The 71881-nt window shown below is 43.5% G+C and overlaps 1 protein-coding gene across 9 annotated transcripts; it reads left to right on the forward strand.

The window, feature by feature from the left end:
- The first annotated feature begins 9225 nt into the window (after positions 1-9225).
- Positions 9226-40917, forward strand: TFAP2B (transcription factor AP-2 beta). 9 transcript variants are annotated; one of them, XM_055406602.2, is made up of 9 exons: positions 9226-9474; positions 12532-12558; positions 13742-14200; positions 18965-19025; positions 26753-26972; positions 28516-28634; positions 30737-30878; positions 33687-33946; positions 39204-40917. In XM_055406602.2, the coding sequence occupies exons 1-9, from the start codon at positions 9394-9396 to the stop codon at positions 39299-39301; spliced, it is 1467 nt and encodes a 488-aa protein (XP_055262577.1). In that variant the 5' UTR covers positions 9226-9393; the 3' UTR covers positions 39302-40917. The 9 variants fall into 9 exon arrangements, with proteins under 9 accessions (XP_055262577.1, XP_055262578.1, XP_055262581.1 ...); XM_055406605.2 differs by lacking the exon at positions 9226-9474 and adding an exon at positions 11049-11114 and having other exon boundaries at positions 39204-40916; XM_055406603.2 differs by lacking the exon at positions 12532-12558 and having other exon boundaries at positions 9228-9474; positions 39204-40915.
- Positions 40918-71881: the final 30964 nt, after the last annotated feature.

Consider the following 71881-nt stretch of genomic DNA (forward strand, 5'->3'; position numbering starts at 1 on the left):
AATAAAAACATTTTATATACAACAGGAAAAGAATATACTCCAAAATTTCTTGAGAAATAATGGTGAAAGCAATTAAAGAAATTATTTTATTTTTGAGATTTAAAATTGATTTAATAGAGTGCAAACAGCACTGGTTATCTTCAGCTGATTACCTGCTCTGGATTGCAGATTCTTTCCCGGACACTGTGTGCTTATATGCTCAGTTGCTCAGTTAAGAATGACTTTTCTGGGCCTCTCTGGTGGCTCAGCGGTAAAGAACTTGCCTGCCAATGCAGGGGGCTTCCCTGATAGCTCAGTTGGTAAAGAATCCATCTGCAATGCAGAAGACCCCAGTTCAATTCCTGGGTCGGGAAGATCCCCTGGAGAAGGAATAGGCTGCCCACTCCAGTATCCTTGGGCTTCCCTTGTGGCTCAGCTGGTAAAGAATCCACCTGCAATGAGGGAGACCTGGGTTCAATCCCTGGGTTGGGAAGATCCCCTGGAGAAGGGAAAGGCTACCCACTCCAGTATTCTGGCCTGGAGGATTCCATGGACTGTGTAGTCCATGAGGTCATAGAGAGTTGGACACAACTGGTTTAATCCCTGGGTCAGGAAGATCACCCAGAGAAGGAAATGGCAACCCACTCCAGTATTTTTGCTTAGGAAATTCCATGGACAGAGGAGCCTGGCAGGCTACAGTCCATAGGGTTGCAAAGAGTCAGACACAACTTAGTGACTGAAAAACACAAGTTGGATAAAATGGAAAATAAAAATACTGAACAACACAAGTGGGATAAAATAGAAAATAAAAATAATTAAAAAATGACTTTCCATTATTGTGTGCTTGTTAAGCTGTCCAAAGATTTTGTTGTGGTGATGTCATTGTTTAAAATTATTTATTTATTTAATATACCTTTTTGTGAGTGAAGTTGATACAGTATTACCGTAGTATGGGGAGCAAAAAGATTTGCCTACACAAAAGAATCCAGAAATAAAAGTTACTGTTCATTGCTTAGAATAACAAAGCTCTAATAAAAGAGTTTTGAAACTGGCTCCAAGAGAATTTGGTTTGGAGTGTGGTCACTGGATAAATCCTCGGTAAAGGATTTATTACTTTTATGGGTCAAACAAATGTCCCTCAAAAATGATTACAAATGAAAGCTTAAGTGCCCTTCATCCATATCCTAAATAAATTTCCTTTTATAATTCTATAAAACTACCCCCCAGAAATCCAATTAAATAAAGAAAAAAGTGATAATGACAGAAGCAAAAGAATCAGAGACTGACAGACCAACAATATTATTGAGTATAATTATTAGGATATTATTTCTACTAATAGACTGTGTGCAATTCCTCAATCAGATAATAGTCATACAGATGCAGAAATGGCAGGATCTTCTGCATATACCTCTCAACGCCAGTCCTTTACAATGATTAATCTGTTAGACTTGCAATAGAATGTCAAGCTGAGCACATGGAACAGAATCACAATACGTTGGCTTCATTAAGGACCTCCCACTCAGTTCTATACAGTGGGTGTTACCCCATCCCTGACAGAGGTCGCCCAGGCTAAGCTTACATCCTGAAGGGAGAGGCAGTTCACCACAGCCAAAGCTGTCTTTTCCAGGCCTTTACATTTTTAGAAAAAAAAATTGTTCTCACATTGAGTTTAATCAGTCTCCTGGTAACATCTCTCAACTGACCTTTATCCTATATCTTTACAGGAAAAGGGCATGATTTCACCTAAAACGCTTTGAGCACGTCTGGGTGAACCACTTTGCTGTATGCTGGCAATATAAGAATGAAAGAGATAAAAATCAACTTCATCCTCAGTCTACATCTTCCCCAAAACCACCCCCAAATACTGGAGGATAGGGTTTACAACTCTAAGTTTTCTCTGTTCTAGGATGATGATCCCGGTCTCCTCAACTCTTTCTCCCTCAACATGATGTCCAGGACTTTCTTTAATCTGGTTGCTCTCTTTTAGGGACATTTGGGTTTACAAATGAGGTCTTAAGCACGTCACCCCTGATCTTTACTAATGCAATCTGGAATTTCACTCACTCTGTCAGTCTCAGTATGTTGCTGGGCAAGATGCTTACGTGGTTTTTGCTGCACTTTGTGGCTTGCAAGATCTAAGTTTCCCAACCGGGGATTGAACCCACGCCCGTGTCAGTGAAAGTGTGGCATCTTCACCACTGGACTGGCAGAGAATCCCCATACTGTACATATTTTCATGTCTTCCTCTGTCAATTTCTCATCCTCCCCTTTTCACTTATGTTTTTATTTTTATCTTTGTTAAATTATAGCCTTGAGGATTTTTTCAGAGTATTAGCCTGTCAAAATATTTTTGAATCCTCATTCTGTAATGCAAGGTACTGACTCTAATGAACACATCCTCTAATTCTTCTGAGTCACTAATTTTTAATATTAGAAAGGATAAGGCTAAGGACAATAGTCCTATAGCAAATCATTGAAACAACTGTCTCAAATTGGTTTCTATTAGTCAATAAACCTCTTTGGGAAAGAATTATTCAAATAGCTGCAAATATGCGGTGAAAATGGTAGATACAACATACCAATTGATTTTCTTAGGCTGGAGGCCATGGTAAGCATTTCATATGTATTATCTTATTTAATCATCACAACCATGCCCACACAAAGATTACTGCTATGCACAATGAATGTGTCTCATATATGGAGGTATGTTTCAAGGGTTTCATACAAAAAAATTATGGCTGAGACAGGTTATGTAATTTTCTAATATCTGAAATTCACAAATGTCTGTCCCACTCCAAAGTTCATGTCCTTAGTCTAAAGGCACACTGCCTTCACACAACATGGCATCACAGACTGGAGAGCCAGTGAGAAAGTTTTGAAATGTCTCTGTGAGCTCCAGATACATTATGGCCCTGATACTCAGTCTAGTAAATCTATAGCAAAAGATGTGCAAACACATGGAAGGATCTGTTCTTCCAGAACCCATACTGGCCCCTAGGGGTGCCCTCTTTCCCTTCCAGAGCACACGACTAGCCACGCTGATAACCTAAATATCGTTTTTCTGTGGAAACAACAGCATGATTCCCCACCTGTAGTTTCTAGAGCCCCTCTTTCCCCCCTTTCTGAAAAATAAGTTTTTTTCCAGCCTCTGCTATTACACATTCTTCCCATTTTACATACATTTTCAAAGGTAACTGACCATAATTTCAAGATTGAAACTGCAAACTCTTGACTATATTAGGATGTCATTCTTCTAGACTTGACACTTGATCTTCTTCAAAGCGCCTGTTAGGTACTATCAAAATGATTGCCTCTTCCTTCAAGTTTTACTCTTACCCTTTCTTCATTTTCTTCTAATATGATTTTCCTAAAAACTTTTGTGTGTCTGAGCTAAGTCGCTTCAGCCATGTCTGACTCTTTGCGACCCTATGGACTGTAGACCACCAAGTTCCTCTGTCCATGGGATTCTTCAGGCAAGAATACTGGAGTGAGTTGCCATACCCTCTTCTGGAGGATCTTCCCGACTCACGGATCAAACTTGTGTCTTTTATGTCTCCTGCATTGATGAACAGGTGGGTTCTTTACCACTAGTACCACTTGGGAAGCCCATGTGTGATACTAGTATTTATCAAAAGATCAGGGTCAGTTCTCTTAAACTCTCCCCCAGACGGTCCCAGAGAGTTCAAATTTTGCTGTAACATGTTCAGAAAGAAATACTTTCATTCTAAATTTTTCATTAACTACCATTAGTTGCTTTTATAAATCTCATTAAGTCCATTTCTAAGGAAAAAGAACTTTTATATCATTCACTAAATTCACCTCATTTTGTAGATGAGAAAATTGAGGCATGGAAAGATCCAAGGAGTTGCCCAAGATGACATAGCTGGTAAGTGAAAGAATCTTCTTACATGAAAGAAATAAAAAGTCATAGAATACATGTAATTCTCCATTTTCCTCAAAGTTCATGAATGGGAGTTTTAGGAAATAGTTCCAATGTAATGCTAATTTCTCCTGAATGTTCCTTGGACCTAAGAGACATTTCAGCTCTGATGTTATACAGCATATGTGTTTACTCATGCTTTAAAGGTTAGATTTCTGCTCTACATTTTTCCATGTCTTTATTTGCAAATTTTTCCTCACAGATGTGTATTGGTCTATTGGTTGCATTTTGAAACCAAATTGTTTAGTATTCTCACCCTTTGAGATTGCCCCTTCTTTAAGCAATAATATGGAAAATATTCACAATGATGGAAATACCTGTCCCCCTGCATTGGTCACGCCAGGGAAAATGAGCACCTCTCACATTTTGTATGTGAAATAGCCACTGGTTTTGGAAACAATTGTTCTCTGGCTGTTTGCACCATTTACTCCAAGCCCTACCCGATCTTCCATTCCTTAACCTCTTTATTTCCAGGAGATAGAAATTTGAAAAGTGTTCCTTTCTGCAACTTCACACCCCCACAATTAAACAGAAAAGCCTGAGGACATCCAAACATCCAAAATAGGCAATAAAATTACTGCTGCTCCTCAAAGTCCAAGAGAAGGTAGAAGTTTCTGTAGTCACAGTGATTTTCATCCTTACAAGTGATTTCAGTTTAAACATCATTTTAGAAATTCACAATATTAACACTGATTAAACATTATGGTTAAAGCAAGAAAAACTGTTTCCTTTCCAGTGTTTGCCTCCATCTGTATAATCATGAAGAATCATTCTAGAAGTCATTCCACCTGCGTTTAATTTAAAAAAAAAGAAAACCTTTATGCAAACATTCAGTTCAGTTCAGTTCAGTCCCTCAGTCATGTCCGACTCTTTGCGACCCCATGAATCACAGCACGCCAGGCCTCCCTGTCCATCACCAACTCCCAGAGTTCACTCAAACTCATGTCCATCGAGTTGGTGATGCCATCCAGCCATCTCATTCTCCGTCGTCCCCTTCTCCTCCTGCCCCCAATCCTTCCCAGCATCAGAATCTTTTCCAGTGAGTCAACTCTTCGCACATTAGTCCTTCCTATTTTGCTCTCTCATATCCAGATCACTGACACTTACGTGGTAGCAAAGTCTTATAAATCTAAGGGCAGGAGCTTGAACTGTAGTTTCACACATACGACAGCAATTTTTCCAAACTGATATTAAAAATATATAATCAAGATTCCTCCAAAATATGGTTACAAGAAAGCTTCCAGATAGAAATGTGGTAAACAAAAAAATTAGAGTCACACTATCACAATAAAACATGCACCTGTAGTGTCTGATTTGGTGAGCAATTATGCTTTTTGATGGGTAAGAGGTTGAAGTAGTATTTGGGTATGTGAAAATAAGTCAGTGCTCCCTTTTCTTGCTTTCTTTTGCCTGTTTATGAATCCAGGACAAAAACAACTCTGGAGCAAAGTGATAGTCCAAAAATATTGTCTCCACTTCAGGAGGAAGGAAGGAAAGAAGGGTAGGAGGAAGAAAGACAGCATCATAGCAGTGTGGACAAAGTGCTGAGTATGTACACAGGTGGGAGATCTAGGTTCTCACCCTTACTTTCTAAGCAGGAAATTATGCACATCCCCAGCCGATGAAAGCCTTCATTTTCTTTACACCGAGTTTGGGGTCTTGAACTGATGATGGGAAATTAAATTGTTTTGCAAAGTGACAGTATGGAATGGATTCCTTCCCATGTGTGATCCTAACGAATTCTCACATGCATTCCCATTACACAGCTTAGTACGCTCGCTATTAAATAGCTTACTCCAACAACCAGGATGAAAGGGATCCGGGTCCTAAAGTGACACGGTAATCCTAAATCTTGGTGTTCCCCCATTTTACTATCTTTGTGGCTTGGAATGACAGAAGAGGGAAACCCAGGCCGACAGCGTATTGTGGAAAGGAAAGGCAGTCACAGGGAGCTACAGGAAGAGAGGTTGACTGAAACCTTCAATCACAGGTGCCCAGGAGAGTAAACAGGTGCCAAGGTGAGTAATAGGGAAAGGAAGGAATTCGGAGGAATTTGGACAATTCTTAATTAGATTTTTAGAAGAAAGAAGTGGGAATAGTTGATTTAACAAAATATTTTTCGGTGACATTAAGAAAAAAAGGTTAGAAATCTACTAGAAAACCGCCAGCAGAGGGCTCCATGCTAAGAGCATTCACTTCCATGTGTGGCTCCTACATTTATCGGAAAACAGTCCCTCTCTCTGAGACTAAGGAAAGGGGAGTATTATCAACCGTCCTTTCTGCTGTTAAAAACGGAAATAACTTTAAGTGAGAGAGGAAAATATGAACCTGGTATGTCTCCAGAGCGCTTCTACTTAGACTAGCGTGTGCCAGCCTTGAAAAAGCAACAAAAGCAATATGTATATATGGGTGTAAGGCATGATGAAATGGAAAATGAAATGATGATACAAATACATATATTGGGTCGTTTATCTTCCCTTCGAAACCAGAGTTTGTTTTGCCTTTGCCTTTATTTTGGTTTGCCTTTACTGAGTCTTTTTGGGAAACTTCCTGCATCACGTGATTGGAGGTTAAAGCGAAATGCAATGGAAAGTCAGAGAGAAGCTGGCTCAAGTTAGGAAATTTTTCTTAGAAGAGAATGAGCTTTTATTTGTACATACTTGAGGCATTTGGAATTTTTAGATGCGGAAAAAATCATTTCTAAAATTAGTAGATATAATAAGACTTGAACATTTAAAATGTCCTTAGTAATAACAGGTTTTGAAGAACCGAAAGAAATCTCTCGGAAAAAAACAAAAAATCGAGCTTTCGTACAGAATTTGCTTACACAAAACCCCGACAGAGGGCGCTGTTGCCCGTTCAATGACTTAGGGAAGACTTCCTAAAAAAATCTCTCTTGCAATTTCAAGGATTTTTTGAATAATGCCCACGTCGAAAAATTGACTCGGACTTTAATGATAAATTATGTATTTCTTTGGGTATCTCTTACATGTATGTATATGTGTATATATTTTTAAATTTATGCTTCATTCTTTATAAACCAGATTTCCGTTTTTCTGAAGAATTTACATAAATTTCAACCAAATATTTCAAGACATTTCTAATTTTTAAAATACACAATTGTACCACAAAATAAAATTACACATGGAAAATTTGAAATTCTCTATATACAGCTATGTAAACTAATTACCCTAACAACGTATTATGTATTTTTAAGTAGTTGTTTATATAAAATATCCTCAGGCTTTTTTGTTTGTTTCAAGCTTTAGAGTTTATTTATTTTAGACTAAGCAATGATATACCAAAAAGAGACTAAAAGGTGTTAAAAGCATTTCGAGAAAAAAGTTAAGATTTTTTTTAAGTGCTTTTCATTTGGGTTGGAATGATTTTTAAGTAAAAAAGATAAAGGAATTACTGACTTGAAAGGGAAAAGACAGTTATTCCCATTAATAAATTTTGTCTAGAGAATTTGAATTTCCAAGTCTATAATATTTATCTCGGACAATATTGATCTGAGGTTGGTTTTAGTTCTCGAAAGTCTGGAAAGAGAAGGTAAAAGCCCGTTTCAAGTCCCACCACACAACAAAATTAGGAAGAATGCCTCCCCATGTCCAGACTAGGTCCGGGAGCAAAGAAGGAAATCTTCGCTCAGGCTCCTCGCCGAAGATTTGTTCAGATTTTGTATAATTTAAGGTGTTAATGTTTAAAGCAGAGAAGAGAAGGGAGAAAGGCAGTGGGGGGGGAGGGGTCGGGGAGGGAGGAAGGAAGGCAGGATGGAGGGGAAAAGGAAGGAGAGATGAAGGAGGAGGGAAAGACAAAACAGAAAAATTAAACTGGAAATGAGCAAAGGGTTCATTTCTGAAGTTCCTTCTGATGCACCTTCTTCGAGTTTCTTTCATGGGACTTATCTTTTAAAAAAATAAATTAAAAATCTGCAGACTTGTTCATTCTGCGCGATATGAAGCGTCTCCCCGGTCTTGATCGAATCGATATCCACCGCGGTTGTCCACAGCCCTCTCCTCCGAGCGCCAGGCAGTGCTCGGCAGTCCAGAGGTTTAGAGACAATCGCCCTTTGCAGATTCACTCTTATCAGGTTTAATAACTTCCACCCCAAATTGCCCTGGTCCCTCCTCATTCCCTCCTGTCATTTATTTTCTGCCCCAGGGGCAGAGAGCCTCCACTGGACTTCCCTTCTGGCAGTGGGAATCCTTCCGCACCCTGGACGGGAGTAGAAAAATAGACGGGGTGGGGAAACGGGGCAAGGAGGTGAGCGTTCGCTTCGTGAAATTCCGAAACCCTGTGCCTTAAAGGTCGGTTAACTTTGTTCCTGTTGATGTTTATGTTTTTCTTAAAAAAAAAAAAAAAGCTATACAAATCACCTTACCAAGAGAAAAAAATACACTCAAAACAAACGAATAAACCCCCACATATCTTAAAGTATTTTTCAGTACCTTCTTGAAAAACATTCTGCTTCAACCTTCCAAAGGTTCAGGTGACCATCTCTTGCTTCTCCGTGATTAAAACCACTTAAAAGTTATAGACAACAAATGCAGATATAAAATACCCCATCCCTCTGCAAAGAAGGGTTGAAAATAACATTGCGTGGTGCACCTATGTTGCTTCCGACATCTGAAAAAAAAAAAAAAACTTCATAAAATGGAGACTTCAGCCAAAGAAAGAATGGCACATGGAATCCGTTGAAAATACAAACAACCCTTAAAGGATAATAAGCAGGACAGACTTAGGTGGTTATACAGTATTTAAGTTTTCAAATGTGTAGGGAAGAATGAATGGGAAAATATAAGAAATGGTCATTGTGGTGAGCCGGCTTTTTTGTTCTACAGTGACTAAGGTACAGTGAAGGAAAAAAAAAGTTGTGTAGCCATCAACACAGAGATCACCCTTAAAATCCCCAAATCCAGCTTTCAAAAGCCTCCTGCTGAACAAACAAGAAAAGGAGCTTTTGTATTTAAAAATCTCAGTAATGGTCCCCTTTTAAAATCTACCTAAGAAAATGGGGGAACTGTGGGCACCCTGGTTTCCCCAAATGAATTGTAAAGATTTTAAATCAGTGGGTACAACGATTCATCATTTTCAATGTAGAGGTTTTTAAGTGTGTATATTTACATTAATCATGCTGACCAACTCTCTCTCCTTTAAATGCATGTTTAGAGTCTGTAGACTCTTCTTGACCCAGGGGTACTTATATAACTAAATGTGGGTGTCTGGGTGTAAATACGTGTTTATGATTTTTTAGAATATATATGTCTGTGGGTTGCATCTAACTCCTGTGTGTGTAATCATGTTTTTCTCTCAGCTGAGGCTTACTTCTCCAGCCTATTGTTTGAGACAACAGATATAAGTTGCGATGGGAGAGGAGCGTCGGATTTGGTGTGTATCCCCCATTTCCAATTATAGATGGATCATTACAGACAGCGGAGTCCTGAGAAGCCAGACATCTGCTCCTCACATGAATGCACTCACCTCCTAGAGACCAGGCTGCCATCATGCTCTGGAAGCTCGTGGAGAATGTCAAGTACGAAGATATCTATGAGGTGAGCCGACACCCCCAGATGCATCTTAGAGCTTTGCAGATAGAGAATTTGAGCTTCTTGACACCCCAACTCATCTATATTTTTAAGCTATTTGCTTGTAGATTTCCGGCCGGTTTTCTCAGCTTTCTCTAACTTTTCGAAAAGCTGGCTTGGGGAGACTTCGACATTCTGAAAAGGGACTTTAAGGTGGAAATCTGACTACTTTAACCTAGGAGATTTCTCTGGTTTTTTTGCTATTTTATTTTTCTTTCTCTCTTCCTCGCCGCCCCCCCACCTTTCAGGATCTGATGAGGAACGGGTGCTAGTGAATATGGGCAGAGAAAATAGAGGCAGAGGCTCCTCGTTTTGAGTGTGGGAGAGAATTAGACTTTCAAGCCTCCTTCGTAACAGACTCGGGCTTTGAATTTTTATTTTTAATAAACATTTTGAGATCGATAACAAACGGATCCAAGTAGAGCTCGAAAAATTAGAAGGAGGGTGGTCAACGGATAGACGGATAGATGGATGTAGAGAGAGCGCAAGCCAAGGAGCCGTAGCAGACAATTTTTAAAATTTTCTTTTTTTCTTTCGTGTTTCGCTTCTTTGAGACTCGGGGCTTCCAAACGGCCCTATGTCTTGGTATTTTTAACGAAATTTTCTACCCGGGTTGAGTGCGCACGGTTCGTTAGCGCTGAGGCCAAGGGTACTCCCCCTCGTATGGAGATGCTGTCTGCAGCCCGGCGGGCGTCTGCCTCCTTGGGGCCGGGCGCGCGGGCCGGGCGCTCGGGTCTCGGGCGCCGACGGAGCGGCGGGCGGCGGGGCTGCGCGCGGGACGGGCGGCCGGAAGGAGCGGGGACAGCGGCCCAGGCCCGCGGAACTTCGCTCCGAGCCCACCAGCCGGGGAGCCCCCGAATGAGGGGCTAGGGGGGAAGGGGAAAGCGAAGATTCCGAGGAGACGTCGAGAGAGGGAAGCGAGAAAGAAAAGCTTGGAGGAAGGTGAAAGGAAAGGGGCAGAGGAATTGGGGAAGGGGGAGGTGGAAGCCGGCGAGCGCGTGGTGGCTGGAGATCGGGAGGGAGTCGGAGAGGGGAGGTTGAGAAGCCGAGGCTCGGGCGATCGGCGCGGGAAGCGCTGGGTCGAACGAAGCGGTGGCGGTGGAACGCAGAGGATCCCCAGCCCACGGGCGACAGGCCACCCCGCCCGCCCCGGGACGATCCCAGAAAGCCGGACGGGGAGCCGCCTTGCGGACGCTGGGAGTGGGCTCCTCCCGACTCCGCCGGCCCAGCCCCGCGACCCAGACCGCGGCTCCGAGGAGCCGGCGCGCGCCTTACGGCCACTGGTGGAGTTTCACAGGCAGCGCCCGGCGCCCGCGCCAGGAATCTCCCAGCTCTGCCCAGCCCCGAATCTTGATTTTGGGGTGTGTGTGTGTGTGTGTGTCTGTGTGCGTGTGTGTGTGAGAGAGAGAGAGGAGAGAGGGAGAGGAGATTCGCCTTTTTGCGCAATGATGACTTGGGGCTTTCCTTTCCTCTTTGTGGTTGTCTATTGACTGTAACAGAGAGCCGCGCCTCCGCCTGGTGGGGTTTGTTTCGGTTCGGCCTCCTTTTCTTTCTTTAACAGCCGGGATAATGGTCAAGTCGAAGGCGCTAGAACCGTCCTAAAGAATGTGAGCGCCCAAAGTGGGCTTGGCGCGGTCTGGGATGGGACCACGGTGTAAATAGCTCGGGGTATGCAAAGGGGCTTCACTGGGTGCCGAAAAGTAAGCAGGATAAAACTCGTTCTAAGAGTCCAAAAGTAGACTAGCTAAATGGGAGGGAGGAGGGAGGAAGAGGGGAGGGGGGAGTGGAAGGGGGAAAGAGGGGAGAATAAAGAGGTGGGGAGAGAGGAGAGGCCGACGGAGAGAGACAAGAGATACTGCAAGTGGTCCTATCTGCCTATTTTTTCTGCTCAAAGAAATATAGGAGAACGCGAAGCCGGTGGAAGGAGTCTATTTAAGTCGGGAGGAAGGTTGAACTTTAACAGAAATGGCAGTCAGGCCAGTTGAACGGGTTCCTGAAACATCCAAAAAGGTTTTCTGTTGCCCCTGGCTTTGCCTGGAAAGGATAACTTTAGTGTACTTGAAGATTGATTGCATATATTTTAAATTGAAGTTAACAAAATATCCCAGACTGCGGGAGCACTAATGAGGGAAAGGCTACACGAGGGATGGGAAAGCCCCCCATCTCGCCTCTGTCCTTTAATAATAAGCATCATCTCCGGTATACTGTGAAAGTCTGTAAACGTCACTGTAAACAACCGGGCCCACCGGTTTCCTTTGCTCTCCCCTCCAAAGGGGGAGGCAACGCCTTTTTTATTTTGTTTTGTAATCTGCACGCCAAGCACCTAGGGCGATCAGTTCTTCCCATTAGGAAAGTCCCTCTCCAGGAACCTAGACACCTACGGTTCGGCACAAGACCCCAAGGATGCTCTCTCCTTCACCGTCTGGTCCAGGGGAGCAGGGGCTGCTTTACGCGCGTCCCCGGCTCAGTTAATTGAAGTTCTGCCTCTTTCCTGCTAAACTTTTTCCCCCGGTCTGTCTTTGCCAGCCCCCTCGTCTGATTACATCTAGTAATTCTCCACTGAATGAACGTCATTTACAATAGTAGGGGAGCTCTGCGCCCGCTGCTGCTTCACGCTCCATTTGTCCTCCATTCTCCCTTTAAAGTACTCGTGTAATATTAATAGTCATGAATATCAATTATTATGAGGCGGTGTAGGCAAGCGGAGGGAGGAAGGGGCGCCCGAGCAGTCTGAGCCCAGCTTCGGGCGGAAGAGGACTGCTCCTGGAGCCCCGAAGAACCGCAGAAGAAAAAAGGCCAAAAAGACAAGCAAGAGGCCGATGAACAGCTCTGTCTGTGTGTGACAGGCGTCGCCAATCTCGTTTGGGGGTGGGGGGGGGATTTTTTTTTTTTTTTTTTGATGGCTTGTCCTGGAAACACCTCAAGCTCGGCTCCTGTGTCCAGCTCGTTTCTCTGCTGGACTCCTTGATTTTTTTTTTTTAATCATTGTTTGATTTTGAGCAGTAACCAGGCTTTTTTTTCCAGATGTTAGTCCACACCTATTCATCCATGGTGAGTCTGGATCCACGTTGTACCAGAATTGCATGCTCTCTCCTCTCACCGTCTCTCTGTCCCCGTCTCTCCTGTGTGCATCTCGCTCTCTCATCTCTGTCTTTCTTCGAGCGCCTTTGGCTTGGTAATTTAGCACCATAATTGGACGAGGCTGCAGCTGCTTCTCTGCATTGTGTGTTCCTCTGAGCTCCATGAGTCAGCTGGGGAGTAGGGGGAGGCCAAACAGAAAAACTTTTTCTCTGCCATTGCAGTTGGGAAATTTAGGTGACTATTTCTCCAGAAAGAACCATGGGGATTTTACCATGGCATTTCCAGAGAGGAGAGGGAGAAACACACACACGCACACCTTCCCCTTTCACTGAGTCCAGCAGTCCACTTAGGACCAACACTAAGTTGTCTAGGCCTTTTGTTTTTATTTTTTGGTTCCCCCCCCCCAGGTCTTTCATCTTTACACCCTGGAGTAGGGACAATATTAGATATAGAAAAGCAGCCTTAGAAAAAACTCCTTTGAACCGCAGTTCAAGTTAATTTAAGACGGACTCAGGATATGATTTTTGAATGGGATCCATTTCAACCCAACACTACATAAATTATTTAATCCCTCTTGGGGAGGAAGGGGTGACTGGAAACTCAGATCAGGCAGATTCCTAGGTGTCCTGGAATGACCAGGTCGTATTGGGGAACTCCTGGCCGGCGGGCTGGGTTGCCAGAAAGGCAGAAGTTGGTTTTGAACGAGAGGAGCAGCACAGAAAATAGTAGCAAGTTTTATTTGTTATGCTCTGGACCTCTGGAAGAGTTAGAAAAACATAGTCTAAAACACCCAGAAGAACAAATACTGTGTGTTAGACTCCTGTGTTTTTCATTAGGGAATTGATCATCTCCCCCCGCCCCCATTCACACTCTTACTTTACTGTCATCCCTTTTGCCGGCTTTGCACCCCAACAGAAGGCTTAGATGTTGGTTCAGTGGGTGAGTCGCCCCCATGTTCCCCCAAAGCCTCGCGTTTGGAATTGCTGAAATCATGTACCCTCTGAGTCAGCTTGGGAGGCTAAATTTCAGACTCTTGTTTCCCCTGTCCTGGGAAGAAGATGCCCAAGCCGGGTTTCTCCATCTGTCGCTTGTGTTTTTTGTTTTTTTTTTTTCCCCTTCCCCTTCTCTCTCTCTCTCTCCTCTCCGCTCCCAGGACCGGCACGATGGCGTCCCGAGTCACAGCTCGCGGCTCTCCCAGCTGGGCTCGGTGTCCCAAGGACCTTACTCCAGCGCCCCGCCGCTGTCGCACACCCCGTCGTCAGATTTCCAGCCGCCCTACTTCCCGCCCCCCTACCAGCCGCTCCCCTACCACCAGAGCCAGGACCCCTACTCCCACGTCAACGACCCCTACTCCCTGAACCCCCTCCACCAGCCCCAGCAGCATCCCTGGGGTCAACGGCAGCGGCAAGAAGTGGGTTCAGAAGCCGGTTCTCTCCTGCCCCAGCCTCGGGCCGCCTTGCCCCAGCTCTCGGGCCTCGACCCCCGGAGGGACTACCACTCGGTCCGCCGGCCCGACGTGCTCCTGCACTCGGCACACCACGGCCTTGACGCGGGCATGGGGGACAGCCTCTCGCTGCACGGCCTCGGTCATCCCGGCATGGAGGACGTCCAGGTAACGGCACACAAACAAACAATAAACAAGTAACAAATGCCCAGGGCGGGGGGGACAGGTGGGGAGGGACAGCTCTGTCTTTTGGAGGGGCAGAGGGGAAGGTAGTTTGTATAGGAGCAGCTGGACTCGATGTATGTAACTGTGTTTTACCTGTATGACTCTCTAGTGGCATTTTCTGGGGTTTCGATGACGAAAGCTAGAAGCGTGAGAAATGAAAGAATGGAGAAAAGTGTACATGTGTTTTGCTAGTTTGGAATCATCAGAATCAAAGCTAGGTGTTTTTGTCTTGCCTTAGCTAGGGGACTCCTTCCTGTTCTCTTGGCTTTGTGTAAGCAAGCCGGGTGCCCTCTCAACCTACCCCCCTGGGTCTGGCCCCCTGACGTGGCAGGTGGAATCCTGGCTGCCCGGAGGCTGGAGCTGCAGCATGGAGGTGCAGGGACCTCTATAGAGGTTTCTGCTCAATTTGCAAAGACTCTGTTAAGCATGACAGTGCACACTGGAAGAAAAACATGTGTTATTTTGTCCAAGCCAGGTCTTACTTTGAATGTCCCATAAGCTGTAGAACCCTTTTCCAAGAGAACTGAGCTCCAGAGGCAGCATCTGAGCAATGGAAGATTAATGGGGAGAGACCCAGAAAGTCATAATTCTGTTTGGGGGTTCATGAGGACACATAGCATTTTGGAGGTTCTTTTCCCCTTTTGGACCATGAAACAGCAGTGGAGCAACATTCTCCACGTCCTTCCCCAGTCCTCTTTCTGCTAGTACCCTCCTCTCCCCAGTGTCACCAGTTGAAGAGGCATCACATGTTTGTTTCTTAAAACAAAAGGCTCCAAACACACCCCCACCCCATCACTATCCCATCTGCAGCCTACACAGTGGAGCCTGATTTGGTGGAGAATATTTGGTTCAACAAAGAAACATCAAAGAAATGATTTCTGAAAACTGGGTGATTCTGAGCAGGTCTCCTTTTGCTCTTTAATTTAAATAGTCTCTAGAAAAGATAAATATGGTTGAAAGGTTTTCAAGTGATTCTTCAATCTCATTGGCATGGTTGTCTATATTACGCACCATTATAGACATACCTCTAAAGTGAAGGAACATGAAATGGGAAAGAGAAAGGGTGCATGAGTCCTTTCTCTTTACCTTGCTGAAGAAAATATATTTTGAACAGTTAATATGTGGTGATAGCATTAAATGCTGTCTGTGTCTTGTCTATGATGGTTTACTGATTTAAGGGAAATTTAGTTATTTATTATTTCCAGAAATAATGGAATCACCTGAGTTGTGGCTGGATTTACCCATAGTCATAAGTGGTAGTTTTGTTGATTTAACCAAGTTTAACTGTTTATGTCTTGGAGGTATTGCTCATTTCAGAATATCATATGAGAAAGGAAATATTCAATAGTGTGTGTGTGTGTTTTAATGCATTGGGGTAATACTTGTCTGGGGGGGAAAGTTTTTAAATTAACCTTTGTGGGTATGGTTCAAAGTGCTAGATAATGAAAGTGGATCAACTCATCAGCATTGCTGTTGGCAACGCTACATTGGCTGTGTCACTACCACTCTGCAGGCAGGGTGGCTCAGGCTACTAAACCCAGAGACTGCACCCAAAGAGGGAACAGATTTCTTTGCTTTTAGTTATTTCATTGTATTTTAAAGACAGAATTGTGAGAATTTTGGAGGGTTTGGTCAGATGCAAGAGGCGAGAGTTAAAACAGGTTAGGTTGGTGTGTGTTTGGGAGAGTACCCTTGTCGAAGTTGCGGCTGGAGCTCAGACCGGGGAGGTGGAGAGAGCCCAAAGCAGAGAAAGTGCAGGCCCGGGGGGCCCTGGCTGCTCCCTGCCCACCCCATCTCTCCCCGTCCCTCCCCCGGAAGCATCTCAGCAGGTCCCCTGGCCAGGTGGGGAGGCCCGGGAGACTTTCTCTGGGTCGACTCTGGGTGCCAGGGGTCAGGAGGAATCCACCCCGCGCCTTCCCAGGAGAAAGGGAGGATCTCTGCCTCCCACGCGATGACAGGCCTCCTGACGCCGGGTGTGCTTGACAAGACACGGGGCAGGTGACAAAGAAAGACAGGGGAGGAGATGCACCACAGATGAGACCCCTGAATCCAGAGGCTGCGCCTCCTCTGTTCTATCCCAGAGGCTCCCCTTCTGAGTTCGGGATCAGGAGTGCAGGGCACTATGTGGCCGGAGCGGCTGGCGGTTTCAGCGTTTCCTATTTCCTGCCTCTGCGGTATGGGTGGGCTGCGCCACCACCGCCCCCCTCCCCGCCCAGTCTGTAAAAAGAGACCAGAGGTGCCTCAGCCTGGACCCCAGTCACTTGTTCCATCTCAGGGGCCTAGTGTGTGTCCCGGATCTCTCTATGTCAGCCCAGCCGCGATCCGGCAGATACCAGGGAGCTGCCAGGCCAAGGAGGGGGGAGTGGCCTCTCAGCCAAGGGTCCTCACCTGGCCCAGGGTCGGGGCAAGATGTTCTGTGACCCAGACACACACGCGGGGCCACCGCCCCGATCGTGAGAGAAGCAAAGGAGAAGAGCTAATTAACCAAATGCTTCTAATATTTTTTAAATGAAACTATAAAACCCTGTCAATTTCTATTTCAATTTACTCACAGGGGCTATTAAACCAGCAAATCGCTGTTTGGGTTCTGGTATGCTACATTTCACCCACTGTGTGTGTGTGTGTGTGTGTGTGTGTGTGTGTGAGCGCGCGCGCGCACGGGCAGGCACGCAGGGAGTGGGGACAGTGTTAAAAACTGAGAAAAACAGCATCAGAAAGAGAGCTGGAGATGATACTTAGTTTGGAGTTTGTTCAGTTGCTGTGAACACCTCTTTCCTTCTTCTGGTCTTTGCTCTCTAACCTCTCATCACCTCTCCTACCTGAGTGTAAACATATGAGGATGTTAAAGCCCCTACACACACACACACACTCACACACACACTCTCTCTCAAACACACCCTACTGTCTTAAAGCAACCCCTGGTATCACTTTTAACTAAAGAAGTCTAGTAATTACGAGTCTGAGTTGTTTTTCCGAGCTTCCGCATGCAGTCCTAATTAAATCTTTACGATCCTCCCTGTGACGATTAAGCGCCAGCATGCTGCGTGAATATCCTGTACAAAAACCCAGCAGGCGGCCGTAATTAGATAGAAAATCAGACAAGAGCCTTCTCATTAACTACCACAACTACCCCACGTCGCTGATGAGGCGTATATACATATTTACGTACCGACGTGAGGGTGAGGTGTGGGGGCGCACGGTCCCGGCCCATAAGATCGCCGGTCTGCCCGCCCACAGACACAGGCGAATATTTCTGTCCTGCGTGGACACGTCGCCACTGTAGACACGTGAGCACAGAAAGGCGTGAACCTTGTGTGTGCGCGCCCGGTGTGCATGATGGGGTCTCCTGGGAGTTCCGAACAAGTTATAGGAAGCATTTTATTTTTTAAAGAAAAGCTTTTTCTTTTTACTATTTCTTAAGATGGACATGATGTGTTGCAACATGGAAAATGGTTCTTATGAGGAATAACAATTTTCCTCATCTTTCTGAGAACAGAGGAGTGGCTATTAAAAACGAAAAGAAACAAATTAATATGCCCCCTCCGTGATTAGATCATCTCGTTTCTAATGCGCTGCTTGTTTGGGGTAGACAGTCTCTTCCTTGTGATGAACACACGCCCTGTCTGGGGATGCAGCTTGAGTGGGTGGGAGGTGCTGTCTAAACACAACCTCCCTCTCAAGCCGTTTGCTTTTTACTCCTCTGTAAAGAGGGTGACAGATTGGTCCAAACAGGTTTGTAAGGATCAAGGAAAGTGGCTGGACATTGCAGGAAAGGCTAACACTGATTTTCAGGGAGTAAGGGGTGGGAATCCACTGCTTTTGGATGCCCTGGGATGCACAGCTAGAAGCCTAGTGCATCCTGACAGCAAGAATATCTTTCTAACAGCCAGTTCCCCTCTGAAGTGCAGCCAACATGTAGGGTCGAAATCTTCCTTCTCTGGAATGCAGCTGGCAAGGAAGGTGACTGTTCTTTGCCATGACCCAGGTGCGGCTCACCGGGAGATCCTCTGTGTGTGTGTGTGTGCGCGTGCACACGTGCGTGTCTGTAGTTACTGCCTTCCTAACAGGTGTGCTTCTTGCTGGGCAGCAGCAGTGGCGGGGGGGGGGGGCAGATTGTGCAGGTCCCTCCGAGGGACTGTCCTGCAGCAGGAAGCTCACACTGCACTGAGATGTGTGTGAACTGCAGTGGGTGTGCGGTCCTGACGGCCTGCAAACGTGTTCCTATGTGTTGCTGTTTGCATTCCATTCCAAATTGCTCAGACTTTAATTAAAATCCTATAATGTAAACTATTATGTATTTGTAAAATGACTCTGGGGTTAAGATGCACTGGGATAGCATAGAAAACAGACATCGCTCTAATATTGGTGGAAATCTTTCAGCAGCTGCCAAATTTTCACAATTCATAAGAGCGAATAATATAAGTTTATGTGTCTATGTAATATCTATGTTTAATATAATCACTAAACCAATCCTGCATCCCAGATGCCTCTCACAGTCTCCTCTTTCCTCTTCTTCCATTGGAAGAATTTATAATTTGGGTGAATTTGATTTCTTAGTCCATTTGGAGGTAATAATAATAATAAAACCTCCCTTTGTGAATTAATATAAATGGAAATAACAGAAACTCCAGTTTGGAATGACATGATTTATGTGTGCGATTCTTTAATATCCAGTCAATTTGAATAGTGATGTTTTTATATTCACAGTCAGTTGAAGATGCCAATAACAGCGGCATGAATCTATTGGACCAGTCTGTCATAAAAAAAGGTATGGATTCTTTACCCGCCCCCCCCCACCCAAAGTAAGCAAAGTTTTCCTGTGCATTCATGTCTTTATGATGCGTTTTCACTTTGAAGGACTTCATTGTTTTATAAGACACCAGTGTTTGTTCACAATCATAGGACACTGGCTATCTGGACGAAAATGCGTGTTGGGAAGAAGGGATGGGGGTGGGGGACTGAAGGCAGAAACCCTGATGAGAGAGACGGAGACCATTGCCATTTTTCTCACAGTACATTCACTAGCAATCCTAGATACATCATAAATAATTGAACTACCATTATGTATGGTTGGGAAACACTGCTTTCAAAAATATGAGGTAATTATTTCATTGATAACTGGAGTTTGTTGAGCCCAACCCTATGCCATTGGGGTCGCTCCATCTCTCCTTGCTTCTGTATTTTGGGGTGGTAATTTTGTTCCCAGTTCTCTGTGTTTTACGAGTTGTTTCTTCAGATTTTTTTTTAACTGTGCCAAATGTGTCGCTAAATATGCTCTTCCTGAGAAGCTGAGCTGGCCTCTGAACATTTCTCAATCTTCCTACATATGCATTCATGATTTAGTGTGACTGTGGAATCACCCCATACTGTTAAAGGGCATGTGATATTAACAAATGTTTGCAGTCTCTTGTACAGCTGTAAGCAAAATAATTAACTAATTAAACTAATTAAATGTAATTACAATAACTCATTTCGGGCGTATTGCAGCTGCTTAATTTTTCCCCCCCTCTTCTCTGACAGTCACTGAGAGAATGCCTGGCGATTAGTGTGGCTGCCAAAAGGCCCGAATGTCACTCACATGCCACAAATTTAGGAGCTTGAATGTGTAAACAGTGCAATCTTTAATTATCGCAAAAACCGGTATTTGGAGCTACAATTTTAACTACTGTAACCCTTTTTTTATCGATGCTGGAGAAGGCCTGTCCTTCTGTTTGGTGTCAACAATCCCTAGCTGCAGTCACTTCTGATTCATTTGAACCAGATGACATTCACAAAAACAATTAAAAGGAAAAGGATGATTTGAAAAGTAATGCAGAGTCAAGCCGGTAGAGTAGGAGGGTTGTGAAGGAAGGATTGCAAGCAGAATGAGGTGTGCTCAATTTTCTGCTCTTACAAAAGCAGAAAAAGTCACTTTGAGAGGTGGGAGACGGAGAGGGGAGGCTGCACTTGAAATGATGCCATTTGGCTTTTGAATGTAATATCCTGAAGAAGACTAGTAGGGTTTGGGGTAAAAGTATTTAAGTGTTCCTCCAAATGTCTCTGACTCTTCCTTAGATAGTATCGTTTTGGGTTTTTAATGCCAGGGTTTGGGTTTGCTGGGACACTTGGGTTTGCGCTTTGATTTGCAAGTGCACTGACAGCTCACTTTCACCATTCCCTCCTGGGTTTTCTCTTCTGGTTAATTGCTGGTTGATGGGGGCCGGCGTTGGGGGTGGTGGTGGTTAGTATGGGGAGGAGGAAGGCACTTCTTCATTGGCTTTCTTGGTTTCTAGTTTCCGTCCCTTTTCATGGAAAGCTAGAATCCCCTAGCTCAGAGTTCTCTATGGGGGCTGAAACAGCATCAGGGCTGGCAGTGGGGCATGCCCAACTGATGACCAATCGGAAATATTATTAATAGTCAGGCCAATAAAAATATTTGGAACTTAACTTGGCTAACAAAATGGAGCTGAAAATATTCTTAGATGTGGGATGCTTTGATTTCAGGGCTTGTGTATGTTTGTCAGTGAAATGTGAATATGTGTGTATATATGAGTATCTCCAGGAATAAGAAAAGGAGAATATTGACTAACGTGGCGGTTTCCGGTTTTGGAAACATGGACTACTTTTTATGCCCCCCTGCAAACCTTTTTAAAAATGCACAGCCTAACCCATCTAAGTGGCACCCCAGTCATTCTATTGATTTAAGGAGTGTGGTATGAATATGAAGTGTGAGGTCAAGTCCATTATTTAATATTTCAGGTATTTGCTTTATTACATGACAAAATGATCCTAATATTATATTTTTATCTTTAGAGAGCCATGGGCAAAAGTGGAATAAGTGGTTGATTTACTTTTCTAGATCACTATGAACCACTTAAAATAAGGTTATGGATTCATTAGCTCTTTCCCTGCCCTCTGGTCTCCCGTCTTTGCCCCTCCCCCACGTTTATGAGGAAGAGATTAATTTCATAAAAGAGGAGGTGAGACTGTTTCCTGGACGAAATATTCTAAATTTCAACAACTGGCAAGGGACTTGGTTGCTTTATTTGTTTTCTAATGTGCTTTTAGAGAGATTTTTTAAGGTCTACCTTATTAATAAAGTGGCAGCAACTGGCCCAGGTTTAGGTTTCTCTGCCTCTGTGTGTATTTAAGGGAGAAGACTTGGACATAAAGGATATATGTCTCTATGTGTGTGCGTGTGTCTCTCTAATTATGCAAGTTCTCCGTCCTAAAATTTAACCCTGTTTCACCCGAGTTGATATCACCCCATTGATTGTAGGCTAGCTCTCTTGTTATGTTTGCTATCTGGGCTTAGCTGACATTTCTGAAGTAATTTAGTTAAGAGGAAATGAGTTGTTCCCAGTAGAGAGAGCAAACGAGTGGAGTGAAGGTAGCCAATGTGATAAATGGCTCTTTCATTTGAAGATCTCCAGAGCTCGTTTACGGCTAATTTTCTGTATTGGCCCCCTTTGAGCTATTAATGCAATCGGCAGGGACTGGGGCCCCTCTCCTCTTAGCTGCCCCATTAGAGCTCCCATTAAGCCAGTGAGTCTCAACTCCATGGCAGGAGTTGGGGGCGGGGGGAGTAATGAAAGGTGCTTTTTAAACTCTCCTAATCTAAACCGGCAGAGGGTGGTTAATACGATTTGAAGGGGGCTGGTCAATGAGCAATCAATAAAGTAATAATGAGAAGGATTCGGTACATTAACAGTCTAAAAATCCAACTAGACATTAAAAAATCATTCTTAACTCTCAGTTCCATTAAGATTAGGAATCTGGGCCGGGCAGGGGGTGGGGTGGTGTCCAGTTCTTATAAATGATCACTGCCACTCTCCTACCAGCCTAAAGAAGGCTCACCTAGGCTTTCAGAAAAAGTTTTTGGTGCAATTAGAGGCCAATATGCAACCAATTGGACATTTTAGACAGCAGAAAAAGATGCTGGGATTTCTTGGAATGATTGGCATGGCTGGAGTCCAGAGTCCAAGTGCTGTGACTATGGGACATTTTCACTGGTCTTAGGGATATCCTGTTTGGTTAGTTTCAGTTCCGCTTCTTGGTTCTCTCCCACTTTTTTTTCCGTTAGTTCTGGCCCCTTCCCCACATAAACATCTTGATTGGTGTGGATTTTCTCTGGGTATGGGGGGAGATAGAGAAAATGCCAATTTCAATTACAAGGAGTTCTGTTGCGATTCCGCCTTCTGACCTAGGAGGTCAAAGCACCCAGAGTCCGTCAGAACCATTGAGAAGGCTATGAGTTTCCTCTCAAAGGGAGAGATTCACGTTTTCAGAGCTGACTTGGGTCCCTATCGGCCTTTATTCAACTAGAGACTCTCAGCTACATTCCAGCCACCCAGGGAGAAATCAGAGTTCATAGAATTTCAAAGCTGGAAAGGTTAGACACTCTTCTCCAACTCCCACCCCCACCCTCCAGTGAGGAAATTGAAACGGAGACAAGACAAATGACTTTCTCAAGGTCCCACACACTGAGTTAAATGATGGGATCCAACTCAGTTTTCAGCCTCTTAAGCTTTGCCCCTAAAGGATGCCAACACTGGATGTTTGTAGTTTTCTTATGTTCTGGCTTTCTCTGTGAGAATCCTTTTTATGTTTTTTATTTAGGAGTTCAGTACTCATGTTTATAACATGCTCTTATATACATATGGAGTAACATTTAGCCCTTAGGTAGATGAGAAGCAATGTAAGCATGAGGAAAAGGGTGATCTGCTGGTGAGAAGTTATTATTTCAAGCCATGCTCCACCTCTTGCTGCTTCTGGGTGTGAAAGTGAAAGTGAAGTCACTCAGTCGTGTCTGACTCTTTGGACCCCGCGGACTGTAGCCCACCAGGCTCCTCCATCCATGGGATTCTCCAGGCAAGAATACTGGAGTGGGTTGCCATTTCCTTCTCCAGGGGATCTTCCCGACCCAGGGATCGAACCCAGGTCTCCTGCATTGCAGGCAGATGCTTTACCCTCTGAGCCACCAGGGAAGCCCCAAAAGATACCGCAAATAGCAGAGGTTTCCATATTTAAGTATGAGCACCTTTCAGAGGGACTTAGGTTTCAGTCCATTAGATGGGTTCATTTCTTCCTTCTCTCCCACCAACAGATCAGAACCACAGAAGACCTGCCTCCAGTCAAACACAAAGATATCAGAGCTGTGATTTCATACTTAAGTGTAAAGAGTAAAGATGAAACGCTAGCTTATTAACACTTTGGCTCTATAGAGTCCACTAATGAATAAGTTCTTTTCCAATAGGTTTTCCTTCCACTCTCTCAAATTAAACTCCAGTCCGTGTAATGAAATATTGATCGATTTTTAAACCTCTGTTCTTCTGCCCCTATATAATGCAAGTTAAAAGGGAGGGGGCAAGTTTTGTGGGTGTTACATCCAGAAGTTGGCTACGCTCTCCAACTGAGAACTGAAGAGGAAAAAAAAAATCCCACCCAGTTTTAATGTATGCACAGAAAATTGTAAACATGTAAAGAACTGAAAGCTTCACGCTGAGTTTTGCTATGCTCCATTTCCTTACCATTTCCTGCTGTTGCTTTAAACCTATCTTAGTCATCTCTGGGTTCCATGAGCAGGAGCAGTGTGCTCATAATTACTAACAAATCAACCGGGCCCTGTTGCTCCCTGGGTTTATTGATAAGCTGGAGGAAAGCAGAAGGGAAAAGACAAAGAGAATAAAATATGGGGTTAATCAGCTGAGGAAAGCAGGTGTGAGAGTGGAGGGGAAGGTAGATGCTAACAGTAGGCTGGACTTAGAAGAGCGTAAGACAGGACACGTGCAGAGTCTAGTTTAGGAGACCATTCAAAAGCCAGCGTTTAGCACCTGAGGATGAGAGAGTGGAGGGTATGAACAATGTTGATACTTAAATTCAAAAACAGAAATATAACCTGAAGTGCGTCTGCTCAAACAGTCTTGTTGGGCGGGGGTGGGGGGAGAAGGGGAGTGAAAAAACATCACCATTCTTCCCTTCCTTCTCCCCCTAGACAGCAGAGTGCTGAGGGATGCTGCCTGGGTGGGTGATATTTAGGTGATAATGTGTATACCAAAAGTACAGCCCTTGGGAGGGAGCTATGGACATTCCCCAAAGGAAATTGCTCTTGTCAGGTAAATCAAGCAATTAACAATAGTGAAACTGAGGGCAGGCTATAAAACATCTCGAAAGGCCTGGCTTTTTAAGAGATTTGGCACCTGGGACTGTGAAAAGCAGGCAAAATTCCAGTTCTCAGCAGATATTTGGTTATCCAGTATGGTAAATAGGAATTAACTTACTATTTTCAAGTTGCTTGGCCATGGGGGATGGGGATGGGGTTTCTGCTAAAATGTTCTTTCTAAATACAGTAGGATTTAAATTTTTAAATGTTGCTGAGTATCAAAGGCGAGGCTTTTTATACAACTTATTTCTATAGTTCATACCATGTTAAAACTACAAAGGGCCATCTGTATTTTGCAGAGGTTACCAGGATCATACATTATTTGTTTATAGTGCCTTCATATGAATCTGAAATACAGAAATCAGGACAGCAGTGAAAAAAAAAAAGACATATTGAAATAGATGTGGATATTGTGTAAGAGAATTAAATGGCAGGGTGTTCCCACCCCAATCATTATTTTTTAAGTGACTTTAAATCCATATTTTACTCACATTTAATTAATACAATTAGAATTTGCATTGGTTTACTCTCAAATGAGAAGCACTTCACTGACTGTGATGAAGGGAATCAGAAAGAAGAGACCCCACTCTGTAATTGCCCCACCACTGTGACAGCGCAGAATATTCACTTGGTTACCTGCAATCATTCATTCAGTCCTGGGAGAGACTATATAGACAGATCAGAAACTCTAAAATGTCTACTAAGAAGTAGAAAAAGGGAATGCTTGTCTCCCTGTCCACTTTCCTCAGAAAACCCTTTCTCCAGGCGTTTGTAAAGAGCCAAATACAATTTATAGAAAATAGAAGATTTGAGACCTACCTTTTAGGAGTCTCTAAAACATTATGAAGATCTGAATGCTGGGATCTGTGGTAGAGAGAATAAGCTATTTTGAGAACACTCAGGGCGGTTAGTCTGTTCTAGTAAAGGGAGGTTATATGACTTACTTGACATGTGGGGTTCTAGGTTCCAGAGAGTAGAAAAAGCATATCTTTCTCTTACCAGGATTATAGAGTGAGACAGTCTTTATTAAAAAGGAAGAATGGAAGCATCCTTTTTCATGCGAGAAACATTGCATGTTTCAATAAGTACCCTGGCCTGGTGATCACTGGAGAGGTGCTTGAGGGGCTTCAGATCCCCATGGAAGAAGCTAAGGTTTAGGGCAAGACAGCAGGGAGTGTCACCTGCCCAGTGGCCTGCAGAAAGAAAATGGGCATCAACCGTGTAGAAGTCCAAGCAAGGGAGACTGCCAGGGGACTGGGAAGCTGACCGTTCACTGTTCCTGGCTCCCAGCCTCTGGTTCTACCGAGCCCCGCCTCTTCCTAAGGTGCAGATGACACTGAAACACAATTAAACAGAAATACAGGCTGGAGAGACTGAATGCGCCTGGGTAGCAGTGGCAACCAGCTGTCAGCTCTTATTAACTTCTGCATAAAACATACCTTGAGTGCGGTTTGTTATCAATTACTTGCCGAAATGAAACAACTGGGGCAAGGCAAGACCGCCGCTCACATGAATTAGAGTGATTGGTTGATTGATCAGGGCACCTGTTGTAAATCATAACTGCTCCAAACAATCACCAGCCGGGTGCTTTACGTTAATTTGTAAACAAAATTCTTGTCACCACGGAATTGCTTTCACTGGAGAGGAGCATTTAGGTTCATTTCTAAATGAATCTGTTGTTAGGATATAGCAAAGAATGGGATCCACTGTAGAGAAATGAGCAGCTCTTTTGGGCCCAACTGCCCCAATTTAATGGTATTATTACTTGGTTGTTCTTGGGCAGAGTGACTGATGGGGCTCACCATCCTGATCTTTGCCAGTGATGACCATAGATTTGTATCAAATAGGAGAGGAGGAAAGGGTTCCCATAAAGACCATTGGTATTACTGTTTTATATCACTGATAGGGAGCATCGCCTTCAGGTTTCAGCACCAAATGTGATTATCAGGAGACAGATGGGGACCTTACGATTCAGAGAGGTTTAGTGAGATGTCTAAGGTCACACAGCCAACACGTGATGGAATCAGATTTGTCTGGCTTCACTGCACAATCCAAACTCTGGGTTGCGTGCTTTTCCTGATTTGTGTAGTGATCGGGACTGTGGCAAGACACTCTCACATGTCCACACACTTGGGGTAAGTTTCCAGAGGTGATGGCTTTTGCATTTTGTTTGTACACAGAGCTCCGAACGCACTGCGGAACCGTGGGAACAAACACTTCCTCCTGCAGCTTTCCTCTTGGCGCCTGGCCTGTGGCCTCGCCCCTGCGCAGGCAGCGACACATTCATTCTATCGGCAGTCACTAGGATCGAAACCCGGTCACCTTTATGGCATATTTTTTCTCTCTTTCTCTAGTTCCGGTTCCTCCCAAATCCGTGACTTCTCTGATGATGAATAAAGATGGCTTCTTAGGAGGCATGTCCGTCAACACCGGCGAGGTGTTTTGCTCGGTCCCAGGCCGTTTGTCTCTGCTTAGTTCAACTTCAAAATACAAAGTAACTGTGGGAGAAGTTCAGAGACGGCTGTCGCCCCCCGAATGCCTCAATGCGTCTCTCCTCGGCGGCGTCCTCAGAAGGTAACCCACCACCGCAGCCACTTTTTAAATGCCGAGCGGTTGCCTAGCAACGGAATTCTGTAGCTTACTGCCACCACGTGCTCCGCGCCCAGTTCGCGCTGCCTCGCCCTCCCGCCAGCCTTGCGGGCCTGGGGACCTTCCACTTTCCCCGCCCAGTACCCGGCACCTCTCTTACCACTGCCAGGACCCTTTGGGGCATTCTCTACCTTGAGTGGGACCCAAAATCTGCACACACTTACCTAAAACCAGAGTATCATGGAGCAGCCCCCTTCTCACCTGCCGTGTACTCTGATCTCTTATTTTGTTTTAAAGTGCACTTGGCGCCAAGTTGATCCTGTCCCACTAATGCATTGTGCCCCGAGGTTTGAAAAGCTTTGTTCTAGACTTGTGTGACTTCCTTTCCTCAGTACCACTACCAAAAACAACAATTTTAGAGACCATTTTAGAAGTATAGACAGGTATTCCTTCGGGCCTTTCATATGCTCCCCAGTGTTGGAGAAAGACAATCCATAGACTCCTTGTGGAAACCGAGGGAGGAGTTGGCTTTTATCTTAAGATTCAAAGCCTCCCCAAAAGTCCCTGCCAACACCTGAACTCTTCGGTTAATGCCTCCAATCTGAAGGTGTGACACTGCATGACATGAACTTTTCAAGCTAGCCTATCTTGGGAGTTGAAATCCCCTTCTTCCCTAAAAGTGGCCGCATGAACAGCGCAGCAAGAGAAGTCAGAGTAGGTTTTTTCTTGTATTTTTGCCCAGACCTTAGCACATAAAGGGGGATCATTGGGAAGAAGTAAGGCTGTGACCAACAGACTTTTTTCACTTTGGGTCCTTTTGCTCTGCTCTATTTTGTAGTTCAGTTTCACATGAGTCCTTTGAGCTCTACAGTGTAGAAGTTTCTTTCAATCACCCCTAGGAATTGAGGGGGTGTGTGTATGAAACTTACTATGAGATTAAGAGAGATGATCAATATAAAGTGCTTATCATGTAACTAAACTCCTCTGGTGCTAGTTTTACTGTTATTATGATTGCTGACGTCATCATTAGTTTCATGTTTCAGTCTTGCTTCCCCTTTTAACCCAACTCCATTTTATTCTGACTCTCGACCTCTTACTCTCAAAGCCCACCTGTTCAGGCTGAGCCTTCTCCTTTCTGAACCACCCAGTTCTTCCTGTCTTTCGGCAAGGTTGTACTTGCCCGGCTTCAGCTCACCTGTCTGGCTCCATGACCAGGATAGAGCTGGGCTTGTGCATGTTCAACTTCTACCTTCTCTGGACCCACAAGCTACACCCTAATTATTCCCATCGGGTGTCATTTTTTATTCTCATGAGATAAAAGAACGACTCAATTTTTTTTATGCTCTGTATTGCAGAAATTAAGCAAACCTCAGCAAACTATCAGCAAATAACCAAAAGGAAGAAAAATAAAAGTGCTAACCTCAAGTTAAAACCTCTTCAAGCTCCACTGGGCTTTAGATTGCTAAATCTAAACTTTGTTTCAGGAACACTCTGAGGTTAATCAGAATGTTAATTCTTGCAATTTCAGAGCCAAATCGAAAAATGGGGGGAGATCTTTGCGAGAAAGGCTAGAAAAAATCGGTTTGAATTTACCCGCGGGCAGACGCAAAGCAGCAAATGTCACCTTACTCACCTCCCTGGTGGAAGGTAAGCAAGATGTGTGGCCATTTCATGAAGTGGCAGAGTTTAACTGTTGGCTGAAAGCTGACATTTTACATGTTTCATGATTAACTGGAAATCATTGCAATTGTTGTGCCCTTATGAATTGGATGTCAAGCGTTTGCTTGAAAAGTTCAAAGGTCTTTTTACTTAGAGGGAGCGGCAATTGTCCAGAGGCCAAGGGATATGTGCAAGGGTCCCTGAGCTCTGGAGAGTGCTCAGATCTGGCCTCCAAGCTAGTGCAGGTGCCTCCAGGTGCAGGACATGGTACCTGAGACAACCTCTATACAAACTCAAGAATAACTCTGTAACCAGAAATCCCTTCTATACCCCTTTTCCTTCCCAAATTTTACCTCTGAATTGTCAGTAGTAGTAAACACACTGTTGATTTGTGAGATTATTGTTGTATTAATGATCTCTGATGGTTATTTTAAAACTCATGTCACTTCCAGGGCCCCTATCTCCCGCTGATTACCTGGGACTTATTGAAATAGAGCTTCATAAGACCAGTGACCTAGGAGAAATACGGGTTGGGGATGAGGGGAATGGGAGGGGGAAGTTAGGAAACATGGAGGGGAGTCATGAATGATCTTCAGTTGTAAATTTAAAGGCCCATACTTTCAACAAGCACATTCTAATTTGCTCATCATTTTGGGATTGGAGATGATATTTATGTATGTAATAAACAGTATCTTCTCCAGAGTCTAGAACAAGTGGGTCTGCATTTGAATTTCTGGGTTGTGGAAGGCACAGGAAATACAGCCAGAAAAGCCTAATAGAGGAAGTTGTAGAATTTTCTCTAGAGTCTAACATGTAGGTTTTGGGTTTTTTTTCTATTTTTATGGATATGATATTATGACACTCCTCCAGGGAGTTAGTTTTTGGAGCAGGGGATCTTAGAATATTTAGGCAGCAACCATAAAGTCATCACATTGACAGGCATTGCACTTTGCCATCTTTCAGGCAAAGTTGCCTGGCCCAAACACCCTCTAGAAGCAGAGGTGACCAAATTTCCAGACCACACTTATTAGTGGTTGCCCCTCAGCCTGGAGTTTTTACTTTTTGCCCTTTAGCGTATTGCTAAAATCATAATCTTCATTTTGAAAAGCAGTCAAGGTAATTTCAGCCCAAGACAGGGATTTGGGTGTAAAAGGAAAAGAACTGGAAAACCCACTGAAATGCCAGTATTCCGTTGGCAGTTTTCAGCGTTATGAGTTGTAAGCCGGAAGTATTTGGTTACTATGCTAATGGTGATTAAAAGTAGTCATGCTCCTTACAAATAATGTGGCTATGGGATAATTCAGCATATCTCTTTTTTATGTTAAGATCTTCCCTTGAACCCCTAAGGCTGTGTTTTTAAAGGGTAATAATGCTTTATTCAAAAGGGGTTTCCACATAAACTGAGGAGTCTCTCAGCTGTCCAGGTTTTCTATAGCTGCTGTGTCATCTTAGTGCAGTAGAAAGTCCTTAACTAGGAGAATGATGGCAGGAACCTCTGAAGAGGAGAAACCTGAAACCTAACTAGCAGGAAACTGACAAGGAGAATAAATATTTAATTGCTGGATAGACACTGATCCATATATGATTTACATATTCTTTAATATATGTGGACATAGGAACACAGGGATCTGTATTTGTATATATTAGTTATTATAGGAAGATACAAAAGCTAGGAAGACTTAAATTTTATTTAAAGCAGGAGTTAACATGTTAGATGCTTAAAAAGGGGACAGGGGGCAGATCTGGCTTGAATGTTCAGTTCACTGTGTATCTAGGTGCAGTTGCAAGGTGGCTCCTGAAAGTGGCCCACCTTTCCCTTAGGGCTGGGGTGTGGGAGACCCAAAACTATTCAGGGGATGCCTAGCTAGGATTTGACTGGAAGCATGAGCAGGGAGAGGCCGGAAGGAGCAGCAGGAACAAAGTTTGTTCCATCAACTTTAATCATGGCCTGAGAACCATGTTCATCCCACCTTTGCTACTGCCCACAAGAGTTGACCTGTTTTGTGAACAATAACAATAGACCAGGGAACACCTCCTGGTCTTGGGATGGTCTTGGGTGCTGATTATTTCCTCTGCGGCTGTCTTTTCAGGAGAAGCTGTTCATTTAGCTCGGGATTTTGGGTATATTTGCGAAACAGAGTTTCCCGCCAAAGCTGTTTCTGAATATTTGAACCGGCAGCACACGGATCCCAGTGACCTGCACTCCCGGAAGAATATGCTGCTAGCCACCAAGTGAGTGTCCTAAACTTATCCCTACTCCCAACCTGCGCAGCCACCACTTTTGGGAGGAGGTGGTGGGAGCTCCCAGCTTAGTGGCGAAAGCCCATGGGTTGCTGGTAGGGAGCCCTCCCAGCTCCGTCCCCCTGCGCGTGCCCACCCCTCAGCTGTGTGTTTGTGTCAGTCTTCTCTGTTTCCTAGATTCTGAGAAGGATGGCTTTATTAATTGGAATCCAGGCTTTTTAACAATTCACATCCGCAGCCCTGGAGGTGACAGGCAGACCTTTTCGGGGTGGGGCCTTATTCCAGTTCTTTCCTGCATCCCTGGATGCTTGTTTCTGCCCAGGTTGCACATCCTCCTGTCCTCCCCACACAGCCGCGTGTGCTCGCTCAGGGTGCCTATATGTCACCCACGTGTACCCATCTCTACCCGCAGCTCTAATTACTCTCTTTCCAATGTTGCTGTTTGGCATCTTCCACAGACGTAGAATTTACTACAACTCCAGAGGGGAAACTAGTAAATCTCTGGCTAAATTTAGGTCTAGAGCTCATTTGAACTTTTACAGTGGGTTTTCTATTTATTTGATTTACTCCTGTCTTTGGCTTCGATGTCATATTGCTGGTGTTTTATGGCCGGCTCAGGCCTTCAGTGGGCGGCGCTGCGTGCACCCGCACGTTTCTCTCGCAGGCGCGGCCCAAGCAGCGGCGCTCATTTATTTAGTGCTCCAGGACGCGGTTTGTTCCGTTGACAGCGTAATTTAAAGAAATATATGGAAGGCTGAAAAATCATTTGCTCAAATTTGTCCAGATGTTTTTGAGACGTGATTGGAATTTGATTGCCCCTTTCCGCAGGGTCAAAAAATATTAATGTCCCAGAACTTTAATTGCTTACAGACCCCAGTTTGGGCTTTGAAGATTTAAAATGTTTGACTCTAAGCATTTGTTCTCCGCAGTTCAGAATTTCCTTTTTGGCACTTTGGTAATGAGTACAAACTTCAGGAAAGCCTTTAACCATCCCTTCCAACGATCAAAACCTGGCACCCACCTCTTTTTAGAAGGTTTTCCTTGATGTACTAACTAGCAGTATAATAGATCTTTGTCAGTAAATTGCCCTCCCACCCCTTGCCCTTGGTGGCTAGTGGCAGGGGAACTGTTGGTGCTTTATAAAAGAGTAAAGGTACTTTGGGGAAAAAATAAAGCCAAACTGGATAAATTAGATAACAGGATTCCACAAACAACTCTGTGGTTTCCCTGAGGAGTGCTTGTGGCTTCTCTTAGGCCAACATTTCTTAACCTGAGGTGAGCATCGGAATCGTCTGGGGAGCATTTCCAAGATAATTATTCGTGGACCTAGCCCCGGGCTCCGAGGGTGAGGGTGGAGGCCTGGATGTGTTTGTTTGAACCCCACAGGTGATTCTGAGGCACCTCTGACTTAAGAAACTGCCCTATTTAGGTCAAAACTGTTATCTGTTTCTTCCTGGTTGGGATGATGTATGCCTGCATTTTGAACAGAGAAACCAGTGAGAGCATGCCTGGTAGTGTCTTCTACCCATCAGTCTTAAAACCAAAAACCTTTTCTGGCTGTTGCAGGTGGGGGAGGAGGTGTTTTCCATCTCCTTTGGCTGTTACTTCTCCTGGGAGTAATCCCCTTGGAATAGGTGCCCCAGAGTCACTCACATGAGCCTCCAGGCATTGACCCTATTCATCTGTTGGCTAGGCCAGGTGCCACCAAGTGTCAGACCATCCCAGGAAGGCCTGGGATTGGAGTTCTGTAGTTTTTCTTTTCTCACCATCCTGGGGACCAGGTGGAGGCAGGCTGACAGAAGCCTGTCAGTCCGTGAAAGGCTATGACCTTTAGGATACCATGCCTCTGACCACGGCGAAGCAAGCCTTTGGGCCTTCAGGGCTAAAATCCTTTTGTCCATCTCCAATATTAAAAATTTCTCAAGTAAGTTCAGTCCGTAGTTAGGCATGCAAGATTTCTAAGGCTGGGAGATTTGGGTGCCTTGAGGAATTAAAAACCTTCAACAAATAAAATCTCCCCTCCCTGGAGTCTTAACCATCTACCTTTAGGTTTTATTTAAACAATGTGGGACTCCTTTTATATGGACAACAATCCTGTTGTACAAAGATCTTCCGTAGCCTACACTTTAAAAGAAAGGGGAAAAAAGGGGAGATGGTGGTGGTGGGAATATCTCCCTTTTCAAATACTGCAGGTAAACAGCTTTTTGCTTTGAATGGAATCAGCATTCTCTCCTGGAATAAACAGTTGCTTGCCCTGGGCCATGCACAGCTCCAGCAATCTGCTTCTGTGAGAGGGACAGGCTTGTGGCCCAGGGCCCTAAATCTTTCCGGGCTTTCTGAGCCTGATCACCAAGAGGTTGGAAAGGCAGGAAAGAGGAGGGGGAAAGGGCTTTAAAAAGAACTGTCAGGTAAGAGCTAAAAATGACTGAATATTCCAAATCAAATGCTAAAAACCTAGCGATTTTCCCAAAGCGGGGTTTATGCAGTTTCCTGCATAATGAAGGGAGGGGGGAAGGATAGGGGAGGGGGCTGCCAAAAAGGCCAGGCTTTGGGATGGAAGGGGTGCCTCACCTCCCCACCCCCGCTTTCCTTCCAGTCCCAGCTGCTGGAGAAGCCGAGCGCTGGGAGAGGAAACAGAGCGGAATCGCCCACATTAGCCTCGCTCCCCGGCTCTCCGGTGACCGGGCGCCTCTGGGCTTGCGTGAGCGTCTCCTTTCTAATGCCAATGACAATGACACTGAGGGTGGTGTGTGTTTGTTTGTTATTGTGGTTGCTGTTCCTCTCCCGCCCCATTTGCAGGCAACTTTGTAAAGAATTTACGGATCTGCTGGCTCAGGACCGGACTCCGATCGGGAACAGCCGGCCCAGCCCCATCCTGGAGCCGGGGATCCAGAGCTGCCTCACGCACTTCAGCCTCATCACGCACGGCTTCGGCGCCCCGGCCATTTGCGCCGCACTCACGGCCCTGCAGAACTATCTCACCGAGGCGCTCAAAGGCATGGACAAGATGTTCTTGAACAACACCACCACTAACAGGCACACGTCTGGGGAAGGCCCAGGTAGTAAAACTGGCGACAAGGAGGAGAAACACAGGAAATGAAAAATTAAAAAAAAGAAAAATGTTTTAAATACAAAAGGAAAACAGAAACAAATTTTAATTTTAGCTTTAAAAATATTGGATTGGCTTTGGAAGAATTATATTAGGTAGATACACATACAATCAAAATTTTAAAAAACAAAACTAAATAACTTAAAAAACAAAAAACAAAACTGAGGCGTACCACGGAGCAGCAGTATCGGTTCTCAGTGTCTGTTTCAAGATACACTTGGAGACCACCGTCCGGATTTTCCACTTCGGTTCTTTCGAGCTTAGTAATACTGATAATAATAATAATAATAAAAACATGATTTTTTTCCCTTTGGAAAATAAACATAAGACTAAACATGAGAAAACGCTAACTTATTGGAAGAAAATCGGAGAAACCTTGTCGGTGTCAGTGCTTTGAGAGCTGGTTGACTGAGACGCACGAACTTTTTAAATTTTTAATATATTTTTAGGAAACTGGCAGTCCCCGACTTTCCACCTCACCTCACCCCTCTCCCAGCCACCCTTTTCTACGTTGCCCTTCCTCCCTCTGGCTGTCACGGGAATCTTCCGGGATGAAAAGGCGTGTGGTTAGCCCTCAGGGGCGGTGATTGCGGTCCCCTCGATGCCCCCACCCCGCCCCGCGTCCTTAACTCACCGGTGCCCCAGCTCCCGGGCCGTTTGCATAATTAGGGAGGGCGGGCGGGGCGGGAGGCCCTGGGGGACTCAGGCGGTGGCTGCAGCTCTGGGGCCGGCCGGCAGAGCGGAGGCTCCCGCGGCCGAGGAAAATCCGGACCAATTAGTTGATTCAGACTCATCATCAGTTGCTTTCAGAAACCTTACTAGTACCCAGCCTTGCCGGCATCTGCCTACAGAGCATCTTGCATTTGTTATCCTATTTGTGTCATCTACCAATTTTAAGAACAATAGTAAAACCAAAACACAATATGAATACGTTGATTAGTATGTAATTCCTTCGGAGGGGTATGTACCATTTCATTCTCTTCTGTTTTCCAAAGCTTTGCCCGCATGGTTTATGAGCTTCTTCAAAGAGGACTTGGGCTTCCTACACAATCTATAAGGTACAGAGAAAAAAAAAAAATCCGATCCCTTTTTAATCAAAGCCTGTGTGTCAGAATTCTGCAGGTGCACTTCTTTAAAGAAGCTCAAAGGGAATAATTTAGAAAGTGGCCAATGAGAGGTTGAAGCAGCTTTGAGTCTAGTTGTTAACAGATACCTCAACTCGGAATTCCGGAGGAGTGGGGAGCTGCTAAGTGAATTTTAGGGGCGAGGAGTAAGGGTTCTTGGAGCCCAATATTTTAACATTATTGACTTGCCTTTAAAATGGATTCCATTTCCTTGGGCTCTTTGGCAATTTCGGGAAAAGCAGCAGCTTTGCAAGTGGTTGAGTGGTCCTGGGAAGAAGGGTGGTGCAAGCTCCTGTGTTTCAGCAGCAATTACTTTCTTACAAGATGCTTTATAAATGCGGCCTCCCCCCACACACCAGACATGCACTTGTTTTGACAATAATGGTAAAATAATGCAAAGTGAAAGATGTACTTCGGCTTTGACTGTTACCGTCTGGATACACTGGGGCTATTCCCAGTGGATAAAGTCTCATGCACTTAATATCTCACTTCTGGCAGCCCAGCTCCTTTCTTGGGCTTCACCTGAGCATTATCATGAAATAAGATCTGAAATCCATTGTTCCCACCATCCCCAAAGCAGTGGGAAATCCCCAGGGGTATAAGTGGGTGAGATAGATCTCTAAAATAGAGTGTGAATGAACGCATCTCTTTCAACAAAGTAGGCATTAGGACCTTTGCAGCATCTCTTGAAGATAAAGCTCCAGAGGTCTATTCTGCAGGATTTACAGTTAGGACCCACTGGGACTTAGGCCGGCGCCCCTGGGGCCTTGGCCTGGGGAGGGGGAAGGTTGAAGGGTGGGACTTAGGAACCTCCGGAAAGTTTTGCGCTGACATGTTTATGGGGGAGGGAGTTAGGGACCTGGTTTCAGGTCACCAGGAGGGCCCAAGCAACGGTTGATGTCAGACCCCAGCCCATCCACTGTCAGCTCCTTTGAGGACCTCTGGATGTGCAGGGCCCACCCATAGATGAGTTAATAAGAGTACAAAGGCAGGGAGGTAGACTTCGTAGAGTGTGGATGCTCCATCTCTTCCTAGCTTAGAAGCCTGCGCCTTTGTCCGAGGGCCTGGCCGCTTGCATAAGACATATTCTGATTGCCAAAGGCAGAAAGGAGAAATCGCACTGAAAACCATCGTCTCCTTTCCTTGCAGGGCAACGCGCCCCACGCGTGTGACGTGCGAGAGACGCGATGGATGCGCCTTGCTCTTACTGTGCAGGTCCCGAGAGCGTGGGGGCCACTCGCGCCCAGTCGTATTGAGGACATAGAATCAGCAGCTGGAGGGGCCGCGGGCCGCGCGGGCCCTTCCCGCTCTCGGTCTCACCCTAAGGGCTAAGGCGACCGAGAAAGCCCGGTGCTCCAGTAGGTAATGGGGCGGCGCCCCGCGGGCTGCAGGCTAGAGGGGTCTCAGTGCTGCCCAAGCCCCTAACTGCCAGCGGCCGCCCGGGGCGCCTGCTCCCCGAGGGCGAGTGGCCTAGAAATGTCCAGGGGATCGGAAGCTTCCCCCGCCTTTGCCAGGATGAAAACTCCACCCTCAGGCTCCTAAAGGCGGGTCGTGGGTAGGAATTGTCTTACTGGGCTGCGCAGCCTCCTTCGTCGCCCTCCGCCCTTCTCCGTGAGCGTTCCTCCCGCCCGGGCTGAACAGAACCCTTGGCATCCCTTCCCTGCCACCCCCCCATCCCACCCCCAACACACGTGGATAGAGCCCACTGCCCCGTTTCCCTCCCTCATTTCTCCTTTCATGTATGACCCCCGCCCCCTTGCTTTGGTTAGTCCTGCTACGTTTATCTGATAATTGAGTTATTAAAAGATTTGGTTTCCTTGGGCCCATAAATCAATAAACAGTGGGATTAACGCAAGAGTTTGCCTTTTAAGTCAAGGGAAACGTTTAAAACAAGTCCCTTTGAGCCTTGTTTTCAAACTAAACAGGTGAGTCGCAGCTCTCCCCTGCACCCCTGCCCTCTTAAGACACTGTATCCAAACCTCTTAAGTGCCCGGTCCCAAAGAGCTAAAGGTAGGAAGAGTCAGGACATGGCAGCGCTGCCTTCACACTTTCCACTCTGTAAGTTCCTTTGGAGGTTCTAAAGGTCTTCTGACCGTCCTCTGTCCAATCCTGCCTCCTCTCATATGTATGGTGGCTCTCCTGGGAGAAAGAGAAAAGAAGGGCTGTTTTGGGTAGAGGATTTCATCATCCAAGTGATCATTAACTTCTCTCCCAAACTGGGAAGGTAACTTTCTCCCTCGCAGTTAGCTTGCATTTTCTTTTCCCTCTCTGGCACCGCATCCTTAGCTTTCTCCACTTTCAAAGTTTCAAAGACATGACTGTTTTATTTTCTTTGGCCAAGGAAACCACTTTCTCTCAAGCAATTATTTTAGATCCTATGAAAACTTTGTTCGAATGGAAAACCTGAAACCCCCAACTTATCTACACGCTGTTCCTCCGGTACAAAGCCTTACCTAAAAGGGCAACTCATTCCTACTTAGCGTGTTTATAGACAACTTGTCATCACATCTGATATTCTGTATGCATAATACATTATGTGGAAAGGAAATAACCTTAAACCATCTGATGTTGCCTCAAGAGCCCAAACAGTGTTTCCCCTCCTGTGCCGATGTATGTTAAATTATAGGGTTAAAAAAAATAACAAAATTCGTTTTGTTTTCTTTTAAAAAGTAGAATGAACACTATTCTTGAAACGCCAAAATCGACTCCTCTGTTGAGTTGGTCTCTCACTCACTAACATTGTTTTTGACACACAATCGAGAAATATCAATCTATTGACTCTTCAGGAGAAGAGCTCTGGAGGGTATCCATGTTAAGTTTGTATATATTTATTTATGCTTAATTTAATGGGAATGTGTAAATATGGCGAGCAAGTAGTTTGGGATTATTTATCTGTGAATCTATACCTCTGTGAATGGGTGGTTAAAAAAAAAAAAACCGCTTGACCTTAGGTAGAATCCTCTCTGAATTTTTCTGTTCTTTATAGACAAGCTGTTATGGTTATGGGTAGAAATTGGTTTATTGTCCAGTGTTGATCTGATTTACATAAATAAAAAGATTGTTGTGTTTTTGTTGTGTTTTCATCTTCAGTTTCTTGAACATATTGTTTAATTTTACAGACAGAAAGAGTATAGCCAAGGAGGTTTCCTATTTGTCCCCCACTCCATCATATAAACATAGGCAGTGTTTTCCTTACAATAAATACAATAAATTTTGCTTCTCAGAAAAATGGACACTTTTGTTTTCACTAGAAGGTGTTTTTGACTTTTTAAGCTTCCAAATTGACACGATTATCTCCTATTCCTCACCAAATTTGCAATAAAAGTTCATGTTAGTTGCATCTCTTGGCTTATTTTGCCCTTTTAAAAAATGAGGTTGTCAAATTATTTACTTCCTGGATAACTGAAAGACTCTGTGTCCCAGGCAATATAAATTTCTTGGGTCCAAGTCAAAGAAGGTGCTCCCCTCTTGTTGCTAGTGAGATGGCATTCTGGCATGATATTCTTCGAAGGAGATGGTGCAAGAGAGTAGCCCACCAGACCAGGGCTCCTGTGCTTTACACCTTGGGATCTGGAGGAGTTAACTGGCTCATTTCAGGACTGAACCCCACCCTGACCTCACCAGCAGTGCAAGGCCCTCCGTAAACAAATGAGGAAAAGCTCCCTTGACCAAAGGAGGAAACAGGGTTCCTACCTTAGACTCAGAGGATGCCCAGAGAAACCAGAGCATTTCTCGTTTGGGTTAATGGGCTGCAGTGATCAAACATCTTCTCAATCTGTATTTCATCCCAAGGCTTGGTGTCTTCCCTGAGGCTAAGAAAGTAAATTTGTCCAAGCTGTTGCACACTTTGGACCAGTCACTGTTTCTCTCTGGACCTCAGGGTCTTTATCTGTAAAGTTCCTTTCCAACACTGTCTAGGTTTAATTATAAAAAGCAGGAACAGCAACATGTATATATATTTAAGGATAACTAGCAAAGTTAAATCTAGATAACTGGTAAACCCAGATTAGGAGAGTGCTTCGCATATAGTTGGTACTCAGGTAATTAATAATATGCCTTCTATATCAATTTTCTGTTTTTCAGGTGACTCATTCCCACTTGGACTTCCCTATAGGGAAAGACAGAAGGGACAATGGAATCTGCTTTCTGTGAGATTTTCCACTTCTTGGCTTCCTTACTAATTAAAAAAAGGGGGATCATCATGGCTAGAACTATAAATTCCTGAATCAAGAAAGAGAAGGAAAGCAGAAGGAAAAAAAAACAGAAGTGTGATTAAGAGGGCCTGCAATGCATTTATCTAGAAAGAAAATAGGTATATGCCTTTGTCTCTGGCTCAAATGTATTGAGTTTCCTTTTCTTTTGCTTTTCTGGCCAGCGAAGGGTTGGTTACCACTGGGATTACACAAAGGCGGTGATGAATAATTTCCATATCCTACCGCAAACTTACCTACTGAAGGGTTAACACCAGCTCTGGAGAAACAGACCGACCATCTATTACCATACGTAAACTCCAAGTCATCTTCTCTTCCCACCTCCATAAGACAGTCACCTTTACTAGGCAAAACTCAAAGTCCTGAGGGGCCTGAATGTGTGGAAAGAACTGGAGGAAAGGGAAGGAAAGAGGTAGGTAGCCAAAGTGCCTTGCCTAACAAAAATGGCCCTGGGCTGCTAGTTACAGCTCCTCCGCGTGCTTTTGTTACTGCCTTGACCAGGCCGCGGAAATAGTAAGGAAAGAAGGGAAACTGGAACCGCTAGGCCCGTGGACCCTGATCACCGGCCCTGCGGGGGTCCTGGGTGACCTTGAAGTAAGTGTCTTTGCCGCCCCAGCCTGCCTGGAGGCATCCAGCCCGGGTGCGAGGCTTCCAGCGCCCCAGAAGTCAGCCTGCTCGCCGGCCCGCATCAAAGGCTTACGGGCCCATTAAAAATAATGCTAGGAGGAAGAAGAACCGATTATTTTTTTTTATGCGGCCACGTTCTTTTTCTTCATTTGCAAACAAACGTCCCATGGGGGTCCTTCCCCACGGACCCCAGGCACCAGAGCTTAAAGCTACCACGGATGGGACGTGTAATCTTCTTGGGGGCGCTCATGACTCCCAACGAAGGCTGCCTTCCACGCCTGGACTTCGAAGGCGGTTACCTGTCATGTCGAAGCCTCAGAAATTAAACGTGCGGCTCACAAGTCCATTCATTTTAGCTTCCCATTAATCTATTTATAAGTGAGCCAGCGCTGGCTCTATATAAATACAGTCCTATAAAATTGAAAGCCTTCCCATAAATCTTCTACGTTGTTTATTTACATCTATTCCCTCGTCCTCCAACAAGCCTCGTTTCAGCTTGGGGAAGACACTTCGCCATGGAGTGGGATCTCCCCGCCCCAGCTTCCAGGCAGGAATCCTAGGCTCCTTGGAAAGGAATTGCGCGGGGGCAGAACACAGAGGGAGAAAATTCATTTTTCCTTCTTGACTTTGTTTCCCTGAGTCTGTCCCAAACTCACGTTCTCCATATTTCCCATCACAAGCTCCACATTGATTTATACTGTCATAAACAGCATTCTCGCGACTATAACTTCTCTTATAGCTTGGGGTGAGCTCCTTTTTTACTTCCCTGGCAGCCACTACTTTTAAATCAGGCCTCATAAATAATCTCAGCGCTTCCAGAGGAGGAGGTCAGTCAGTCGTCTCCCCGGGACCACTTTCTAGACTCGGGTCCCTCCGTGCCCCTCCCCGAGGTCACAGGCCGGCGCTCTCCCACCGCCTTTACCCCACATTTCCAGGACGCAGCAGCGGACACCAACGCGGAAACTGTGAGCCCGCGCTCCCATATGCTCACCCCGGGCCCAGTCAGCGTGTGCACGTACGGCGCGTGCGCCGCCGCTGCCCAAGTTGAGCGCAAGCACGCGGCGCCGCGGCCCGTGTCTAGGCACGCTCTCCCAGTGCCAGGGCCGAGCGTCAACGAGCACGCACGCGCGGACGCCTACGCACGCGCACGCGCGCACGCACGCACGCGCCGCGGCCCTTCCCCCAGCGGGCGTATCTGGTGGCCCAACCAACTACTGCCCGGGGCGCAGTCGGCCCGTCAGGCTTTCTGCTGCGCACTGTTGGGTCAAGTTCGTGAACGGCCGCAGTGTTGGCAACCCTTTTTTCTTTTTTCAGACTATTTATGCTGAGTTTGAGGGAGTCGTTTTGTCACGCAAGTTCAACACATTTTAGGCTAGTTCCAAACTAGCAAGGACAGGTCGCGATTTCTGGCCTTCTTGTTCGGAACCTATTTGTTCCTGCCCACCGTGCTGCTTTTCGCTTTTTCTCTTCTCTCAGAAGGGCTTGCTGCCTTCTGGAGCTGACTTGAGCGAGAGGCGTCCAGACCCAAATAGGGATCACACTTGCTGCCAGGAGAAGCCTCTGCATAAAAATGCTCTTTAAAATTTTTAAAAAGCCGCATAATAGCCAATGGACTTGGCAAAGCGTGACTTGCTCGGGCCACACGGAGGGCCGCCTTGGCAGTCATCTGTGACTGGACCACCAGTTAAAGTCGGAAACGTGCCTGTTCGAGGACGTATTTGCAAACGTTTAAAGGATGTGGCTGTCAGATGTCATTAGCCCACAAGTTTTACTCGAAAGAGGGCACGACCATGGCGTGTATGCGTAGAATATTCTGGGGAGGTCAGAGTCTGCCCTCTGTAACAGTCACATGTCCCTTCCTGTACAGACTTTTATCAAATGACTGGAGAAAAGAAGCCGGCACAGGAGCAGTGGGGTACGGGGGTGTGAAAAGAGTGCATGCAAGACTTCGGGGGAAAAACTCGGACCGAGATCAGACACTACATAAAATGAGGTGGAGGATCGGATCGAGTCAACCCAATGCGTTCTAGCACTGCCAGTGTGAACCATCAGGTTCTGAAGGCTAGAACCTGGCGTGCAGAAGTGCCAGTTGAGGCCAGGCAGCTTGGAAAAACCTGGTGAGCCAGAAGGGCTAGTGGCTGTTCAGGTGGGCAAAGTGAGTGCGCCTATAATCCGAGTGTCGAAAGAAATAGGATTCTAGACAGCTTCTACACAGCAGTGGATTTTACTGCTAAACTGACCACCCATGTAGGGTTGGGCGGGAGGGGAGAGAGGTTGAACAGAATGACTGAGAAAATGCCAGTCAATATGAAGAAAACAAGTGTAAAACCAAATCTTGGTGCTCCACTAGCCAACTCCTCTTTACCGCCCCTGTGTCAAAAGGTGGTAGTGCTAATTTTGAGAACAAAATATCAATCTTGGACCAGTTTGAAGTTTCTGTATACGTTATCTTCATTGATAAATAATTCTGCTAGAAACGATGTGTGAGACCTGGGGAGGGAGGGTTGTAGTTACACACACACACACCCCTACTGCCCCATACACACAACATCACAATATGGAAACACACACACACACACACCCCTACTGCCCCATACACACAACATCACAATATGGAAACACACACACACACACACCCCTACTGCCCCATACACACAACATCACTATATGGAAACACACACACACCCCTACTGCCCCATACACACAACATCACAATATGGAAAGTTAAGGAACCCAGAAAAGGTTTTTTTTTTGGTGGTTTTTGTTTGCTTTTGGTTTTTAGGTTTTAGGGACTTTCAAGAGACTTCTTTTGGCCGGAGATTCCTAAAGATAGGAAACTACCAAGATTTGAGGCAGAAGCACAGTTGACTCTGGTTTGGGTTGTTTTCACACATTTTCCCTTTTGCTGTTTTTAGGGAGAGAGGAGAGCACAGGCCTGAGCCATATCAACAAAATAGACCTACTGAATGATTTCATTTGCTTTTATGTGCAATCTAAATATTCTTTTCTTCTTCAAAGATAAGGGCCATTTCAGACAATAGGGTCAAATAATCCAAAGAGGGATCAAGTTGATCTGAGTCCCTGTGACCTTTACCCTTCCTTTAATTCTCAATAGTGAACATCTGTGTTTGGTGGCCAGTGTCTGAAAGTAATAAAGACAATTAGAGCATTTTATTTTTTCTTGAGGGAGAGGGGTTTGGGTGTTGGCGTAGAGAGTTAAAAACTTTGCTCATGATACTGCTCTAGGGATGAAACTAGGGAAGCAGCGGTCACTTGGCCTTGCTGCTTTGTAGGCCCTGAGGAGTTCAGTGTAGTAATGGTGTACACTGAAGCTATGCTACTGCTGCTAAGTCACTTCAGTCATGTCCGACTCTATGCGACCCCATAGACGGAAGCCCACCAGGCTCCCCCATCCCTGGGATTCTCCAGGCAAGAACACTGGAGTGGGTTGCCATTTCCTTCTCCAATGTGTGAAAGTGAAAAGTGAAAGTGAAGTCGTTCAGTCGTGTCCGACCCTTAGCGACCCCACAGACTACAGCCAACCAGGCTCCTCCATCCATGGGATTTTCTAGGCAATAGTACTGGAGTGGCTTGCCATTGCCTTCTCCGACACTGAAGCTATACGTAGTTCATATTGCTCCTTTCTTGACATGGCTGGGGGCAGTCTTTTCTTACAGTCCCATCATTTGTCACCTATGCACCAGAAGAAGACAATGTCCACCTCTCTCTCCCAAGCCATGCTCTGAGTTTGCTTCCAGGACTGACGACGGTTAATGAGTTAATGAGGTTCCTAAATACGTCCTCACTTGACCCCCTACTCTTGTGAAGGCCCTTCTCTCTCTTGCGCCTAAGAACAAACTAAATCCAAGCCCTACCCAAACGAATTGACAAAACACCAACACCCACCACATGTTAATCAGTTTATTGAAAAGTATCTCAGCTTTTACTGCATAAAACTTCAAAGTCCACCCATCTTGAGGCCATTTGAAAGGGGCTCAAGTTCTGAAAGAATAAGATATTCCAGAGATGACCAATTAGAGAAAGTTATCTCCAGAACAAATGTCTAGTGAAATCACACATTTTCTCAGTTCATGGTGTCCTCGTGGCAGTCTGCTGTGGGTTTTCGTGATCCAAAGCTTGCTTCTTATAAAGGACAAATAGCTGATTTCGAATGAGAAAAACCTATTACTAACGCATGCATAAAACTACATAACACTTTAAGACTCTTGGGTGAAGTTAAAGTTGAAAAGTGATAAACTACACAAAAACACACACACACACGCAGATATGAAAGCTCAGTTGAAGTGAAACTTTTTTCCTAAGGGAGTTCTTTGGAAAAGTCCTATTTTTAATATTCTAAAATTGGTACAAGAGGGTACGTCTAAGAATCAGAGCATGTAGACACTGAACGCCTTCTCTGCAAGTCCTCACTCTAACATGTACACAGGAGCATGCATCTTCAGTGGAATCATTCTGCATTTAATCTCATATGTGCCCAGGCACACACAGAAGACTGTTTTCATTCATCATTTCTCCTTGATGTTAAACATGTGTTGGGGATTTTGGAACTCAGACTTCTCCAGATCATATTTGTGACTTTGTTCTCACACATGCAGTTTAGAAACCTACAAGGTGATAACTAGGTTATTCTTCCTCTCTCTCTCCCCTTTTTTTTTGCTCTTAATAACTCTCTGTCCTTCTTCCTTTCCTCTCCCCCACTGGTTCCCCCTCCCCAGCATTCTGTCAAGCAATAGGCTGTAAAATAGTTATCCAGACCAGCAGCCAGGCAAGTGCCGTTTGAGAGTAATTTCTGCCCCAAGCGTTTAGCCCAGGGCAAAGCAAGCGTGCTCTCTAACTGATCAACCTGGATATTTCATTATTCATTAATTTACTGTTTAACCAAATCCCACTCATTATCAGAGGCAACGCTTGGCAGAGCCCAGCGAACAGTAGCAGTTGGTGTCAGGCGTGGAGAATTGGCCCATTTGATCCTGGGCTGTTTTATTATTCAACACCACTGACTGGGAAAAAGGTCCATGAATAATAAAGAGCCAAAGCGTGTTTGAACTGAGAAGCATGACACAGCCTTACAAAACAGCAGTTAGAAAATTAAAGGCAAGGTGGCCCAGACTTTGCATTTTTTATCTTGGCTGTGGGCACAGACATTTATATCCCTACATTGTTTTCAATGATTTTTTTTTTTTCTAAGTCCTGAAGACAGAGGCATTTGTTTCAGTCAGTCTCACCCTTTCAAAACAGACCATTGAAGAACTCAGGAGCAAACTCACACAGCAAGAAACAAACATGCCTCCAGATGGGAACTTGAAAACATAATTTCTAACCTCATAATCAGTTAGGTCCTTTGTGGCCCTTCTCAGCTATAGGGAAGAGGTGGGTGATTTTAATTCTTCTTTGGACCTGCCATCATTCATACCCTGGGTTGGTTTAATAAGATAATTCGTGATGCTGATCAAATGCATGTTGAGTTTCCTTTCTGTCCAATTGGTTTCTTGACAAGATTTTGGCTCTATAAGCACCTGGCCACAAAAGTACATATAGCAAGGGTTTTAGAGATCCTGTAGGTAATATCTAAAACCTCATTAATATGAGAGAAAGGTCTATGAAATATATGGATGTGAAGGGGAAGTTTATGTTCCCCAGGAACACCTTTTTTGAGTTTACACAGGCAAGGGAGGTCATGAATTCTTTCTAGCTCTGTGAGATTTGTAAATGCACAGTTGTATTGAATATACTTGTTGGATTCGCTGGTGGTGGGTCTGAAAGTATGACTTTATTTTTTATTTATTTTTAATTTTTATTGGAGCATATCACTGTCTTCAGAACTGACCCGTCCTGTCACTCAACTCATGCATCTTTTTTATCCATTGCATTATAGTCCCTGAGTAAGTATGATGAGACAGAAAAGAGTAATGATAACGGTACTTCTTGTATGTTGCCTTATACTGCCCGAATAGACTACTTTCCACAGGGAAATAAAGCACATGAGCTGTGACTCTTTCATTTAGATGAACAAAAGCTGTATAGGAAGCAGTTTCTAAGGACCAATGAAGTCCATATGGGCTGCTTGTACTCATAAAAGTAATATAGATATCATCTCCAGGATTCTTCAGAACTTGGTCAGGGTAGAACTGTCTTGGTATTAAGATACTTAAGTGAAAAACCTGTCCACTTAAGTATAAACCTGTCCACATAAAAGAACCTGTCCAAATGTGGGGGTGGTGAGATCAAACCTCAAATGATTTTTAATGTCAAAATCTGTAAACAAAGTTTGAAAGTACTAGGGGAGACTTGGCTTTTCCTTACCTCAGGGTATTCTCTTGCCTGACTTGGATGCATTTGGAAACTATTGTTAATATGTTAAATTTAAAGAAGGACAGAATGTTAACATGTTAATGTTCCTTTTAACATCACCAGCCTGACCACTTCATTTTACAGATGCTTAGAGAATGGCTTGTTCAGTTTCATGCATGTAGCTCCTGGCAGAACTGCCATTAGAACTTTAGTTCCAAAGTGCCCTTTCCTCTACAGAAGTTCTTAGGACTTTGGTTTTTAGTTTAGATAATAGCATCAAATTGTTTTTCTACATATCTTTCAGTAGTTTTGAAGAAGAGGCCTTAACAAATTTCTGATCCCATAGAACTGAAGTACAGTATTTTAAAAGTAGATCCCTTACAACAGATACTCTTCTGGCATCACAATTTTTCATATTAGTTTCAAAAAGAGGGTGAAATTTGTTCCTGCAACTTAGTAGTTGGGATTGGAGGATCAGGATCATCAGATAAAGAACTCCCTAGTTTTCCCCTCCTAACGTGGTAGACCAGGTTGCTCACTTATTTTAAATAAGAGTATGTTTCTGTTGTTATTTAGTTGTTAAGCTGTGTCTGACTCTTTTGTGACTCCATGGACTGTAGCCTGCCAGGCTTCTCTATCCATAGGATTCTCCAGGCAAGAATACTGGATTGGGTAGCCATTTCCTTCTCCAGGGGATCTTCCTGACCCAGGGACTGAACCTACATCTCCTGAATTGTCTGGAGGATTCTTTACCTGTGAGCCAGTAAGTTAACATAATTCAGTATGAATGTGATTGAAGCTCATGACAGAGAAACATGATGCCTTGCTAAAACAGCTTTTGGTTTCAATCCCTGTTGATGTACTCTAGATGGTGAGCCAGTGAGTAAGATGGTAAATAGAACGAGTGTTTATGCCTGCATACACATGCTCGATTCTGTCCAGCTCTGTGACCCCATGGACTGTAGCCCACCAGACTCTGTGCATGAAATTTTCCAGGCAAGAATACTGGAGTGGGTTGTCATTTCCTTCTCTAGGGGATCTTCCTGACCCAGGGATCAAACCAAAGTCTCTTGCATCTCCCGCTTTGGCAGGCAGACTCTTTACCATCTGAGCTACCAGCAAAGCCCGTGTGTTTATAGATTGTTCCAATTTCCTTTACTCTGGCTTCACCTCAAGCTAGGACATAGTATATTTTTCAGGTAATAATGAATTTGAAGTTTATATCTGGATATCTTAATATGGTACACCTCATCAACATTTCCTTCTAAATCAAAGTATCCTTTATATAGCTAAAATAGTTATAACATTTGCATTTTACCTTCTGAAGTATTTTCATTGACTTAAGTAACATCATTTGATTCTTGCAACAAATTTGAGATGTAAAATGGGTGCAAAGGCACTTCTCTTGATTCTACCAGGTGAGAAACCTAGGCTCAGATTGAGACTGAAGATCTCCTTACAGGTAATCAGAGAACAGATAAGATCCATGCTCTTTCCATTATTCCATACTACCATACTTAATGTGATGATGTATCTGCAGGAACCACAGAAATATGCAAATACTGTTTTGTTACAGTTCTTGAAATGCAAAAACAACAAGGCTAGCATATTAATGTACAACAGCATGATATATATTTCAACACATACTAATTTATATCAACTGAATAAAGAGGTACATATATTTGTGAGAGGTTTGAACTATAGAATATTTTAAAAGAATGCAGCTTTACCTCTTTCAAGTATACAGAAGAAGTGTACCTGCAATAATTAAAGAATCATTTTAGAAATTCTTAGAGTACTGATTAATGCATAAGATAGCTTTATAACTATACTATCAATTATTTGCGTACAAATGGGTATCCTCAAGTGCTCAAGAGCACTAAAGACAGTGTATTCTCTTGAACACTTTATGTACTCTCCCTGTAATCTGTAGTTTACACTGGCCATTTGTTCAGCACGTCTTTTCTCTATTGATATGGCAAAGAAAACTGCTCAGCCAGACCTTTGTCAGGCCAGAAATTCTGATTTAAGTGAATCTGAATTAATGAGATTTTACTTTACTTGCAACTTAACAAGTTTTGCACCATATATCTGCTTTTATACACACTTTTAACTTTATTAATATATGTATTTTTATACATGTAAAAATATTCTGCAGAGCTACCAACTTGATTTACCAATGAACCTGAGACGTTTCAAATTATTTTATAGCTTCTTAGCATAGATTTGCCTTAGTCCATCTGTAGCAGTGGAGGAAAAATTCTGTTTCCTTAAGTCCTTTTATGAGGGTGCCAAAAGGTATAAAAATATGAAGCCATTTAATAGCAAGGCTCTTTGAAAATACCGAGCATACACAGTGTGCATGCTAAGTTTAATCACACTGATGGATTTACATGTAATGTCTCAATTCCAGACTCCCTCATTAGTGCAGTCAATCTTGAAGTTCTCCCTGGTGAGTGAAGGGTGAAGGTAGCTTTGACACCCATGAAAGAATGGCTGGATATTGCCAATACCTAGAAAAAGACAGTGGGAAAAAGCTCTACCATATGAGGCTATAATCCTAGCTGTGGTCAATGTGTTGAAAGCTTTATATTTCCTGACCACAGGATCTTTCTATAAAATGAACAGGGAGAAGGGCTATTCCCAGGATTAGCCAGCTGGCTATTTCTATATGCTTATTAAAATTTCTGGAAGAAATGGCGGAGCCTTTAAACCCTTTTAAAATACATCCACTGGAGAAAGCATAAACTTCCCCCCTCACCTGAATTTAGTATAAGAGGGCTGCATAAAATATTTTCAAACTTAACTTTTGACAGTTGCAGCAAAGAAATGGGAATATAGAAAATGATGGTAAAAACAGCGGTAGTAGCAGAAGCAAGGAGGGAGTCCAGATGTCACCTTCATAGGAAATCTTTTTCTCTTTTGAGGACCCGCAGGTCAAGCTTTTTAATTTTGGACAAAACACAGTTTCATTCCATCCCATGCAGGGTGCAGGGACGGTCTTGTCTTTTGGAGGCTGTGTTTGGAACCTACTGTCTCTTTGTATTCAATATCCACACACCATTTCCCTTGCTTGCTGAGAGAATACCCGCACAAGAGTGGTACTAGGGAAACCACAGCACAGGCAATGCATTTTCCTCTTTGTTTAGGGAAGAAAAAGCAATTTAACAATTAACCTTCATCAGTAGACACTGGTCATCAGGTATCCTGTAGAAGTAGCATTAGAATCAGGTCCACCAGTGAGAAAACCTCAGAGTGTTTAGTCAGACCTGCCAGATTCAGGGATATTCTGTTTCATGGTGTTCTTCCTCTTCCTTCTTTTCCTCTTCTTTTCTTTCTTTCTTTTTTTTTTTTTTTTGAGAGAGATTTGATAAGTGAAGCCTAGATCTGCACTCTTTCCTGCTTTCAGTCTACCTTTCTCTTTTCCTCTCTTGCTCTTTCCTGACCACAGATAGACATAGACATAGAAGTGCCAAACGATCTTCTTTTCTTTCTTCCTCTTCTCCTTTGACTAGATCACCGAGTCTTCACAACCAACTCTTCATTTTCAGATATAGGACTCTCAGGATATATGTAGGGGAAATCTCATGCCATGTCCTTTTCTGTCTTGAAGTTTTACCATTCCAGTTGAGAGACTACGTCTTTTTCTTCTAACTGGTATCCTCAAAACCATTGCCTAACACATGTGTTAGACTGGTGACTTAAGCAAATTCAAAGAAAAGCTTTTTGTGGAAAAGTATAATGAAAGTAGTAGTTTATATTTATTTAGGTTTTTTACAGTTTATGTTGTGTTTCATTTAACTCTCCACAGCAAGTTGTCTGGAATATTACAAACTGCACAGAGTTGGCTGAGTAAAGGGAAGTTGGTGAGAGTGCAAAGGCTTTGTCCAGTGACAAGAAATGAAGAGGTTTTCAGCCGATTCTCTGGTAGTCTTCTTCGAGACTGCCACACCAGAGTCCTTTAAATTACAACAGAAAATCACACTTATCAGTTCAACTGCAATAATATAAATGAATAATGAAAGAATGAATTAGTTGAATTTTCAGTGTGTATGTATGTGTTTCCAATCATCTAGTATCTAAGGAGAGAGATGTCCAGGTCAAGGGCAGTGGTACAAAAAGAAAGAGAGGGCTCTGATTTTTGAGAAATATCTGTGCTTTCTGGCCTCTAATCATCAGGGCTTTGTGCACAGGAGGACAAAAGGTAGATTAAATGATTATCCACAGAAAGAAGAAATTAAGGGAATATAAGGATAAAAAGAAAAGCAAGATGTCAGGACAGAAATAAAAAAAGGAAAGACTGGATTCAGGAATGGGCCAGTGGGATGGTAATAATACCACTGTTCTTTCTCATGGAAAGCCTGATATTTAGATTACTAAAATATTATGTTTAAATTAGAGTTGGCCAGACATTTAATAAGACTTTGAGAAAAGAAAAGGCTTCTTCCCCTTTTAAGGTCTCTTTTACCTGGTTTTTGATGCCAGAAATTTCCTTGCTGTCAGACAGTTTTTCGATTCTCTACTGCAAATTTAAAAATTTAAATGACAATGTACAGGTAAAAGAGTATATAGTATGGATGATTTTCGATCAAACTATAAAGGATGATTTCAACTTATTTCCTGTTTGGATATAAAAGGAGCATTGGGTTGGCCAAAAAGTTCTCTGGGATCTTCTGTAATGTCTTATGGAAAAATCTGAGCAAACTTTTTGGCTAACCCAATATTTATAAATATCCTTTGTGCCTTTGACAATGGAATGGAGTTGCTATTGAACTGAAAATGAGTGGAGGAAGTCAGGGAGCCTATTAATACATGGAGAATCCCAGGGACGGGGGAGCCTGGTGGGCTTCCGTCTATGGGGTCACACAGAGTCGGACACGACTGAAGTGACTTAGCAGCAGCAGAGAAACCTAGCCTTAACTGTCTTAACCAGGGGGCATGAGCCTTCTGTTGTGATACCCTGAGAAGAAGAAAATGTCGTATTGTCACTGTGGACTTTGATATCTTGCAAAAAATGCATAATCTGATTTTGATCATAAGGAAACATCAGATTAAACCCAAATCTAAGGATAACATGCGTGAGGAGTGGTCTGTACTCCTGAAAAACACCAAACTGCCCTGGTTCAAGTCTGGAGTTCTCCAGGCCAGAACACTGGAGAATACTGTAGCCTCTCCCTTCTCCCGGGGCTTTTTCCAACCCAGGGATCGAACCCATGTCTTCCTCATTGCAGGTGGATTCTTTACCAGCTTGAGCCTCCAGGGAAGCCCATCTCCTACTGTATGGATTCATGTTAATCCTGGACATATGATTAGCCTCTCATTTGATATTTATTTAGTTATTCTATAGCTGACTGGAAATAAATGTGTTTTCTTTGCAATAGTTATGGAAAAGTTTTGAAAGTTCTCTTGGATGTAAGAGTGGGAAATAGAACAAACTTCAGGCTGAGCACTATTTTAAAAAAAGTCTCCCCCACTACTCAGAAGTCATTTACTTTATTGTTACTTCCTGTGTTTTGCTATCAACGACCCCCCATGACATCAGCAGCCTTTGGTTAAAAGCTGTTCACTGGCTCCCTTGACAGGCTTTTACTATTTAACTGTTTCATGCCCACTTGAAAATGTCATATACCCACGCTTCCAAGTGCTCTCAGTGAGTTTTCCCACGGCATAGTTTCTAGATCGAAGTCATAATCTTTAAAGACAGGCCTGTTTTTAAAACTAGCAGGTTTAGAATTGAGCTGTAGGAAATAAAAGGCGACAAATGCACAGAATCCATGGGGCTTTCCTGAAAGTTTTTTACTGGCAAATTTCCACCATAACTCAGGGCGCATCCAGGTAGTACAATGACAGTGGGAATTTGGGGATTAGAAAGGAGGAATGTGGAGTGTTTCTGCCTCTCTATAAACATTCTGAGCCCTGCCTTGCTCTCAGACAACTAATGGAGGTACAACTATTGAAGCTTCCACCTGAGCGATTTCTGCTATATCTGAGTTAGCTCTGTGCCAGCATCGGTCCCCATTAGCAGGAACTGTCACAAATGTGGGGCCAGCAACACAGTGAGAGTGACTCTCCCTTCAGCAGCAGCAGGTCCTTGGGGTCTCTATAAACATAACCTGCTATCAGGTTGGCTTACAGATTGTCAAAGTGTTTATAGATTGTCCTGAAAATGAGATGTTATGTGAGGGGTTCCCGGGGTGCAGCTCTTGAAATGAATTCAATATGAAAAATTAAAGTGATGTGGGATCTTAGTACCAATCAAAAACCTATGTAGACTCATAGATGAAAGGAGCTAGTACTGTAAATTATGTTATCATGGATGGGAAACATTCATATCATTCATTAGGGCTGGAGGATGGGTTTATACTTGGGTAATTGATGAGTCACATTAAAAAAAAGGGGGGGGGGCAAAATAGATAATAGGTGAGTAGAAAATAATGTCCCTTATGTTTGGGCCTGAAGTTGTCCTCTGAGTCACAGTAGCTAACAGTCAGGAAATTATTTTTTTAACTGTGTGTGTGTGTATGTGTATGTGTAAGAAAATGCTGAGTACATTTTCCTTTAGACATCCCTGAACATCCTAAGTCATTACAGGTGCTGAAGTCATGTAAGGATTTTAAAGCACTACTTACAGATTCCAGAAGAGAAGGCCTGTGTGGTCTGTTTTACTGCAAGCACAGTAAAAATTAGTGGGCCCTATTTATTCATTACTAATCTGGTGGCAGAGATGTATCTTAATTCCTCATGTGCTTTAAGTGCTGCTGCTATTATTTATTGAGAAATTTTCCCTTTTTTTCCCCTATTAAATCTTCATTCCAGGAGTTGTGTTTATTTGGCACTAAGTTAAAAGGAGAGGATGTCGTTAAAAGAAGGGACCACTTTACTGTTCCTGTTAACACAGCATCTCAGTACCTACTCCTACTAAAACCCAGTTGATTCAGTCTCTGAAGTCTGTCATCAAAGGGTAATTTGGAAACTATTAGAATTCACAGATACAATTTTTTTAAATCTGAAAATATATATCATGGTCAAATGGTTGAAATTTTGTGCAATGTTATTTCCTTTCTCTGCTGCTGCTGCTGCTAAGTCGCTTCAGTCATGTCTGACTCTATGCGACCCCATAGATGGCAGCCCACCAGGCTCCCCCGTCCCTGGGATTCTCCAGGCAAGAACACTGGAGTGGGTTGCCATTTCCTTCTCCAATGCATGAATGTGAAAAGTGAAAGTGAAGTCGCTCAGTCGTGTCTGACTCTTAGTGACCCCATGGACTGCAGCCTACCAGGCTCCTCTGTCCATGGGATTTTCCAGGCGAGAGTACTGGAGTGGGTGCCGTTTCTATGGGATTTATAGAATATGTTAGAGATTCTCTCCTAGAGGTACAAATGCATTTAAAAAAAAGAAAAGAAAACTTCTATTGATAAAAAGTTCTATCTATGCTGACATGTGAGAGCATTTAAAATTGGAGTAGATGATGGGCAGTTTCATACTATTGAAGTTGCTAATAATGATGTATCTGGCCATGTTTTAAAACTGAAGTGCAGAGGGCAAACAGAAATCTACTGAAACCCAAAGAAATACTACATTCTTTTCCTGAAACTAATAATTTAAATCCTGAGATTTTCCTTTTCCCCTAAAGAACTTAAGTGACTAATAAGGTGAAATTCATCAGAAGCATTTTAACTTTCATATTGTATTATGCATAACTGAGCGAACATTCCCTCTATGGACTGAATATTTGTGTATTTCCACTTCCCAAATTCATATATTGGAACTCTATCCACACCCCCAATGATATTATTAGGAAGTGAAGTCTTTGACAGGTATTGGGATTACGTGGGATTGTGAGGGTAGAGACCTTATGAATGGAATTAGTGCCTTTATATGTGTGATGAGAGAGAACTTGCTTCCCCTCTCTGCTCTCTGAGAGTATAAAGAGAAGTCGGGAGTCTGAAACACAAAAAAGAATCTCACCAGAACCTGACCATGCTGGCATCCAATTTGGATTTCTAGCCTCTAGAACTAAATTTCTGTTGTTCATAAAGCCAAACAATCCATGATATTTTTGGCTGTAGCTGACTGAGCTAAGACACTCTGAAAAATCCCTTTACTTTTTAACCTGGGGCCCAAATCAATGTTTCCTTCTAATATGGGTAAATTGTACCTCAGACATTGTATCTCACCAGCTTGTGCCTAACTCCCCGGCTCATGTAAGGGACTCAGAAAGACCACCCCTGGTTACTGACTTATTTTGATCTCAACCCAAGTTTCAGATGTCCTAGGAATACCAGAGTTTAAAGCTGGTACTATTTTTGAGGGTACCTGAAAGAGCCAGGCGAATACTCTGGTTTGTTGGTTTCTCCCTGTTGTTATGGGGAATCTGGAAGTAGGGAGCCGTGGCCACTCACTGTGCCCTGGGTAACTCCGGAGAGGACCATTTTATGACTAGCTAGGGTAAAAGACACTGAAAGTACCCTGAATCACAGGAGTAGAAAACCATTCTAATAACATATTTTGGATAAAAATGAAAAGGAAATGGGACCAAAACATGTTTATTTTATGGGGGCTTACCAGGTGGCACCAGAGAAGGCAATGGCAAGCCACTCCAGTACTCTTGCCTAGAAAATCCCATGGATGGAGGAGCCTGGTAGGCTGCAGTCCATGGGGTCGCTAAGGGTCGGACACGACTGAGCGACTTCACTTTCACTTTTCACTTTCACATATTGGAGAAGGAAATGGCAACCCACTCCAGTGTTCTTGCCTGGAGAATCCCAGGGAAAGGGGAGCCTGGTGGGCTTCCGTCTATGGGATCACACAGAGTCGGACACGACTGAAGTGACTTAGCAGCAGCAACCAGGTGGCACAATGGTATAGAATCTGCCTGCCAATGCAGGAGACACAGGAGACCTAGGTTTTATCTCTGGGTTGTAAAGATCCCCCAGAGTAGGAAATGGCATACTACTCCAGTATTCTTGCCTGGAAAATTCCATGAACAGAGGAATGTGGTGGGCTAGAGTCCACAAGGTTGCAAAGAGTCAGACACAACTGAGTACACACGCTGAGCACAACATAACCGTTGTTTCAATGAACATCAGAAAGAACCATGATATGTAATTACTAGGTATAATTATGCTTTTGGAAAAACCAGAACAAATTGCTGTGTTATCTCTCTAAGCTATGAAAATAGGTAAACAGCACATTAGAGATTTTTTTTGTCAGTGTGAGAAGAACACTAGATTAGTGGTCAAGATACTTGGGCATCAGTGCTGACTCTGTCACTAAGTAGCTACTTGACCTGGTAAAGCTCTGCTATTGGGCCTTAGTTTCTTCACCTATAAAATGAGAGAGCTGTGCTCAACCAGTTGGACTGTGCACCCTGCCTCTCTATGCCTTACAAAGGAATTTTAAGAAATAATAATCATCTGACCTTCTTTATTTTATTTAACTTTTTAGTTCTCCTGTTGGGGTATGTATCCAGGTGACAGCTGGGGGCTCTGTTCTGTCAACTTATTAATGAAAATATTACTGAGTTTGTTCAGAAGATCTACAGATATGCTAATTGGCAGCTGGTCCATTCTTCTCAAGGAGTGATTCCAAGTGAAATATTTGGAGTTGGGTTTGAAATACTTCTTCCTTATTCCTGCCTGGGGGATTTATGTAAAAGAATAAAAAATTTACCCTAAGTCAAAAGATTCTCTGGTCTGATCCACCTCTTCGAGGTCTTTATGAGCAGGCGGGAAGGTTATGGCAGTTTTTCATTTTCTACAAGACTGTCAGAGCTTGAAACAATAATGGAATCTGGAATTGCTCTTCATAAAAGTGTATGAAATTATCAGCAGAATGGAAGGGAAATGCAGCAGGTGAGATTAGAGATATAAAAATAATTTTCCTATTACAAAGTGGTTTTCTTTCTTTAAATGGCATGCAGTGCTAATCCACCCTGAAAGCCATGGTGGGTATTTATCTGGTAATATATATTTTTTGCAAATAACTTCATGCTAAATTCTCTGATGGCTCAGGTGGTAAAGAATCTACCTGCAATGCAGGAGACCCAGGTTTGATCCCTGGGTCAGGAAGATTCCCTGGAGAAGGGAATGGCTACCCACTCCAGTGTTCTTGCCTGGAGAACTCCATGACAGAGGAGCCTGGCGGGTCACAATCCGTGGGGTCACAAAGAATCAGACACAGCTGAGAGACTAGCACCTTCACTTTTCACTTTTCATACTGTATCACCATTGTGATAAACTCTTCTCTACCTGGACTTTCCCAAGCGGTCAACACCCTAAGCAGAGTAGCTTCTGTCAGCGATGCAGGTGATGGTACACATTCTTCAAAACTCCAGACCGTGGGCGAGACACTCCATGAAACATGACACCCCCAATTCTAATCAAAATGACTTTCAAAATCTTGACTAAGTTTGCAAGAGAAATGGGGCTAAAGCAACTCAAGTATCTCAGGACAAGCCAGCCACAATGCCTGCAAGGAATTGTGTTCATGTAACCCGAAGAATGTAAATTGAATAATAATTTTGTAGACTTTAAAGCCACAGAAGGATGCCTGGGGTCGATGTTAAATGTAGAAAAAAAGATACTGTACTTAAAATTCTGTTATAGAAACTTGAAGACTTTGTCAGATTTCCAAGACTTTCCTTCTGCAGAAAAAACCATTTTCTGTTGAACACATGCATGATTTATTATACATGCAGACATTCTAGGGGTTTATGGGTGGTGGTAGAGGGAGTAATTATGGACTGCTGTTCAGATAAAAGGCCAGAGAACAGACAGAATAGCATCTTGATGTCGTGTATTTCAAAGACAAGCTGAGACATTTTTAGAAAGGGAAGAAGCTGAACAGTAAGATGCAGAGTGGTCTCAAAAGAGATGTGGCCAGAGTTTTCCATATTATCCTCTGGAGAGTGGTCTTAGAGTCAGAAGCGTTGAAGACATGGTGCTTAAATGTCCTTCCCTGCTTAGTTTCTCTCTGGAAGTGGCCCTTCTCTTTTCTGTGTTTGCTTTTTCTCTTTTCAAGGGAAGATTTCAGCCCTGGCTATTAATTCCTCTTCGAAGAGTTTCTTTAATTTATAAAATTAAAAATTGTAATTCTTTAATTTCAAATTTTTTATATTCAAAAGTCAAGAAGTCAGGCCTATTCTAGACAATTTCTGTGTGATTCAATTTTGAAAACCTACATTTCTTAACGTAGGTGTCAGTATTGGAACCGACAAGAATTGTTCTTCTGTTCCTAAACTAGCTAGATGTTACATATAACACTTAAGGCATCTTGTAGAGAAAAAACTGTCCTTCTCTGGAAATGAAAACTGTGGATTAAAAGTTTGGCAATAATTTGTTCTGACTCACACAAAAAGAAAGATGAGAAGCACTGGGCAGTGTAAAAGAACAATGACCCTGGAGTCAGAGAGGCGTGTCTGGCTCTACCACTTACTAATTGTTAGATCTTGGAGAAAAGTGCATTAAATGCATGGTTCAGCTTTCTCATCTGCAAAATGGGTTTATAATATTTACTTAATAGAAATATTCTGAACAGTTTAGTGAGTAGGCAGCATAAGTCACTTGGCACAATGCCTGGCAAATTACAGAACTCAAATCATGGGTAGTTTAGCAAGTTCCCCCTACTCCGATCCCTCCTTCTCCCTGAGTAAGAACTGTATTCACATTAATGGAATTGTGTTCCCTCTACAGTAGTTGACTATAGTAGTGTGTAAGCGATGCAGCTGTATTTGGCTCTGAAGTGTGGTACTCCCAACTTAATGGGCAGGGCCCCTAATGTCTCCCACCTGTTTCGTTTCTTATTAGCACCTGCCTCTTCTGCTTCTCCTTCTCAAGGCCACAGATCTCTGCTGTGAGTGTAAACTAACTCAACTCTTGTTGGTTATACAGCAAGTTTACTCTTTCCAAGTGGCCTTCAATGAATGGCTTGGAGGGTTAACATAGAACCCACTTCCTGCTAAACTATAACCTTTTTGTACTTTTTATGTATTTAATCTTCACTCTGTTGTCTAACTTGTTTAATTAAAGATTAGTCTTTAATCTTTATATTAATAACTATACATAAACTATATACAAACTATGATATCTATAGAATTATATTGGTACCATTTCTTTTAACACTTGATCTTAGCCAAAAGGCCGAGAAGCGATACCATTCCTTTTTAAATTTTATGTTTCTTGTTTCCTCCTTTTAAACACAGGCCTCTGGGTAGGGGTTTGATGTGGTGATTGGCAGGAGGGGTGACATCTCACTGAGGCAGGCAAGTGTTTTCCAAATTAAAGCTGCCTATGATGGGACTTTTTTACTTTGGTCAACAGATTGCCCCTAACATAGATGAAGACTGGAGGCCTTCAGTATAAATCTGGCTGACATAATTTGATTATAAACTGTTTAAATATGGTTCCCATGCTGTGCTTGAAATGGATTTGTGATTTTTGCTATATGTGGCTTTTTGCTATGTATTTTAAGGAAATAATGACACTTCATGGGCCTGTCCATTTAGGGCTCCAACCAACCAATAGGCCAACTCCCTCCCATCTCCCCCAGGACAGCCCGAGGCCACAACTTGCTCCTAGGGTGTGTTTGCTGTCCTTCAATCCACTGACAGACATTTCCTTAGCCTGCTGCTACTGCTGCTGCTAAGTCGCTTCAGTCATGTCCGACTCTGTGTGACCCCATAGACGGCAGCCCACCAGGCTCCCCTATCCCTGAGAGTCTCCAGGTAAGAACACTGGAGTGGGTTGCCATTGCCTTCTCCAATGCATGAAAATGAAAAGTGAAAGTGAAGTCGCTCAGTCGTGTCCGACTCTTAGTGACCCCATGGACTGCAGCCTACCAGGCTCCTCTGTCCACGGGATTTTCCAGGCAAGAGTACTGCAGTGGGGTGCCATTGCCTTCTCCTTCCTTAGCCTACATCTCCCTTAAAGAGACTGAGAAAGGACTTGATTGAGGTCACTATCTGGGGAAGTGAACCCAAGGAAAAGGAGCGGGGGACTGGGAGGTGAGAAATCAGGAAGACAGAAAAGCCAAAGGGTGCATTATGGAACCGATCATGATCACCACCGTGTGCAGCTGGGAGGTGAGAGAGCAGCGGGTGCCCTCTAGCTCCCTACCCCATGGATCCGGAGTTGCCTGTGGAGTGGTAATTGCCGTGGACTCTGAGGGGCATGCATGCCTGGGAGGCTGAGTGTTTCCTGAACTCCCCTCGTGGGGAGCAGCGGGGGATGAAAATGCCTGAAGGTGCTGCTAAAAGAGGCTCTTCCTGGCCCCTACGGAATGTCTGGAGGAAAAGAAATATCCTGAAAGGAATAAGAAGTCTCTAATCCAGAATTTCGCTCTCCTTTCCAGCCAGTCGAAGAATGACCCTGTTTCCTCGGGAAACTGATTTGGTGAGAAACTGTAAACTTCTGACTTCACGCATATAGTTAAGGTCCCTAAACTAAGCTTTAGTCACCTTAGGGTACTGTCCTGGGTTCCCTTGAGAGCAGAGCCTGCGACAGATGTTTGGGTGGCATTTGGGTGGCGGTCTTTTATTTGGGTATTTTCATCATAGGGATCCAGAGTTCAGGAGAAGGATTTAATATAGGGAACGTGTGTACTTTGCATGCTAAGTCACTTCAGTTGAGTCCGACTCTTTGCGACTCGATGACTAGCCCACCAGGCTTGTCTAGCCATGGGTTTCTTCAGGCAAGAATACTGGAGTGGTTTGCCATGCCCTTCTCCAGGGGATCTTCCCAACCCAGGGATGGAACCATGTCTCCTGCGGCTCCCACATTGCAGCAGGATTCTTCATCGCTAAGCCGGGGAAGGCCAAGGTAGGGAACTGGGAGAGTGAACTCAAGAATGCAGTGAAAATGAAAGTGGCTCAGTCGTGTCCAACTCTTTGCAACCCCAAGGACTATACAGTCCATAGAGTTCTCCAGGCCAGAATACTGGAGTTGGGTAGCGTTCCCTTCTCCAGGTGATCTGCCCAACCTGGGTATCGAACCCAGATCTCCCACATTGCAGGCAGATTCTTTATCAGCTGAGCCACCAGGGAAGCCCCAAGAATGTAGTAGAATGCATTATAGTTTGGTTACCCAGGGATGATGTGGGCTTCATCCTGACGGGGCTTTTGAGAGGCCTTGTGAAATGTCTCTCTTTCATTATCTTCCAGGTTTACGGCAGAAAGTTTGGTCCATTTCTTTAGGTCACAGGGCTATTAGAGACTGAAAACAGATTTAATCCAGGTCTAGCTGATTCCCAAGGTCTTTACCTCTTAAATGTAAGGCTCTAGTGCTCGCTTATATTGCATATTTTCCTTATGATAATCAAATGTTTATGCAAAACCCACCTCTCTAGAGGATAGTTAGCAGATAAGTAAGAGTAAAACTATCACACATTTTAAGTTATCAGGCATAGTTTTGATCTCTAATGGCATCTTTTATAAAGACTGTAATGTCATTATGTCCTGTCTGGACTAATTCCCAGGCTATTAGACATAATGTAACAGTTAAGGTCTCTTGGAGGAAAGCATTACTTGTTACGTGCATTGTCATTGTTTTTGTTTGTTTACATGGAAAACAATTAGCAAATCTAATTTCTAGGGAGATATGTGTCATTATAAAGACTTAAGAGTATGTGAGATGTTACACGCCTTGGACATTTTTTCTGTAATGAGAATGAATACAGCTGTCAAAATAATGTTTGATTAATCATAACATTGCCAATATTTTTGAGATTGTCTGAGTGTGTTTGTGGCTTCGTTGTTTATGTTGTAGTCAAGCTTAACCCTCTGTGGGTGGGATTTTTTGATGTTAGTGGGGAAATTGTTTACCTGTCTCTACAACTGCTTAGGATCTGCCTAACCAAAATTACAAAGGAGCAATGTTTGTCTTTAATGTCTTAAGCTTCTTTTTGGTATGGTTTTCCCTTTCTCCACACTCTCAGATGCCAAGTACAGCTACTCAGCCTAGAAAGTCTTTGTTATTCATCAGACGTATAGTCCACTATGGACTTAAATCAGTGTATTGGTATTATTACCCTTTGCCCCTCCTATTCTTGCCCCTTAGGCTCTAACAACCCTGAGTTATGGATGGTAACCTAAAACCATCATGCCGGCTCTGCTCTTTGCTGTACTCCAGAGGCTGCCTTTGTAAGGCTGTCATCTCTGCTCTTTACTTGGTTATCTCAGCTCATCTTCTGAGACTCAGCTTGGGGGTAACTTCATTAGGAAGTCATCCTAGATACTCCTGTCCTTTCCAGAAGGTTCAGTTCAGTTCAGTTCAGTCGCTCAGTCGTGTCCAACTCTTTGCGACCCCATGAATCACAGCACTCCAGGCCTCTCTGTCCATCACCAACTCCCGGAGTTCACTCAAACTCATGTCCATCGAGTCGGTGATGCCATCCAGCCATCTCATTCTCTGTCGTCCCCGTCTCCTCCCACCCCCAATCTCTCCCAGCGTCAGAGTCTTTTCCAGTGAGTCAACTCAGGAGACCCTTTTTTCTGGTCCTATAATCCTCTATATAGATCTCTATTATTATACTCATCACATGTTTCGTGGCTGTTGTTTCCGTTACACAGTGATCGTCTTGAGGGCAACAACGGTGTTTATTCATATTTGTCAACTCTGCTGCTGCTGCTGCTAAGTCGCTTCTGTTGTGTCCGACTCTGTGCGACCCCATAGACAGCAGCCGACCAGGCTCCACTGTCCCTGGGATTCTCCAGTCAAGAACACTGGAGTAGGTTGCCATTTCCTTCTCCAAAGTGTGAAAGTGAAAAGTGAAAGTGAAGTCGCTCGGTCATGTCCAACTAGTAGCAACCCCATGGACTGCAGCCCACCAGGCTCCTCTGTCCATGCAATTTTCTAGGCAAGAGTACTGGAGTGGCTTGCCATTGCCTTCTCCGATTTGTCAACTCAGCATCTGGTAAATAATAGACACTTATTATATGTTTGCTAAATCAAATTTGAACTTAAATTTAATATTTTAGGGCAGGGGCTCTTTCTCTAGCTCCTAAAATAATATAAAACTGCCTCTTCTTTCCCTGGTGCATTATTAATATTTCCATTCTATAACATCTTGCATTCAGGGCTTATAACTTGGTGAAGTGCTTCACTCAATATGCCAGCAAACATCAAGGCTGTATATTGTCACCCTGCTTATTTAACTTACATGCAGAGTACATCATGAAAAATGCTGGGCTGGATGAAGCACAAGCTGGAATCAAGATTGCCAGGAGAAATATCAACAACTTCAGATATGCAGATGACACCACCCTTATGGCAGAAAGTGAAGAACTACAGAGCCTCTTGATGAAAGTGAAAGAGGAGAGTGAAAAAGTTGGCTTAAAACTCAACATTCAGAAAACTAAGATCATGACATCCGGTCCTGTCACTTCATGACAAATAGATGGGGAAACAATGGAAACAGTGATAGACTTTACTTTGGGGGGCTCCAAAATCACTGCAGATGGTTACTGCAGCCATGAAATTTAAAGATGCTTGTTCCTTGGAAGAAAAGCTGTGACCAACCTAGACAGCATATTCAAAAGCAGCTACATTACTTTGCCAACAAAGGTCTATCTAGTCAAAGCTATGATTTTTCCAGTAGTCATGTATGGATGTAAGAGTTGGACTATAAAGAAAGCTGAGCACTGAAGAACTGATGCTTTTGGTGGGAGGTGGAGTTCAGTATGGGGGACACATGTACAGCCATAGCTGATTCATGTAAATGTATGAAAAACATTGGCAAAAATAGTGGCAAAAACCACTACAATATTGTAATTAGCCTCCAATGAAAATAAATAATTTACAAAAAAAAAGAAAGAATTGATGCTTTTGTACTGTGGTGTTGGAGAAGACTCTTAAGAGTCCCTTGGACTGCAAGGATATTCAACCAGTCCATCCTAAAGGAAATCAGTCCTGAATATTCATTGGAAGGACTGATGCCAAAGCTGAAACTCCAATACTTTGGTCACCTGATGTGAAGAACTGACTTATTTGAAAAGACCTTGATGTTGGGAAAGATTGGCAGGAGGAGAAGGGGACGACAGAGGATGAGATGGTTAGATGGCATCAAAGATTCTTTGGACACGAGTTTGAGTAAACTCCGGGAGTTGGTGAAGGACAGGGAAGTCTGGTGTGCTGCAGTCCATGGGGTTGCAGAGTCAAACACGACTGAGCAACTGAACTGAACTTGGTGAAAAGTTTAGCTTGATGCACATAGTTTCATTTGATTAAAATAATTTTAAATTATAGTGGTGCTGTAGAATGAGGTTGGCATGGAGTAGCAAATGTGTTTCTGAATTTTAACTGACATAAGAAATGAATTTTCAAACCAAAAGCATATCCTCTGGTTTTAGTGATGATGTATGCCAATTCTGAGTCATTGCCTGGCTAACTGGAAGCTTTAGAATATTTTAAAAATGTCTATACTCTGTAGATGGTGGGATATCCAGAAAGTTGTAACCTTGAACTTCTATACTCACTGTTCCTTCCTTGCTCCTTGCAATTCCTTCATTTATGGGACCATTACCATATATATGTAATCACTTATATTTAAATGTTCTAATTTAGTGCTTAGGCAACCTACATAACTCTAAATTTTAAGGACTGCTTATGGATATTAAGGGAGTTTTCAATTCCCATTTCATAGTCATGTCATGCATTCTAAAAGAACAGTGTTGGGGGTAAAATCACAAAGTCATATATATCTAGTACTCTTAGTGCAACAGTTAGAACTGGACATGGAACAACAGACTGGTTCCAAATAGGAAAAGGAGTTCGTCAAGGTTGTATATCGTCACCCTGCTTATTTAACTTATATGCAGAGTACATCATGAGGAACGCTGGGCTGGAAGAAGCACAAGCTGGAATCAAGATTGCTGGGAGAAATATCAATAACCTCAGATATGCAGATGACACCACTCTTATGGCAGAAAGTGAAGAGGAACTCAAAGGCCTCTTGATGAAAGTGAAAGAGGAGAGTGAAAAGGTTGGCTTGAAGCTCAACATACAGAAAACAAAGATCATGGCATCTGGTCCCATCACTTCTTGGGAAATAGATGGTGAAACAGTGGAAACCGTGTCAGACTTTATTTTTTTTGGCTCCAAAATCACTGTGGATGCTGATTGCAGCCATGAAATTAAAAGACGCTTACTCCTTGGAAGGAAAGTTATCACCAGCCTAGATAGCATATTAAAAAGCAGAGACATTACTTTGCCAACCAAGGTCCGTCTAGTCAAGGCTGTGGTTTTTCCCGTGGTCATGTATGGGTGTGAGAGTTGGACTGTGAAGAAAGCTGATCGCCGAAGAATTGATGCTTTTGAACTGTGGTGCTGGAGAAGACTCTTGAGAGTCCCTCGTACCGCAAGGAGATCCAACCAGTCCATTCTAAGGGAGATCGATCCTGGGTGTTCATTGGAAGGACTGATGCTAAAGCTGAAACTGCAGTACTTTGGCCATCTCATGCGATGAGTTGACTCACTGGAAAAGACTCTGATGCTGGGAAAGGTTGGGGGTGGGAGGAGAAGGGGACGACCAAGAATGAGATGGCTGGATGGCATCACCGACTCGATGTACATGAGTTTGAGTGAACTCCGGGAGTTGGTGATGGACTGGGAGGCCTGGCGTGCTGTGGTTCATGGGGTCTCTAAGAGTCGGACACGACTGAGCGACTGAACTGAACTGAACTGAACTTAGTGAAAAAACTTTAATATTAAAATGGTAAACATCAATTATTGCCATCACAATGACAGCTTGGTGGAATGAACTAAAAAGTCAGGAACCTAGACAGATAAAGTATGTTTTGTTGCATTTTAATTATTTAAAAATTTTCAAATAAATAACATGGACATATACATTTTTCTCATTTCATTCTCTACTGGTTTTGTTGTTGTTTTTGTTCAGTTGCTCAGTCATGTCTGACTCTTTGCAACCTCATGGACTGCAGCACGCCAGGCTTATTTGTCCTTCACCATCTCCTGGAGCTTGCTTAAACTCATCTCCATTGAGTCTGTGATGCCATCCAACCATCTGTCCTCTGTTGTCCCCTTCTCCTTCTGCCTTCAATCTTTCCCAGCATCAGGGTCTTTTCCATTGAGTTGGCTCTTCTCATCAGGTGGCCAAAGTATTGGAGCTTCAGCTTCAGCATCAGTCTTTCCAGTGAATATTCAGGATTTCTTTGAATTGTTCACTTAGGAAGGCTTTCCTATTTCTCCTTGCTATTCTTTGGAACTCTGCAGTCAAATGGGTGTATCTCTCTTTTTCTCCTTTGCCTTTCATTTCTCTTCTCAGCTATTTGTAAGGCCTCTTCAAACTGGTAGCATTACTAGAGTGCAAGTGAAAGTGTTAGTCATTCAGTCATCTCTGACTCTTTGTGACTCCATGGGCTGTAGCCTGCCAAGCTCCTAGGTCCATGGAGTTCTCCAGGCACAAATACTGGAGTGGGTAGCCATTCCCCTATCCAGAGGATCTTTCTGACCCAGGGACTGAGCCTGGGGCTCCTGCACTGCAGGCAGATTCTTTACCATCTGAGGCACCAGGGAAGCCCCCTATCACTACCAGCCTATCTTCAAGTCTTACTCAGTGACTTTATTAAAAAAAAAAAATTCTTTTCCCAAGTGGTCTGTGATTTAATGGCTTACTCCTATAATTTTTTCTATTACTCAGCATTTGTTTATCCAGTTTATCTTGCATATTTATCTGTTCATGTGATACTTTGTCACAATTTTAATGTTAGGTTTATTCAGTGCTATCAACTGGGTTCCCAAATAGGAGTTTAAGTGTATATGTGTTCATATGTTACATATGGTGGGAGTTTAAAAAAGAAGAGATGGTTTGTTCCACTTTCTGTGTGTATTAGGATTCACACAGAGAAATAGAATTGGTAGGATGAATGTGTTTGTGTGTGTGTGTAATATAAATAATTGGCCTGCATGGTTGTGAAGGTTGACTTAAGCAATTTCAAAATCTGCAGGGGAGGCAGTCATGAAGGGAAGATTATGGTCAGGGTGGTACTCAGTGGACATAGGCCAGAGCTATGTCCACAGGCAGACTCACTCTCTGTCTCTGAATCTTTAACTCTTATTTTCAGGCCTCCCAAATGGTTAGTTCAGACCCATTTCTTAACAGATTTTCCAGCATACTTTCTTTACTTAAACTCAGTTGATTAGGGATGCCAAATACATCTGCAAAATATCTTTGCAATAATCAGCATTTGATTGAATAACTGGGGACTGTAGACTAGCAAAACTGACGTATCAAACAAGCAACAACACTACACTTACACTTAGGAAGAAGGAGAGGCAAGGTATACTTTAATGAAGCATCTGAGCAAGCAGATAATCCACAACTAGCAAGTGCCAGTGGAATGCAAAGGATGTGAAAAACTATTGTTTACTGAAGTTAACCTGGGAAGGCTTCAAGCTAGGTCTTAAGCTAGATTTGAGTACGGCAGTTGACCTAGAAAAGAGGCTAAGGAGAATGTACCAGATTAAGAAAGACGGATATAGTCATTGGTTAAAGGATGAGGGTCAGGGACTGGAATGAGATTAGATTGATTGGCAGGACTTGCAGACCGAAAAGTCTCAATGAACTTGGTCAAAGTGAAACTGTTAGTCACTCAGTTGTGTCTGTCCTTATGACCCCATGGACTGTGGCCTGCTAGGCTCCTCTGTTCATGGGATTCTCCAGGCAAGAATACTGGTGAAAGTGAAAGTCACTCAGTCATGTCTGACTCTTCGTGACCCCATGGACTGTACAGTCCATGGGATTTTCCAGGCCAGAATACTGCAGTGTGTAGCCTAACCTTTCTCCAGTGGATCTTCCCAACCCAGCAATCAAGTGGGTTGCCATTCCCTTCTCCAGAGGATCTTCCCAGCCCAGGGATCGAACCTCAGTCTCACACGTTGTGGGCAGAGTCTTTGCCTTCTGAGTCACCAGGAAAGTCCATGAACTTGGTAGGTAATGTAAATTAATGAAGTGGGCAGGCACGTGAGACAGTCAGGAGTGATGGGACTGTGCTGACCTGAAAAGTCATACCTACTTTAAAGTCATTCAAATGAAAACAGACAAAAAGCATTGTTTGAGTCAAACAAGTATACTGGAGGCGTTGCTATAGAATGAAAATGTTCCCTCCCTCTACCTGTATTTGGAGGTGGGAACTTTGGGAGGTGATTAGGTCATGAGGGTTGAGCCCTCATGAATGGGATTAGTGCCTTTCTAAAAGAGACCCTAGAGAACTCCCTTGTCTTCTCTGCTATGTGAAGGTAGCCAGAAGAAGGCCACTTGCAAACCACAAACTGGGTTCTCACCATGCACTGAGTCTGTCATGATCTTGGACTTCCAGCCTTAAGGACCATGAGGAATAAATTTCTGTTGTTCATAAACCACTCTGTCTATAGTGCCAGTATTGCAATTTGTAAGAAATATATGTTTGATCATTTGGCATCTAAATAATAGATGACAAAATACCTATAGATATATGTAGTAGTTCTCCCTTATCCATATGAGAAATGTTCCAAGACTGCTAGAAGACACCTGAAACATACACTATATTTTTCCCTGTACATACGTACCTCTGATGAAGTTTAATTTAAATTAGCCACAACAATAACTAATAATAAAGTAGAACAATTATAACAACTTATAGTAATAAAAATTATGTGAATGTGGTCGCTGTCTTTTCATAAATTTCATGCGCTTTCCATCTTAACTAAGTACTTACCAGATACTCTGGCTATAACTTCGAGGTGTGACGGCTTGAGGTGTGACAGCAAAACTAGCATGAATTTCTTTTTCCTTCTTCACAATTTCATGGATAGAAAATTAGTTTCCACCATAGAGCAGCATACATTTTTTTTTCTTTCCTTATTGAGAAGAGAACTTTCACTTTTTCACTTAAGAGAAGCACTTTAGGGCTTCTCTTTGGCATATCTAAATTGCCGGCATCACCACTTTTGCACTTTGGGATCATTATTGAGTAAAATAAGTTCCTTGAACACAAGCATTGTGAGGCAGTGACAGTAATCTCACAACCAGGACCATTAATGGGTGGAAAGGCTGATGGCCTTTATCAGGGCATGTTTGAAAACAATGGTGGAATGGGTGAAAGCGTTTTCTATTCATACCCTTATCAATTCAACCAGGTTTACTAAACAAGTTGTTTATATACATAATATATTAAGACCAATAACAACTAACACATACTCAATAATTACCATGAGCCATAATAATTAGTATTAAGCACTTTCATGTGCCAATTATTTTAACCTGTCCAGTGGGTACTGTTACTTTTCCTCCTTTACAAGTGAGAAAACTTCAGAACAGAGAAAGTAAATAATTTACCCACGGTCACACATCTAGAAAGTCACATTCTCTATTTAATAGATGCCTTTGGTTGATGTCTGCCTTAATCAGCTCAGGCTGCTACAGCAGAATACCATTAAGTAAGTTCTAAGACCAGTTTCTGCAGGGAAAAGGGTTCCCTCCCCCGCCCCCCCACCCCCGCCACACACAATTTCAGACACCAGCAAGGTGTTGGAGAATTCCAATCGATTCAATTCACTTCTGACACGAACGACCCAGAGATAGCATCAGATTCCACAGGTTAAGAGCTCAGACCTACAAGACTGCCTTCCAGCTCAGGACCAATGCAGAAATTGTTTTATCCTACTGTTGTTCCACCTTGCTTATCCATTTGTCTTTCCCCATTCCTCACACTGTTTCTGACTTCTGTGGAACTGACAGAAGGGATGACAGGTGAGGGGCAGATGCCTTTTAATTCATGAGTCCTTTGGCTATAGATTCTCTTGGCTGCTGGACACCCTCTGTCACTTCAAAAGTCTGATGCAGTCAGTCTCCTACAGGAGCCCATGGGTTCTTTCAAGAGCCCTCTTTGGGAACGCTGTGTAGGTGCCATTCTAAGACTGACCTCTTGTCCTCTAGCTGGGTGCTTTTGTAGTCCCCCAGGCAGCCTTCCTGAGCAGAGTCCTTTCAAGATGTTTTGGGTCTTTGACTTTTAGCAGTATCAAAGACTCTGAGAAGAGGAAATCTTGTTAGCTCCAACCTCCAAATATATTTAGACTCTAACCCCTCTTACCAACACTAATGCTGTGACTTTGGTCCAAGGCACTGCCGTCTTTTACCTGAATTCCTGCAGTGGCCTCCTCTGGCTGCCTGTATCTACTCCTGCCTCTTGGGATCTATTTTCAGTACAGCAGTCAGAGTGGCTCTTTTGAAATATAAGTCAGAGAATGATCCTTCTTTGTTCTAAGTCCTGCAGTGGTTCTCTGTTTCATAGTCAGTGCCCTACCCATGAACTTTCAAAGATGTGAACATCCGTTCTACCAACATCAGGCCTGAGTGAAATGGCAGCTTGGCTTCTGTCTCCTATTGCCGATGGTCCTTCACCTCTACCATCTCCAGCCCCCCTTTCTCCAGGCATTAACTCTTCTTGCTGCTCGTTTGATGCTGGCTCCTGTATGCCAGCTGCTGTACTGTACTACTGTACTTTTTAAGGTACTGTATGTAAGATTAAAAATGTTTTAGTTTTTAAAAATATTTATTATTTTTAATTGATTGATGATTGGTTTACAATATTGGTTTGATTTCTGTCAAACATCAACATGAATTAACCATGGGTGTACATATGTCCTCCTCCTCTTGAATCTCCCTCCCACCTCCTGCCCAGTCTCATCCCTCTAGATTATTACAGAGCCCCAGTTTGAGTTCCCTGAGTCATACAGCAAATTCCCATTGGCCATCTATTTACATCCCTGGAGGGAGGGCATGGCAACCCACTCCAGTATTCTTGGCTGGAGAATCTTCATGGACTGAGGAGCATGGCCAGCTACAGTCCATGGGGTTGCAAAGAGTCGGACATGACTGAGCGACTAAGCACCGCACAGAACATCTATTTACATGTGTTAGTGTATATGCATCCATGCTACCCTCTCCACTTGCCTTTCCATCTCCCTCTTCTCCCCCACCCTTGTCCATAAGTCTGTTCTCTATGTCTGAAAAATGTTTTATATTTTTGTGTTTGTTTTTTTAATATATTGTTGTGTAAAAAGTATCATAAACCTATATAGCTGATTGTGTTAGTTGAGTACCTAGGCTTAACTCTGTTGGACTTATGAAAAAATTGGTCTTAGGAACATGCTCACAGAACAAAAGTCATTTGTATGTAGCAGATTTACTGCAAATGGGCAACATTCTTACAGTGGCTTGCAAATTATTATGTGACTGGCCCCCTCCCCTTGCCTCTTGGACTTCATCTCCTATTCCTATAAGCCTTAGTGCCCTGATCCAGCCCCAGCCCCTCCTTGGCTTTCTTTAATAATGACAGGCAGGTAACCTCCTTAGGACATTTGCATGAGCTGTTTTCTCCACCCGGAATGATCTTCCCTCCAGTTATCCATAGGTTAATTCTCTTATTTTTCAGTCTTTTTTCTCAAAGGCCATTTTTCCAAAGAAGACCACCCTGATCATAGCTTTAAAATTACAAACCTGCAGTTATTCCTATTTAGTCTTACTGCTGCTCTCATTTTCTTCTTTTCTTTTTCCCAATACTCTTACCCTGTTTAATATGTTAGGAAATTTTCCAGTTTGTCATGTATAGTTTCCTTGTCTGTCTTCTTCCTACAACCAGAAGCTCTACAAGGGCTGTGGTCTTTGGTTTGTTCAGATATGGATCCCGAGTGTTGAATAGTGCTTCACAGGAAGGAGAGTAGATACACATTTAGTGCAAATGTATATTTGAATGAATGATTCATGGTCAGTTAGGTCATCTGTTGTCTTTAACTTTGAGCCTCAGGAGAAATGTACAAATTCCTAGAGAACAGAAAATGTCTCATTTAATAAATATCCTGATACATAAAGTATTTACAGTGTTTTCACAGACATTGTCTCATTTGGTCCTTATGACAATCCTGTGATGAGAAAAGGGCAGTTTTTCTTTCCCTTGATTGCCCTTGCCTTCCTTACTCCTTGCACCTTTCTCCCCACTCCCTTCCCTTTACTTCCCCTTTCTTTTTCTTTCCACTGCTTTTTTTTTTTTTTTTTTTTGATCCTTAGTCAGTGCTAAGTTCATAGGCATTTTCAGCAGAGGGTCAAGATGGAGTTTTAGTACAGGGAATATTGCAGTGGGGATACCTCGGAGGTATCAGCCAGAGATGCCTTCTTGGGCAAATGATGTCTAATCTGAGACATGGATCACAAGTAGAAATTAGTTAAATGGATGAGGAGGAACAGAAAGGGTACGGAGAGCATTTCTGGCAGTGGGAATAGTAGAAGCAAAGTCATTTCTGGCAGTGGAAATAGTAGATGTAAAATCAAAAAGTGGATCATGGTGCTTTCTGGGAACTACAGAGTATAGTTCACAGGCTTGAAGAAAAGTGAGGGCAGTTGAAGGAGAGGGATGGAGAAAAATGGGGCAGGACACATACTTTGAAAATAAAGAAATGGAGGCTCAAAGAGTTTACATCACTTTCTGTGGTCATGTGATAGTAGGGCTAGAACTGGGTCCTTCTCTGCCTCTTTACCACTTCATTGAGCTCACACCACGCCATATGTCTGAGACCAGGATTGTCCAGTCTCCTCTTTACCAATACTAATGAAAGAGAAAGG

This window comes from Moschus berezovskii, chromosome 23 (assembly GCF_049115385.1).
Source record: "Moschus berezovskii isolate FMDL1 chromosome 23, NW_MosBer_1.0, whole genome shotgun sequence".
NCBI lineage: Eukaryota > Metazoa > Chordata > Mammalia > Artiodactyla > Moschidae > Moschus > Moschus berezovskii.

Bases quoted from the DNA above. Each gene is read 5' to 3' on its own strand.
- TFAP2B (XM_055406599.2), top strand. From the start codon at position 13,541: ATGTTCCCCCAAAGCCTCGCGTTTGGAATTGCTGAAATCATGTACCCT. The intron at 14,201-18,964 runs GTAACGGCACAC...TTATATTCACAG, and splicing joins CCGGCATGGAGGACGTCCAG to TCAGTTGAAGATGCCAATAA. The intron at 26,973-28,515 runs GTAACCCACCAC...TTGCAATTTCAG, and splicing joins CTCGGCGGCGTCCTCAGAAG to AGCCAAATCGAAAAATGGGG.